Source organism: Schistocerca piceifrons, chromosome 8 (genome assembly GCF_021461385.2).
Source record: "Schistocerca piceifrons isolate TAMUIC-IGC-003096 chromosome 8, iqSchPice1.1, whole genome shotgun sequence".
Taxonomy (NCBI): Eukaryota; Metazoa; Arthropoda; class Insecta; order Orthoptera; family Acrididae; genus Schistocerca; species Schistocerca piceifrons.
Genome location: NC_060145.1, coordinates 339,561,849 through 339,633,937, shown reverse-complemented (window position 1 = coordinate 339,633,937; position 72,089 = coordinate 339,561,849). Strand labels below are relative to the sequence as shown.

Genomic DNA, 72,089 nt, shown 5'->3' with positions numbered 1-72,089 from the left:
AGTACACTTTTCCTGCAAAAGTAAACTTATTCTCGATTTTGGTGTGCTCTTTAACGCAATTGAGCATTCCTGTACCATAGCTATCAGCAGCATATAATTTGCAATAGCCTGTGCTCATTTAACATTGGCACCTGAGATAGAATGCAGAACCTACATTATAATCGCTGTGGCCCCTTGTATGATAAGAAATTAATACCAGAATAAACCCTAAACTTCCATAATTGATTACGGTACATATGAAGAGAAATTATGCCATTGTATAGACCGAGGGTAAGTGGCCACTACGATGGATGGTGGAATTGGGCTTGTAGCGTCAGGAGCTTGTATTCACCACCCTGGGCGGGGAAATAGTAGAGCAACGAGTGGTCATCTGGCTGCAAGCTGAAGTTCATTACGAAAACATCATTGATTAAACGTACATTTTGTTGGTGAACACACTACAACATTCGTAACGAAGCACGGTGCTGGCAACGACCGCCAGGGCGTTTAATGGAGACAGCAGATCTGGTACCGTTGAGTTAAGAATGGTCGTGTGGCTGCATGTACGCCAACTGGAAGTACCTTTGCAGCTCAGGGCAGGTCGCGTCGGAAGGTGCAGAATCTCTCCGTGAACTACGTAGAGGAAAACAGCTCTCAGACATTGTAGTACCAGATTTTACATATGGAGACATATACGACAATATGCCCACACAGGCGAAGGTGGCTGAGTGACTGTCTAGTCCCAAACAGTATCCCTCCAGGGTGGAAGGCTGGCAGTGACTAAGTAGCCCTGGAGGTGCCTCACTGGATGGAAGCAGCTAAATCCACGAAGTCGGACGCAGAATCAGCAGTAGGCTTGTAGTTAGAAGACGGCAAGTCTCCTGATGACAGCTTGTAGATTCATGTCAACTTTTGGACCAGCCTGAACCTCTCCTCGAAGCTTTCCGCTGCCAGATGCATGCATTCGCCAACAAACCTACAAATGACGAGTATTTCTATGGGCTTGGTGTATGTTTGCTTTGACAAGGCATCTGTTCCCATCACGTGGAACCAACAGAGTCTATGGCCCGTTCGTGAACCACAGTAGCTCTTTCTTATTGTTGAGTCTCTTTCATTGCGATGCTTGTTCTCGGCTATACCGGATGTACGGTAATCAGCCGACATTGTGGTGGAAGTTTATGTCACATTAACAGGTAGTCCCTGACGTAGCCGTGTTTTGTCGGATACGGCCTGACCTGATTCCATGGCCTCTTGCGTTAGCTTTGATAGTGTTGCTGTTGTTCAATCGTGTCAAAAGATAGCGGCCCAACGGCCTTGCCGCAGTGTTAACACCTGTCCCAGTCAGGTCACCGAAGTTAAGCGCTCTCAGGCTTGGCTATCACTTGGATGGGTGGCCATCTGATATGCTAAGCGCTGTTGGCAAGTGGGGCACACCCAGTTGTTGTGAGGCCAATGGAGGAGCTACTTGATTGGGCTGTGACGGTTCCATTCACAAAAACTGACAACGTCTGGGAGAGCAATATGCTGAGTATATGCCCCTCCATAGCAGCATCCTATGACACCTGTGGGTGAGGTTGACTCGGCGGTCGGTCGGTACCGTTGAGTCTTCAAGGCCTGTTCGGACGGAGTTAAGAGTCAAAAGATAGAGGTGGGACTACACCAACATCAAATTTTGTGATGGCTGTAAATGACGTTAATTCACACGTAGTGTTGCAGTTTGCGTACCCACATTGTAGTCAGAAACTTAAATATTAACCTGGGTACAGAGGCATATTTAAAACTACACAGACTTGTGACAGCAGGAATCTTCCTTGTTAAAGAAAGAAAAAGTGGCCAGATGCGAGTATGACTCGCTCACTGAATGTTCTGTACAAACTTAATTATGTATATAAACAGTTCATCCATTCCGGGAATCGAGAATCTTGACCACTCTGGCTTGTTATCGCCATTAACACTGGCAACATATCGGTCCCAAGCATTTCAAGATTAACTAAATGTTACAGAAAATCTTCCAGTAGGTATACGACCATTATTATAATAATCCGTAGTTCTTCAATCATGGCGACTGGGTCGCGATGGTAAGAGTAAAAAAAAATCATGCAAGTAATGTTGTTATTTCTCATATGACGCGTTTCGGAAGTTATTCTTCATCAGATATCCAGGAGGTGTTACTGCACGTAAATATGGCGTTTTAAACTGTATGTGAAACAATGTACATAAGTCGTTTCCGTTCGTATGTGAAATAAAAATTCGCAGACTATACCTATAATTCTGAGATTGGATTTTGTACTGTAAACAGTGGCATGCTACAACGGAAAAATTAGTGCCACTCTCTTTTTTGTTATTTCTTCCAAAAATATGGCACATGAACAAAGCCGACGTTCTTACCTTCTTTAGCGTGCAGAAAAAGCAGAGGCTGGTACAGCCATCCAGTATAATTCACAACCGTCTGCTGTAGAATCCAGATCGTAAGTTTTAGTTTCATATTTTGTAGAGTGTGATATTGCAGATGAAATACGAAACTGAAAAAAAATCGCAGTCACATGGTCCGAGGCTCTATGTCGTTATATCCAATCTATGGCAAATGTTGCGGAGAAAATTATCAGTACGTAGAAAAAACTGACCTTTAAAATGTTGATGGATCATATAGACGTAGCCTGTGTGAGCAGTTGGTTGGAACAGCAGCGAGGTACATAGTCGGTAGCTGAAAAATATGACACTATGTCCATTCCAGTATAGACCTAGAACTGACGGGTCTCTTGTAAAAGTATTTTATTACACCAAAATTGGTTGTGGTAGTATATGTATCAATGTAAAATGTAATCGAAGAAAGATGGGAGATTCACTCATGCTACTCGTCAGCCTTAGGACACTGCTAGAATGAAAATGTGGGTGACACAAATCCGATTCACCAGTGTTTTCATTGAAGACTATAACAGAAACAACAATAATAGCACGTTACGAATAGTCGTTGTAAAAGTTTATGAGATACAATGTGTTGAACTGTGGGTAATATGTCAGCCTAACGAGACATGATATTTGTCTTGCATTTTGGATAGAAACAGATTGCGATGAAACTTTCAGCTTGTGACAAGCAGGAGTCTGCTTGAAATCTACGTCTTCCCATCCTAACTTAAATTTCTTTCATTTTTTCCTGTCTCAGAAATTTTGTAATTGTTCTTTCATTAATGCTTTCACCGCATCCCACTACGGTTTACGTCTGTATCGCCGCATTGGCGTTACACTGGAATGTCAAAACTTTAAGTGAATCAAATCATAGATCTGTACGCACAATGTATTCTGTTTGATTTTTATACAAAAAATACAGTGGGAAAGCAGCCACAACATATTATCAATCAGAATTTCGTAGTCGCTTTGCGCCTCGCTGATCACTAAAACTACGGGATATTAGTGTGGCACCCGATGCTGTTAACATAGTCATAGTCATAGACATAGGACTTTGTGCTGAATAAACAGTTAAAAGTGTCTGAAGAACCTTTAAGACGATACAGTCTCCGCAGGAAGTATGGCTTCAGCTTGGGAGTAACCAGGACCGGAGTACTCATACTTAACAGTTATAAAAAGTACTCCACACTTCTCTCATTCACTTCTAAAGAACGAGCATTTGTTGTTGAAGGTAACACAGCAATTAATTCCTTTATTTATGAAACTGTAAAACAGGAATATCACTTTCATATCGTACAAAGATCGCGTTGCGTTACCAAAGTTGGCAACACGAATCTACATCACAGACATTAGTGAAGATTCGCTGCAGTCCGCAGCCACGTATACCAGGCCCTCCTTAAGACCACGCCTCCCTTCTCAGACAGCAGCGCACTCACGCTGAGGTCAATATAGTGCCCAGCTCGCAAGAACTCAGCCCAGATTCGTGACCTCATCTGAATGAGTCAGCGTCATAGTACGGGACCAATGTGATAGCTACAAAGTTTATTATGAATGTACCTCGTAAATGTGGAACATTGTACCTCAGGAGAATTGTATGTTAATCTGTGCATCAAGTGACACTTTAATAGTCAATGACAGTTGTAAATTATCCAGTATTACTGTGACAAAGCATTGACTTCAGTGGTGCTGTGAGGTCAGTCCACTACAATGATCTTTCGCTACGCTCTCAGGCCTAGTAGACATTTGTTTACGGTAGCTACCACAGATTTGCTCACCAGCAGCAACTTCTGACCCCAGAACGTATAGAAGAAAAAGAAACACTCAAAACAGGGTAAAAAAGAGATTTTTCACAGGAGGTAAGCTACTATCAAATCAAGCTGCATAAAAATGACACTGTTAAACAGGAATTGAAAATATTCGCTATATATGGTGAAACTAAATAGAATGGACAACGATGACATAAACACACTTTGCGAATGGAAGGTTATTGACTACGAAAGTTAGTCCTCGTGTACCAAGCAGAGAGGCGAAGAATAGAGCGATCTAGAGGAAGACTGAGTCAAAACAGGAACAAACAGATGCATCTAACCAGTGATTGCTATGAAAAACTTCCGGACTATACGAAAGGGCTTAAATGATAAGAAATAAAGATAGTAATTGGACTTATTGTGAGCAAATGTTTAAAAAAATTCCGTATCCGCTAAGTTTACTTCAATATATCCACGGCCGACCACCTACCCTGTCCTTCCAATGGGCACTATCAGTGGGCAGATGGTATCTTCAAATAAATATATTTATATACAAGGTGGTCCATTGATCGTGACCGGGCCAAATATCTCACGAAATAAGCGTCAAACAAAAAAAAAAACTGCAAAGAGCTAAACTTTTCTAGCTTGAAGGGCGAAACCAGATGGCGCTGCCATAGGTCAAACAGACATCAACAGCGTTTTTTTAAAGTAGGAACCCCCACTTACATTACATATTCGTGTAGTACGTAAAGAAATATGAATGTTTTAGTTGGACCACTTTCTTCGCTTTGTGATAAATGGCGCTGTAATAGTCACAAACATATGGCTCACAATTTTAGACGAACAGTTGGTAACAGGTAGGTTTTTTAAATTAAAATACAGAACGTAGGTACGTTTGAACATTTTATTTCGGTTGTTCCAATGTGATACACGTACCTTTGTGAACTTATCATTTCTGAGAACGCATGCTGTTACAGCGTGATTACCTGTAAATACCACATAATGCAATAAATGCTCAAAATGATGTCCGTCAACCTCAATGCATTTGGAAATACGTCTAACGACATTCCTCTCAACAGCGAGTACTTCGCCTACTGTGATGTTCGCACATGCACTGACAATGCGCTGACGCATGTTGTCAAGCGTTGTCGGTGGATCACGTTAGCAAATACCTTCAACTTTTCCCACAGAAGGAAATCCGGGGACGTCAGATCCGGTGAACATGCGGGCCATAGTATGGTGCTTCGCCGACCAATCCACCTGTCATGAAATATGCTATTCAATACCGCTTCAACTGCACGCGAGCTATGTGCCGGACATCCATCATGTTGGAAGTACATCGCCATTCTGTCATGTAGTGAAACATCTTGTAGTAACATTACGTAGGAAATCAGCATACATTGCACCATTTAGACTGCCATCGATAAAATGGGGGCCAATTATCCTTCCTCCCATAATTCCGCACCATACATTAACCCGCCAAGGTCGCTGATGTTTCACTTGTCGCAGCCATCGTGGATTTTACTTTGCCCAATAGTGCATATTATGCCGGTTTACGTTATCGCTGTTGGTGAATGACGCTTCGTCGCTAAATAGAACGCGTGCAAAAGATCTGTCATAGTCCCGTAATTTCTCTGGTGTCCAGTGGCAGAACTGTACACGACGTTCAAAGTCGTCGCAATGCAATTCCTGGTGCATAGAAATACGGTACGGGTGCAATCGATGTTGATGTAGCATTCTCAACAGCGACGTTTTTGAGGTTCCCGATTCACGGGCAATTTGTCTGCTACTGATGTGCGGATTAGCCGCGAAAGCAGCTAAAACACCTACTTGGGCATCATCATTTGTTGCAGGTCGCGGTGGACGTTTCACATGTGGCTGAACACTTCCTGTTTCCTTAAATAACGTAACTATCCGGCGAACGGTCCGGGCACTTGAATGATGTCGTCCCGGATACCGAACAGCACATATAGCACACGCCCGGTGCGCATTTTGATCACAATAGCCATACATCAACACGATACCGACCTTTTCCGCAATTGGTAAAAGGTCAATTTTGACACGGGTAATGTATCACGAAGCTAATACTGTCCGCACTGGCGGAATGTTACGTGATACCACGTACTACATTTGTGACTATTACAGCGCCATCTGTCACAAAGCAAAAAATGTGGTCCAACCTAAACATTCGTATTTCTTTACGTACTACACGAATATGTAATAAAAAATGAGGGTTCCTGTTTAAAAAAAAAACAAAAAAAGACGCAGTTGATATCCGTTTGACCTGTGGCAGCGCCATCTAGCGGGCCAACCATAGCGCTATCTGGTTTCCCCCTTCAAGCTAGACGAGTTTCGTTCTTTGTAGTTTTTTCGTTTGACACTTATTTCGTGAGGTATTTGGTCCTGTCAATGGACCACCCTGTACATGACCTACGTTTCCCTCGTTTCCCTCGTACTGGGCTGACATACCCTATATTATTTATGTTGATACTAATTCTGAATATGGGCAGTCATAATGATGAAGGCTGGAAAGCGTTTGCCTTCGTTTTTACGTGGGATGCTCACTTCATTTTTTAAATTTTCCTTGCCTCCCGACACCAATACGTCACCTCCCCAACCCTTCCCCACTCCCCCCCCCCCCCCCCCCCCCCCCCGTTTTGTCACCCTGCACAGCAACGTGCGATGTATATAGTTACGTCAGTCGAACCGTATTCTCTTACTCTATAACAATGTTTTTCTGAACTGAAACACTGTAGCTGAATTTTGACAACAATTACTTTGGTTGCATTTGTTTTTGTATTTGCCTTCAGTATGTTCTGGATGTTTCTACCAGATTGAGTGGCGTGGAATTAGTTTATGCGGTTACTATGAGTATATGAAGTGACAAGACACTACAGTGAAAACATTGCCGAAGATTCCAAAGTTGATTTGCTTGCAGTTAGCCAGTTTCTTTCAGTATCCTGCCCCTGCCCTGCACCTTTCCCACGTGCGATAGTCAGTCTTGCAACAGCTGATTTAACATGACGAACGTAAACTAAGTGAAAATACATTGTAGATTTGTCTTGATTTCTTAAAGGTCTGTTTTCGTCCAGTTAATAATTTCGAAGCCGGCTGGTGTGGCCGTGCGGTTCTAGGCGCTTCAGTGTGTAACCGCGAGACGGCTACGGTCGCAGGTTCGAATCCTGCCTCGGGCATGGATGTGTGTGATGTCCTTAGGTTAGTTAGGTTTAAGTAGTTGTAAGTTCTAGGGGACTGATGACCACAGATGTTAAGTCCCATAGTCCTCAGAGCCAGTAAGGTTGAAAATCTAAGTCTGCATTGGAAATGCTTATGTATTAATATGACTGAACGTGTTTTTCCGTTTAGTTGCTGGAGAATCTTTCGGGTTGTAAGACCATGGTATATTTCCTTTCACTTCCACACCTGAGAAAACTGATCATGTGCGCGCTGTTTATGTTTCGTTTTATGTCTTGATGCACCGACGGTCTTCCTCGCAGACCTAAATACCTCTAGATGTCGCGTTTATCCATAGGTTCAATTATGTTCCTAACCCTCTTCTCAAAATCAGTAGATGAATCTTGACCTTCCTTACATTCACCCCTCATTTGACTAGCCAAATTACGTGATTAAGCTTCTAGGGAACATTTATACTCCTTCTTGGAGATCGCTCATCTTTGTTTCTGATGTGGTAGATTATTTAATGTTATCCCATGTACATCAGATGATTTAACATCTGAATTCTAATGGTAAGCCTGTACAACTTGGAACTGAGTGCATATAAAAACTGATTGAGCGCTAAACAGGACCACAAAGGGCTCAAGCTTTCCTCTTGAAATCTACCACCCTTGATCATAATTTCCTCCATTATCATCTCTTCGTTGCTTTTTTCAGATGTAGATATGTCTTCCAGTGTTTCATCAGTGATGAGAGAGTGCTGAATACTGGACTGTTTATATCAGCCGGCCGAAGTGGCCGTGCGGTTAAAGGCGCTGCAGTCTGGAACCGCAGGACCGCTACGGTCGCAGGTTCGAATCCTGCCTCGGGCATGGATGTTTGTGTTGTCCTTAGGTTAGTTAGGTTTAACTAGTTCTAGGGGACAAATGACCTCAGCAGTTGAGTCCCATAGTGCTCAGAGCCATTTGAACCATTTTTTTTGTTTATATCATTCTCTTGTTCTATTTATTATTATTATTATTATTGTCGTTGTTGTTGTTGTTGTTGTTACAGAGATGACCTTATAATACAAATCTAAAGGAAAGAGGGACTTACACATAGGACTGTCATTTAAAAGATGTAACTGACGCCATGGCAGGTCGAGAGGCCTAATCCGAGAAAGGCAGAAGAAGATTATTACTACGTATATCAACCTATTCTTTCGTCGGATCTTGGTGGAACAACACAACAGTAAATAAAATACTATAGAACGTAATATACAAGGCTATCATTATTATTATTATTATTAACTTGATGAACAACCTGCGTTGCGCAGATACGTATTTATTTCAGTCTTCTGTTAGTCTATACCCTACTTCCCCCTCCCTCAGTCCACCTTCACCTCCCCCTTCTATCCACACGCTATCACCCTCACCTCATTAGGTGGTTGCTGGTTCTTACCCCCACAATAGTTCTTTCTAAATAGTAAGTACAAAGTTTATATGAAATCGGTCCAGGGGATTAGGATGAGCTTTCTACGCTTGGCTTTGCTCGTATACGCATATATATTTAACATATATCACTTTTGTATACATAGTTCACTTATATCTCTAGCGAATTTCGTCCTGCAGTTACGTTTTCATGCAGCTCACTGCTTATGGCATTATATCTCCCGAACTATGTGTCCTAAAATGATACATGTTTGCTAGTGTAACGGCATATGTGAATATTGTCTGTCAAATTTGCTGCAAACAGAATTAGTGGTAATGAATTAATAATTTGATGCAGCAGTTTTACTGCACGAACAGCGAATATGTAGTATACAATAATTTTTTTTCCTTTCATCATTCGCTTTCCACGCCCGGGTTCCCGGGTTCGATGCCCGGCGGGGTCAGGGATTTTCTCTGCCTCGTGATGACTGGGTGTTGTGTGATGTCCTTAGGTTAGTTAGGTTTAAGTAGTTCTAAGTTCTAGGGGACTGATGACCATAGATGTTAAGTCCCATAGTTCTCAGAGCCAGTCCTTTCATCATTTTGTGGGGTTTGCCAACGAGAAAAAGCCTCGTAATGGCTTGAAATTATATGTAAAGTTACTTGCGAGTAACTAAGTGTCCTCATTTTCTTCTAATTGGTTTGTTGCGGCCTGCCATGAATTTTTTTTCTCCAGTGGCAACGTCTTCGTCTCAGAGTAGTCAACCACGTAGTCAATTATTTGCTGGATGTATTCCATTTCCTCTACAGTTTTTACCTTCTACTGCTCCATCTGTTACCGTGGAATTTATTCCGTGATGTTTTAACAGATGTCCTACAATCCTGTCACTTCTTCTGGTCAGTGTTTTCCATATGTCCCTTTCCCCGCCGATTCTGCAGGGAACCTGTTAGTTCCTCTTCTTATCAGTTCCCCTAATACTCGGAATTCTTCTATGTAGCAAATGTTTCAGTTATCTTTTTTCCGGTTTCCCCTTAGTGCATGTTTCACTACCGTACAACGCTGAGATTCAAACGTACATACTCAAAAATTTCTTTCTCAAATTAAGGCCTATGTTTGATACTAGTAGACTTCTCTTGCCCAGAAACGCATTTTTTTTCCGGTGCTAATCTGCTTATTATGTCCACCTTGCTCCGTCCGTCATGAGTTATTCTGCTGCCTAGTTAGTAGAACTCCTTTACTTCATGTAATCCGTGATCGCTAATGCTGATGTTAAATTTCTCGATTGCTCTCATTTCCGCTACTTTTGATTAGACTCGTCTTTCTTCGATTCTCAATCGATATTCCGTATTCATTAGAATGTTGATTCTATTCAGCAGGTCCCGTAATAAATCTTCTACACTTCCACTAACGATATAATGTCATCAGGAATCTTTCATTGATGTACTTTTGCTTGAATTTTAATCTCACTCTTGAACCATCCTTTTATTTCCGTCCTCGTTACTCCGCTGCATAGATTGAACAATACCGGTGAAAGACTACATCCCTGTCTTACACCCTTTTTAATCCGAGCACTTCGTTCTCATCTACAACTCTAATTGTTCTCTCTTTGCTCTTGTACATATTGTATATCACCCGTCTTTCCGTATAACTTACCCCTATTTTTCTCAGATTTTCGAACATTTTGCACCATTAGAGATTGTCGAACGCTTCTTCCAGCTCGACAAATCCTATGAACGTGTCTTGATTTTTCTTTATTCTTGTTCCCTTATCAACCACAACGTCAGAACTTCCTCTCTGGCGCCTTTATCTTTCCTAAAGCCAAAGTGATCGTCATCTAACACATCCTCAATATTCTTCTCCATTCTTTTGTGTATTATTCTTGACAGCAGATTGGATGAATAAGCTGTTAAGCTGATTTCGCGATAATTTTGGAAATTGTGTGGATGACGTTTTTTCCGACAGTCTGATGGTATATCGCCATTCTCATACATTCTAGACACCAGCGTGAATAATCATTTTGCTGCCGCTTCCCACAATGATATAACAAATTCTGATGGAATGTTATGTATTTCTTCTGCCTTAGTCGGTCTTAAATATTTCAAAGCTTTTCTAAATTCTGTTTCTAATACTCGATCCCTTATCTCTTCTGTATCAGCTCCTGTTTCTTGTTCTATCATGGCATCACACAAGTCTTTCTCCTCATAGGGGCCTTCAGTGTACTCTTTCCACCTATCCGCTCTCTCTCCTCTTATTATTGTCACCCTTGATTTTAATTTCACTGAAGGCTGTTTTGACTTTTCTGCACACGGAGTCAGTTCTTCCCATAGTCATTTCTTATTCGCTTTTTTCACCTGTTTCTTGCAGCCATTTCGCCTTAGCTTCCCTGAATTTCCTGTTTATTTCATTCCTAAGCGACTTGTATTTCTTTATTCCTGAATTTCCCTGAACGTTCTTGTGCTTCCTTGTTCCATCGATCAACTGAAGTATTTCTTCTGTTACTCATGATTTCTTCGCAGTTACGTTCTTTATACGTATGTTTTTCTTTCCAACTTCTGTGGTTGCCTTTTTTTTTTAGATATGTCCATTTCTCTTCAATTTAAACTCCTACTGACCCATTTCTTATCCCGGTATCTATAGTCTCGAGAACTTCAAGCATATCAAAACTAGACATGATTGTCTCAATGGGAATTTCGCGATCGTTCATTAAATAAAATATGGGGTTTCAGTCTTCGACCGCTATTCTATATTTTCATACCTTAGTACTTCTGTACACCAATTCTTTGCGCATTGATTCTTCCTGATTAGTCTCTTACGCTTCAGCCCACTCTTCATCACTACTGAATTGTGGCCTGTGTCTGTATCTCCACCGCGGTACGCTTTCTAAGCCAGTAACTGATTTCAAAATTTTTGCCTGACCATAACGTATTCTATTTATTACAGAACTCAATTAGTCTTTCTCCTCTCTCATTCATAGTACCAACCCATATTCTCTTGTAATTCTTTCTTGTATTCCTTTCTCTATAACCGCATTGCAATCTCCCATCACTAATAGATTTTCATATCCCTTTATGTACTGAATTACCCATTCAATATCCTCGTAAACTTTCTCTATCTCTTCATCTTCAGTTTGCGACGTTGACATGTACACCTTAAATATCGTTATCGGTTTGCTGTCAGTTCTCGTGATAGCAACCCTATCATTCGAATGTTCACAGTTAAGTCACTGTCTGTCCTACTTTCCTATTCACAACGAGTCCTACTCCCGTTATACATTTTCTGCTGCTGTTGATGTTACTCTGTAGTCGTTCGATCAGAAGTGCTTGTCCTCTTTACATTTCACTTCACTGACCCCCACTATGTCTAGACTGAGCATTAGCATTTCCCTTATCACATTTCATAGCTTCCCTAACGCGTGCAAACTTCTGACATTACAGACCCGACACGTAGAACGTTATCCTTTATTTAGTTTTTTAATCTTTTCTCACGATCACCTGAATGGAGGGATCATCATGACACTTTTTTCAATTACAGGCCAAGAGCACATTATGTGTCTTCAATGCAGTGGTTTCCATTGCCTTCTGCATCCCCATACCGTTGATCATTGTTGATTATTCCCCCTAGAACTTAGAACTACTTAAACCTAACTAACCTAAGGACATCACACACATCCATGCCCGAGACAGGATTCGAACCTGCGACCGTAGCGGCCGCGCGGCTCCAGACTGTAGTGCCTAGAACCGTTCGGCCACTCCAGCCGGCTAGAGGCATTTCCTCACGCCAAGAGCAAGAGAGTGCCCTGAACCTCTGTCCGGTGCTCCACCGTCTTTGACAAGGCCTTTGGCTGAATGAGGGTGACTTCTTATGCCGGAAGTCTTCGGCCGTCATCGCTAAAGATTTTTACTGAGAATGTAAGCGGTGGTGGGGTTCGTAAGGATCAACGACATTTTTATTAAGAATCAAAGAAGTTACTGCTCGATCACGAGCGCACATGGTCATTTTAAAACACTGGGGGAACGTTGTCTGGCTTTTGGCACGTCGGAAGCTACTCTCTATTTTCACCCCCCCCCCCCCCCCCCTCTTTAGAGGGAGCTATTCTTGCAGTTACAGTGTTTCTTTCCACCCAGACAGAAAGTGATACAAAAAATATGTATGGATTATAACAGTAAACACAGTAAATAAGTTCACTGTGCTGGATTTCGTGTTTTGTCACAAGTCGGGTACACTCTACGCACGTAAGTCCGCGTGATGTATCAGCGCATAATTCAAGCAGGTTCAAGTAGAGTATGTTTCTGTAGTCGGCAGATGGATATTACATCAGTGCCCATGATTTTCAAGAGCCCCACTAAGATCTTTTGGCACTGCTCCGAGTGTACTTAGAAAGACTGGGACCACTTTCACTGGTTTCCGTCATCCTGCTGTTATTATTATTATTATTATTATTGTTATTACTAACTGGCCAGACGCAGATCTGTACACGGTCTCCTCTGTGGAGGTTGCGGAGGTGTTACTTTCTGAAGGAACGCACTCACTAGACGAAATTTTGATTCGCATTCGCGAGATTTTATATCTTCATTCTGTTGTAACCGCTTGGAAGCATGACATGCATAAACTGATTCACGTGGCAGGGTGCAGGCGGTTATCGCTAAAGCAGCAATCAAATATAATGTGTTTTTTTTCATCTAATTAGGCGCATTACCTTGCTTTTCGGCGATATTTAACGTGAATAGTCATTCACGACGAGCTGAAAACAACGTCTTCAGTGAGTTTGCGTTTCTATGTAGTTTCTCAGCTAGTAGAGCGTCCACTTAAGTGCAATGTCAGCAAAAAAACTGACAATGTGGCTCTCATCACCTGATAAAATTCTCATTACACTCCTGTCTTCCGACTCTAACACAAGTGGTCCATAAGATTCAAGTAGGTCCGATTACTTTCCAGAGCAGCTGTGGTGGTTAGTCGCGATAAAATCTTGAGTGTACTCGAAAATATATCGATATGCTGTTTGAACACTCTAACGTGGTAAAAACAAATCATGAAGACAAAGGGGATCTCATATGAAAAAATTTGATTCCCTGCTCCCTCAAGAAAACAAAAGGAACTGCTTGTGTAGTCAAGACTATAGAAAAATGGAGCTCTTAGTGTACTCTTATTAGTCTTTCGAGAGAAGAAGATGAACATTATTGAAACAACAAGGCCTTTGGAAATATTACATCGCAAGTAATTCCAAATTCCACCGTACTTGATTAATGAAAAAATGCCATTTGGTTGCTCGTTATCTACATCTACATCACTACTATGCAACTGAAAATTAAGTTCCTAGTAGAGGGTTCAACGAACTGCCTTCAAGCTTCTTCTCTATCGTTCCAATCTCGAACATTTCGCGAGAAAAATGAACAATTAACCTTCCGTAAGGGCTCTGACATCTCTTATTTTAGAATGATTATCATTTTTCCTTATGTAGTGGGAGCCAAAAAATTACTTTCACATTGTGAGGAGAAAGTTGGTAATTGAAATGTCAAGAAAAGGCCCTGCCTTAACGAAACACGCCTTTGTTTCAATGATTGCCACCCCAACTCATGTATCATATCTGTGACACTCTCTTCCCTATTTCACGACAGTAAAAAACGACCTGCACGTCGCTGAACTTTTTCGATATCATTCGTCGGTTCTGTTTGATGTGGTTCCCACACTACACTGCAATACTCCAGAGAAGGGGGAATGGAGGCGCGTGGGGCGGGGGGGGGGGGGGGGCAAACGTAGTGTAGGCAGACTCTTTAGCAGACATGTTGCATTTTCTAAGTGGTCTCCCAATAAATCGCCGACTTTAGTTTGCTTCCCTCACAACATTATCTATGTGATGGATCCAATTTGTTTGAAACTCTAATACCTAAGTGTTTAGTTGAATTTACAGTCTTTAGATTTAAGTAATTTTCAGTGTAACCGAAATTTAACGGACTCCTTTTAGCGCTCATGTTTATGACTTCACACTATTCATGGTTAAGAGTCACTTGCCATTTTTTGCGCTATACAGGTATTTTGACTAAATCATTTTGCAATTGATTTTGATCTACTGATGATTTTGCATGGCGGTAAATGACAGCATCATCTGCAGACAATGTAAGAGGCAGCTCATATTGTCTCCTAAAGCGTTTATGGACATCAAGAACAAGAAGAAGAATTTTACACTGATGCTGCGTAAGTACATTATCCACACAGTCGCCCAGAATTATCACACGTGGAGTGTCACGGCGAGTTATATTTTGGATGACCGTCAGACAGTGTTATTTGTTTTGGTTCTCATGGAGTATCTATTTTGTACGAGCTGTAAATAGCTGCCACTATTAAAGTTCCAACCCTCGTAGATAAAAAGCTCCTTTCTGATACCTAGATTGGCATGCACAGTATGTTTAGAAATTATTTTTACTTAAAATATTGTGGTTGTAAATTGTACAGTTCATCGTAAATTCACGCCTGTTACTAACCACATTCATCAATAGGAGTAATTTATTGTCAAATAAATGTGAGAATATCTAAATCCCTATTAAGTCCCTGAAGTGGCCTCAGAGAGATGTCCAGTTACGATCTTTACAGAAAACCCTTATTAAACGAATTTTTCTCTTTCTGAGTGGGGACAGTTGGATTTCCCCAGGCGTTTATGTCAAAGGACAAGATCGGGTGTAAGTGTCCATAGCATGCGACCAATGCCATCTGTAAATTAACAGAACAAGAAAGATTTCGCTGTACAAAGCCGGCAGATCTGAGCGTTGCGGCTAACTTATCCATGTAGTGATACTGCGTAAGTTTATTATCCACACAGTCGCCCAGAATTATCACACGTGGAGTGTCACGGCGAGTTATATTTTGGATGACCGTCAGACAGTGTTATTTGTTTTCATTTTCAGTATGTGAGATTTTATACGACTAAATATTAAGCTGTTTGCTGTGAAGGTTTTGTAAGCCATTTACACTATCCTCCTACGTGTGTCTCTTACGACTATGGTTGAAACTTTTCTCACTAAATATATGTCATCATCAAACATGTTAAAATTTAAACAACTTCCGAGTAAATCACTTATATAGGTCAAGAGCAGCAGCGAAAAAGGCACCGAAAGTTGCGAGATTCCATTTTTAATGTTCCTTACACCTGGTATACACTTATTCCTGTCGTACCACTTGTTAATGCGGCCCTCTGTCTTCTGCTGTTGAGGTTACGCTCCGTTCATGGAGAGAAAGCCTTTAATTCCACACCGCTCTAGTTTCTCTCAGAAAATTTTCTAATGTGCACAATCGAAGGCGTTGGCAAGATTACACAAAATACCAACAGGGAGAATTTCTTATTAAGTTGACCAAAAACTGAGTTCTTGACGTCATATAACGCCTCCTCAGAAGACAACCCTTCATGGAAGTGAAAATGATATGTTGTTGAAAGGTTATTCTCAGAAACTTGGGGCAGTATTACTGCGTAGACTAACTTTTCAAAATAAATCGGGAGCACTAAAGGAGAGAAAAAGAGTTATTTATTTTGTCGTATGGTTTTACAAGCACACAACGTATTTACAATCAAATGGAAATGTCCAAATGTAACAAACCGTCAAGAGCACTTTGAGTCACTTGATGTAAAGTCCTTAGATCATCAGTAAATCCTCGAAGTGGGCACTCATTAACAATATGATTTATTGTTTGCTCCTCCGCTCCGTAGTCGCAGTCAGCGGATGGACAGAAACCCCACTTCTTCGTGGTGTAACCCTATCTTACTTAGCCAGTCCTCATACGGTTCAGCCTTGACCAGATTTAGCGTGGTACTTCGAACCCCTGGACCTGCTTTGTTGGATCTTGAACCATGTGAGCGTTGTTGGGTGGAGGTTCGTTCCAGCGGTGTCGCCATTTGGAGGTCACGTCAAGAGAACTGCTACCCTCTAAATCAGCCCAGGGTGGTTTGCGTGATCTGAGACGAATTTTTGATGGATCTTGTAGGGTATCACATAATGGAGAATTCTTATGTGAAGTAATCTTTTTGAGCTAGTTTATGTTGGCTTCTTTCTTTCTTAGATCTTGCGGAGTAACATTAGCCAAGACTGGCAGCCACTGACTGGGAGAACGTCTGACAGTACCAGTGGTAACTCTCATGCCTTCATTAAGCTGCACATCAATCATTGTCAGATGGCCACTGTTTTCCCACACAGAAACGCAATATTCTCCATCAATACACTATTGCGAGTGCAACAATGCGTAGAGTATGCGTCCACATCCAAGTTGCTTCCGGCAATCTTGCGAAGTAGATTTACTCCTGAGACTAGTTTCTCAGATAGCTTGATGCACTGTTATTTGAATGTCAAGAGACTATCCAGAATGATTGACATATATACTGGATTGTAGTTATGTGGTACTCATATTCCATTGAAAGCAATATGTAGCTTGGGCTTGTTTATTACTTACAATTAGGTGGAATGCAATAACATCAGTTATAGCTCGATTAGTGAGATGAGTTTATAATTCCAGATCAGTTGTATATACACACTACTGCATACTTTCAAATAAGAAGTCTTCAGTCATACATTGATTATGAAGGTGCCTCAAGGGGATGCTACGAAGTCAGCACAAGATTTTGATACTTTGGTATCTTTATCTGAAATCCATGCCAATTGTTTCCTTTTATAATCCCTTCAACTGTAGTATTCAGTAACGACACATATCGTAACACGTGCCCAACAACTGTATTTCTTCCATTCAATATCTTCGTAAATAGGCAAATGGATCTCAACGTCATCACGGGAAATAGCGGAGACGGATACCAACAAACCTTTTTACTCCGTTACTGAGAGCTTATAGCTCTGGCGTGGAGGTTGTGCTGCTGTTAATCGTCTTCGCTTGTCTTTCTAATTGTTCCAAGTTTGTATTAGCCTCTTGTACAGACAGTTTCAGAAAACTGCTTCGCTCCCCTCTAGTGCACATTCTGACTTTCATTCCTCTCTTAGCTGCTGACTCATAGTACGGCCCAGTGCTTTGCTATCGCAAGTCATTCCACACCCTGGGTTAGCTGTCGCGAAATCACGTAGTGTGTGTCATCCTGACAACACCTCATTACCGCAAAGTGTCATTACTTCGATATGTCACGCAATCTGTGATAACAGCTTCTGTTCCACCTGCGATAAATCCCATATCTGAAATAACGGAAGATTACTTTCATGATACTGCATACTGAAATCAAGATTATTACGTAAACAAGACGTATATAAGTTCCTTCACAAAACAGACAGAGCACTATAGGCCTGCAGTAGCCTGCATACATCTTACGGTCACTGACGTCAACTGTAAGTGTTTTTGCTGCTTCTCAGTTCTATAGTTCACAGTCAATGTATATTATATCAATATGAAGGGAGTTTCTAGTTCTAATTCTCATAACTTTAAAAAAAAATGTTCCAAGTGTTTCATTTCATCGCAAGTTTGGTACTCATTGATGGTACCGATGAATAAACCTGATCCAAAAATAAATTTGGGCGTTGCTTATATGTGTTCTGGGGTAATACCTTTAAGCGCGTTAGATTATTCTAATGCAAGTTATTGCCCACGTGAGAACTAACGCGTTAACTTGGCACTGTCAACGCAGAGAAGAGGTCTTCGAGTCCACAAGATAATTTGAGCTATGTTCAGTTAATTCATGTTCGAAGCAGTACATGAACTAATTGAATTGGAATAATAGGTTCTCATGTAGAACACTGACCATGAATTAGCAATGAGTGTCAAAATGGAGCTCCATTTAGCTTCATCTTTACCACAGGACTGTCATATTGAGTGCGTAGTAGACAGCATGTGGAGCGGCTAAAGCGATAGAAATGTGTTGTAGCACCCCCTGAAAACCCATAGAAAAGTATCACGTCTTCGTATTCTGTCAGGTTTAAGCAGTAATTGCTTGCATCTCCAAAGCATAGTGTTTACACACATTAAAATGTATTCTCAACAATACAGACGTCGCATAGCTATGCGAGGAAAGGGAATGTGGAGCTAAACTTCGTTTTCGTAAAAGGACGGCTGAACATAGTTAGAACAATGTATTGTCTATTTATGTGGGAACAATGTCTTGTACAAGTAGATGGATTTCCACCACTGAAATGTCCACATATATCTCGGCCATGGGTTGCGTTTAGAGAGTAGCAAGAAGATGAACATAGTGCCAAAAAGTAATGTCCCTAATCATGTCCACCTGCACGTTCAAGGTTGAAAGTAGGCAGTCAGACGGGAGAACCTGTTTGCGACCGTGTGTAAAAGCGAAGTCTTGTCGGAGACAAGGCAACATTTGGTGCCTAAGACTATTATAGAAGCAGCCAATCGTTACTGGTTCATTGAAGCGGCCTCGTACTGTTCGAGCTGTGTGGTGACTTGATGATATTCAGAGATTTATGGATGGCTACTCTGCCAAAGTCGTCACCTTTGAGAATCTCGTGTCACGTCACACGGTAGTCGCAGAAAACCCTTTTCTGCCTTGTCTGCCTTCAAATGTCTTCGCATCATTTATTTACACGTTACACCTAAGCTTTCAGGGATGACGGAGAAGGGTAAATGTCTCAGTTTAAGGTAAGGGATCCGGTCCGGAAACGACAAGGTCGAAAGTTACAAGAGAAAATCGTTCTGATACCTGAGACAGTGGAATATATGTACTGGTACTCTAGTACCGTTGTTGTTGAGACTGTAGGGTAGGCAGTTTTCAGAGGAGGTAGGGTGGACAAAAACGAGAAAAAAAATGTCTAGTGAATATGAGCTCAAAAATGCATACTTTAAGAGCTATGTGCACGTGTTCAGTAAAACAAATGGATTCCTCAGTACCGAAGATGAACAAGTGATCACGGTTCTTAAGGTTGGTATTTCAGAGCCCATGTTCATCACACCCTTTTTTCTTGTTTTGGTTCATACTACTTCGTCCAAAAATGTGGGAAATAAAGAGCTCGCTACGAAAGAGATGTGTTTCCTCGAGCATACAGCCGCCTTTCTTCCAAGGATTCACAATTACGTTCCCTGAGCAGATCTGCTACTTTCGCATAGGCTTTGGTTCTATCACAACGCTTTTGGAGTAGTTCGGTATCTACTGCCGTCGATGATGACTCCCCGTGCTGGAGCAGTCCTCTGAAATTGGTCCATCTAGCGTCTTGTAAGGAGTAGGTTTTACAGATGCACAGCATTCTGCCAGAAATCTAAGTTTTCCCTTCGCTTTCCTTAATTCTAATTTCACATGTCCGATCCGTTACGTATCGCTTATTACTATTACCCCTAAATATTTAGCCGATGCACGACATTTTATTTTCAACTTTTTTTTATCTTTCCATAACGTAGGTTTTTGCATGTTATGTCGTATGTCTGATTCACTTTGGAAAGAAGAGTTACAACCTTAGTGATAATTATCGAAACTGATAACTGTTACAGACTTTCGTAATTTACGTGGTTTGTCGAAATAGTGCAGCCTTGTGGTGCAAAAGAAATGCTTTTAGTTTAGTAAGACTTTTTAATTTCTGTTTGCCTTTTACATCGATATTCTGAAGTTTTACTGACGTCGATATCAACCGACGTGATTTGGCAGTAGTTACACGATATGTGTATGTTATCATTCTAAAACTAATACCTCCGAACATTTTATGTGAAAATTCTTAAGGGATTTTAAATAAAACAAAACTTATTCACATTGTACATATTTATTCTTCATGTCTACATGTTTGCAGCCGCTAGAGGCATCTGAATTGTAGTGTGTAAAATGGCGGTGTGTAACGTAACTATGTCGGTGCGTGAGAAACGGCGTGCTGTAATCGAGATTCGGATTCGAAGAGTTCGTTCACACGTGGAGGACGCTCCCCTTCAGTATGACAATCCCAGACCATACAACGCTGCGACATCCGCAACAGTTCGATGCCATGGATTCATTGTCAACAGTTATCCTCCATATAGTCACAACTTGGCTCAATCCGATTTTAATGTTTCCAAAGCTTAAAGAACATCTGCTAGGACTTCAAGTTGACAGCCATGCAGCGACGTAAGCAGGAGTGAGGTTATGACTTCGCCAATAAAGCCAAACGTTCTACAGTGATGACCTTCGAAGTGGTCTCTCGTTAGGAGAAATTTGTTCGTCATGAGGTTGACTATTTTTCGGAATAAATGTGTACATATGAACAATAAAGATGTATAATGTTAATAAAGTTTGTCTCATTTAAAAAGCTATGATAGTTTTCACACAAAAAATTCGGAGGCTTTACTTCTCAATTCGGTTTCATAATTGGAACACTTTTCAGACTGTCGGCCCTGTAATCTAAGTTTAATATATTTTCTCATTTCATTTTGAAATGACAACATTCACTTTATGTGTGCTGCAGTTTTTTTCTGAAATTACAAAACATTTTCCAGTAATTTAGGTTTTTAAAATGTGAAAAACTGTTCTAAGATACAACATGGCCATGCAGCTATGGACAAACATTGTATTGAAATTTAACAGTGCTGCAATTTACAAAATCTTATCAGTACTATAATTGTCCATGCTTTAAATAACTACTCTACTAAATGCCAATAATCAATAAGTGAAATCAAATTAAGAAGATGTGTTATCAAAAACTACTTACAATTTAAAATCTTTTTTAAGTGGAAGCTGATGGCAGCTAACAGAAATTTCCATTTCAAGACAGAGAAAATTGGTAACACATTAGAGAAGAATGAATGTGTTGCCGAGAGCTAATAGTAATAATTACTTACTCAGGGGCTGCAGTGCTGCACATTGCAAATTACCTTCCTAGCTGAATGTTGTAAGTTGGTCGCACGGCTCTGAAAGACTTACAAATGAATTTCATTAGTATGACAACCAATTGTACATTTCCAGTAGAACAAGGCATTGTACTTACACCTGCTCTGTCTGACTGTTGGCAGAGACATCTGGGGAGGATGCGACTGCTGCTGGTGGTGGCGAGTGTGTGGCTGGTGGCCGCCGTGGGGCAGGCAGGGTCCAAGCCGCCCAACATCGTCTTCATCGTCGCCGACGACATGGTGAGTCGCCGTCCTGTCCTGCCTTCAACTGGACAAATAGTATTATACATCCCTGTTTCTTAGGATTTCATGAGGGAGCATCTGACAGATACGTCAGTTACAGGGCTTGAACTGCTGACGTCAATTTGTTGCAGAATTACGAGACACCAGATGGCACGTTATGACTTTTTGAAGATCTAAAGTCTCTAACATTATTGCTTCTCATTATAGTAGGAGTTCTAAGTTTGTAAGAGATAAATGTAACTCCAATGCATCTTTATATCATTTGGCACCATGACTTCATTTCATGGGAGCCATGATTTCACCATCAACATGTTCAGAATTTACAGTTCATTATAGATTCTCCAGCTGCTGGTTGGTCTAATTGGCTCTTCCAGGAATCTTCCCTGCATGAGTGACAAACCCTATGGTATTACAAAGGACAGAATCAATTAAAACTAGTGTTTCGAAGTGACTGATATCTACTACTCAGTCGTACCTTCTCTACAGTCCGAGTAACGAGGTTGGGACCGTACTGGGATCTGTGTCAGGGGTCAAGTCTTATCATAAGCGAAATGGAATCCACAAGAAAAATCTTAAATTTTTTACTTGTAATAGGTAGCAATACTTTCCAGATACTTCTCTATATCGTCACCGCTCCGACTGAGACATTTGTTGTAGCATTGTACAAACTCTTCAATACTATCGTCATAGAAGGCAGCCGCCAATTCTCTAAGCTAGTCTACAGCTCGTTGTCTGGGCCAAAATGTTATCGTCTTAGGCAGAGGTTCATACAACAGAGACAAAAATCAGCGGGAGCCAAGTCTAGGCTTATGGTGGATGATGGAAACACCTTCCATCGAAAACGCTTTAGGAGCGTCCTCATTGCCTATGCAGTATGTGGGCGAGACTTGTCACGAACAAGAAAATGCACGACAATTAGGTCGTGTGAACTGTACGAAATCAGGCGAAAACTGTTACAGGTGTTCATACTTGGCTGGAGACATTATTGTTCTAGGCGTATTTACGTGCTCACTGTGCGTTCAGACGTGACGCAATCGACGGACATACTGGAGACACTGTCCAACACAGCTATTCAAAGCTTCATTGGATTTTTCACTGTGGTTTCCATTTCGCAACCGATCAGACCTTGCTTTGCGAATAGCCCTCACGTTTTTCAGTCGACTCATCTGGTTGAGCTATAATATGCCGCAGACTTAGACATAGACTTGTACGTTACAGTTCAGAAATTAAAAATTACTTGCAAGTGCAATGATAAGAGACAACTGTAATTAGAAAGGTTATAGAGAAGAGAGGTAACACAACGATCTACCCAGTGATCTGAACACAGAACAGTCCCAATCAAGTGCAAAAGAATACCAGAAGTGATATAAAAACCTGAATGACTTCCTAAGGTCCGCTTTTTTTGAGAAGGGTTAGAAGAAAATTGATGGCTGAAATGGAACGGCAAAGTAAATCAGGCATGTAATACATATTCGAGTTATAGGGAAAAGAGTAGGAAAACAGAAAAGTAATAAGCAACACAGACGAAAGTAAAATCCTGCTAAAACAACTGTTCATGAATATAATTCAGGAAACCGTCATAACGACCGTGAGTGCGATGTGCTGACAACACGCCTCTCCTATTGCATCCTCAGCTGAGGATGACACGACGGTCGGATGGTCCCGATGGTCCCCTTGTGGCCTGATGACGGAGTGCTTTTTTTATGAATATAATTCAGCAATTAAATACACTCTTCTCATATTTTAAAACTCTAAAGCAAAACGATGCTATGTATGCCGAGGAAATTAATGTCAAAAAATTAAAAGTAAACAGTTGAACAAGTGAGCTAAGAAAAGACTTGCACCTATCGAAAAATAGTTCTTAAAAAGGCTTTTGAAGTAAATGTAACAAATGAAGTTCAGAGAGGGTAGGGAAAGATATCTACCAAAAACTTCTGAAATTGTAGGTGACAGTTTTTCAGTATGTGCGTAATTATTCATTTCATTTACTGGCAATGGAAGTAGTCAATGGAGATTAGTTCATTTAAACGTGTCACGACTATCATCGGTAATAACAGTATCGATGAGAACCTGTCTTTTTATTTCGCGGTATTTTGCTCAACACTACACTGTTTTCATTCTCTAAACGAAACTTTATTACGTTTGGGGAATAGGCCCAAGCAGCTAGTGAAGACGAGTGGTATTGAGCCGAAGAATGTGTGAGACGTAACAAAACGTGTTGCAGGGCTGGAACGACGTGAGCTTCCACGGCTCGGACCAGGTGCCCACGCCCAACATCGACGCCTTGGCGTACCACGGGGTGATCCTCAACGGCCACTACGTGCAGCCAGTCTGCACGCCGTCCCGGTCGGCCATCATGACCGGGAAGTACCCCGTCCGACTGGGTGAGTCTGACGTCAGCTTGGAAGTAGCACTTCTTCGTCAGCAGGGCTCGTGAGCACAACGTATACATAGAAATCCTTCACCAACTTTGTAGCTTGCTTTGTTCATGGTTTCCTCTGATAATACCTGCACAAGTTTTCGTTCCTCCTTTTTCATTCCAGTTTAGCTCTCAAGCTGTAAGCTACTTCACTTCACGATTGAAGTTGCTTTATGGCTGCGTTAAATCAGTAAGCATACCGGTCTTACAACCGAGTGGTCTTATTTCTACATCTGTCAACGCTTTCAAATTCAGGCTTGAAATACAAAAATTTTCTATCTACAATTTTTCAAACAACCTTCTTAGATGACGACGGACGCTGTTCACACAATGTACGGACTGAAAACCAGAAATAAAACATTATAAACTTATCCTTGTAAATTTGCACAGCTGATTGGGAAAGAATATCGCAGGACATTGCCCAAATAAATCAAACGTAAGTTAAAAATGTTGGTATTAAGAGATACGAGGATTGCAACTTTGATCGTGACAAGTATTTATTACAAATTATACAAAGTAGATACGAGTTTCCGATGTGGAAGTCGTGGAATACACTTAGCAAACGGCTCTGAGTTCATCAGTCCCCTAGAACTTAGAACTACTTAAACCTAACTAACCTAAGGACATCACACACATCAATGCCAGAGGCAGGATTCTAACCTGCGAGTGTAGCGGCCGCGTGGGTCCACACTGAAAGGCCGAATATCCTTAGTAGCACTAGTTGTATTTATAGTTCGAGTGAAGCGGTCCGTTCCCCGACGAATCTCTGCAATAGTTTTGAAGGGAATACCATGAGTTTCTTCCTTCAGTTTAGGATTCAAGCTGAAGTCACAAGAGCTGTGGGTAGTGTGATAGGTGGTACTGTACTTCCCAGGCCCGTCGACTGAACAAATCAGTCACAACTTGCACCATATGCGCCAGAGCATTGTCCTGCAAAAATGATGGGCTCTTCATGCAGGAAGTGTCGCCGCTTCTTTCTCTTGGCTGATCAGTTTTCCGACACAGACTGCAACCATCTTAGAGAAAGAAGTGACGGCACTTTGTGCTAAGCCCGCTCATCATTTTACAGCATAATGTTTTGACGCATATGGCGCAAGTTGCAATTGATCTGTTAGATCTGCGGTGTGCTGTACCACCACTGTAGTCCCAGGACTTAAGCCCTTGTGACTTCAATTTGATTTCTAAATTGAAGGATGCACTTTACGCCATTCGTTTTACAATTGTTACATAAATTCGTGGGGCAATAGACCGCTCCACTCGAACTATAAACACAACTAGCGCTGCTAAGTATATCCTACTACTTCCATGTCGCTGGCAACGGGTTATACACAATGCTACTCTGAAGGCCAATACAACTTTGAAACATAAATTGTAAACACATAGATCCACTGCTAAAGTTCCAATCCTCGAATTTTCGAGACAAAATCTCTTGTGTAAGTATTTTACACTATTGTGTCCAGCAACAGAACTCGTGTTGATCAGAAACGGCTTCCAGACCCTTAACGACCATCTGACTTGGATCACCTGTCATTTCTCACAGCATTGTTCTTTGAACTAGACCCTTGGAGATATCTGTCGCCATTCTTGACCACTGAGAACTGGTTTCCAATCTTTAATACCTCTGCTTCAGTGGGAAGCAAAATTGAAGGCTACCTCCTTCTTTCGATCTCGCCAGTAACTGACGACGATATTTGCCCATTGAAACCCGTTTTCCTACATCAGTGAAGCCCCACTAACTTTGCTGACCAAATATTTTCCCGTTCCCATGAGTTGCTCCACACATGTGCCCTCTACGTGTGTGAGCGCTGTGACTAATGGATCCCCCGTGTTGTTGCAGGCATGCAGGGCCACGTGATCCTGGGGGACGAGGTGCACGCGCTGCCCGAGGGCAAGATCCTGCCGCAGTACCTCAAGGACCTGGGCTACGTCACCAGGGCCATCGGCAAGTGGCACCTGGGCCACTACTCCAAGGTCTACACGCCCACCTACCGCGGGTTCGACTCCCACCTCGGCTACTGGAACGCCGGCGTCGGCTACTATGACTACATATTTGCAGACCAGGTAACCAGTCGGCTTCTTTTCTGCGTTTCAGTTCATCTCACAAATTCCTTCGGACCTGCAGAGGGGGTCGGTGGCCACTGTAAAAGCATTAAATTATAGTAATAAATGTCTTGGTGACTAATTATTAAACTCTATAACCAGATTCAGTTTTGGAGTCATTATATGATTCAACGATTACAACAATGACATGTAGTACTGACTATGCGTGTTTACATCGTTGCTATATTCCTTGAATTTAATGATGACTGCAATATCAAAAGAAGTCATCAGTATAAAGAGACTAACATGTGACCAAGAGATTGATCTCTATGGCTTAATCATCTCATAAAGTCTCAGGAACTTTTACTTGCAGCTTTATTAAGAATGGCTTCACTCTTGTAAATTTTTAATTAGTCCCTTGATACAGTTTCCCAAGTGGCTACATATGAGATGAACATAAACGCACAGCTGTTGCCTGTCTCACAATTTTCAGAGTGGTTGTCAACACCACATGTTCATTTGGTGTTCCCAATCTATGTCTTATGAAAACATAGTCATCTTTTAAAATAAAACAAGTATATATTGGCGTCAACCTATTGGGTGCCCAGTTAAATGTTTCAGCAAAAATATCTCTGGAACAGCTATAGATATTGAAAACCGACTTATTCTAAAACGTCAACTAATATTATTGTCAACGCAAACTTATGTTTATTTAATGTACATTCCATACTGTTTCTTATAGAATCAATAACATAAAAAATCACAAAAAGAATGGCTTTTGTTGCAGCGCAATACGTGAATTACATCCTGAGAAATTCCAAAGGGAAATTGATGTTTGAAATGAACAAAACTCACCGCTGTTGGACAGTCCGAGATGCAAGCGTGAACTCCACATTGCTCGTAATCGCGATGTGATCGACGTACTACGAGTCAACAAACGCTGTACATATTGCTATTTACACTGCTTATTAAATGGACTGGAAACAATATAGAGGTCCCATCACCCACGATGAAAAATAAAGACAGGGTTTGTTGGTTCATACTTTATTTATCGCTACTGCAATACTAGAATGTTGCATCGTAGAACGTCATGATTACGACCAACGTGGGGTTCACGCTTGCATCTCGGGATGTGCAATAGCCTCGCGTTTCGTTTATTTCAAACATAATCTTCGTTTTGCAGTTTCTCGTTATGTAATTGACGTATTACGTTGCAATCAAGACCATTCTTTTTATGATTTTTCAAATTATCGATTGCGTAAGAAACGACATGGGGCACCCCTTTTTAAAAATGACGTAAGTTTACCTTGAAGATAATAGCTGCTTACGTTTTAGAATGTCTCACACTATTTACTTTCGTGAGCCCCTTGCCTTACACTCATGATCGTGAAAGTTTGTTTTCAGTGTCTATAGCTGTTCCAGAGGTATTTGCGGTGACACGTTTAAAAGGACCAACCTGCATATCACAAACATATGGGGCATTTCATCAATCACCGTGTAGAAATATCTGTGCTTCAAACCCTGTCATGAGACAACATTTACAGCGGAGCCTGCCAGCAGTGTAGAAAACATGTCGTTCACGTCCTTATCTGATACAGCATGTATCTGTATCAAGATCATTCCCAGAAAAACCTGTACCCCACTGCAACGTTATGTACCGCGGAAACTACTGTATGGAGCATAGTGGAAACAATGTCGTACAAACATTAACAAGTTCCTGTTCTCTCCCATTAACACATGATTTGAGGGAAAAGTAACTGTTCATATATCACAGTATTATTGTAGTAACTCTGATGTTACTCTCGTGATCTTTATTCAGGTTACACGACAGTGAACTGAGCCAAATGTTGCTCAACACCTGTTCCCTAAATATACTGATTTGGTAAGCTACTGTATCTTCCTTCAGTTATTCGCATTAAATTCCTTTTGTATATCCCCTACTTAACAATCGTATTAAACTCTAATTATCAGCAGAATCTCTTCTTGAATTATTTTCAGTCGCTGCTGTCGTTATTGTTGTATAAGGCCTTTAAAAAATGGCACAATGCTCTAGAGTTAGTCGCACTGACATATTATGTATGCTTTTATTTTTATAGATGCACTGCAATTTCCCAGAAAGAAGTCGATGTTTTCATCTGACCTCTCCACTACTCATCTGACGTATTGATACCATTCCGCATAGCTTTGTAATACTACTTTAGATAGGTAGGAGATATGACAGTCTGCAGTAACTTACCACCAGCCTTGTAACAGAATATTCACTTCAGAGGAAAAAGATGTCTTCCTGATTGCCCTGACGAACCATTCTTTACTCTACAACGACCGTCAATGCATCTGATCATGCATTTCCGGTATATATGTGCCACGTTTGTCTGAAAAGGGTCGAATATCTCCACAAAGTAGCAGACTGTAAGTTCCACGCTCCACACATCGTCTTGGAATGACACACCTTACCTATCTTAAATGAATGAGCAACTACGGTGCCACTGTATGAACTGAACATACAAAATGTTCCGTGGATTTTGTGGTAACTCACCTAGGTGTTCAGAAGATTTGGTGATTATCGTTTATGGGCACGTACTGATCAAAAAAATGGAAATGATCTTCTGGCTCATTGGCCGGGAGGCCCCTTACGGGGTAGGTCCGGCCGCCTTGGTGCAAGTCTTGTTACATTCGACGCCACATTGGGCGACCTGCGCGCCGGATGCGGATGAAATGATGATGATGACAACACAACACCCAGTCCGTGAGCGGAGAAAATCCCCGACCCAGCCGGGAATCGAACCCGGATCCGTAGGGGGACAATCCGTCACACTGACTACTCAGCTATCGGGACGGACGGGCACGTTCTAATGTAGTGCTTCTTTAGATGATGAAAAATGAGCATTAGAATGTCGAATTTCGCATTACAGTAAATAAGATTGTTAATTTTCAGTGTGTGGTCTCTTGACCAGAGACTGTCCTTTTTAAGTAGTGTACGGGGTGTAATGAGAGCTAGAGCTTTTGCTATGGAAAATCATGTAACGGCTATTACGTTTTCCCCGGCAGGGTGCCCACGGGTACGACCTGCGCGAGAACCTGACGACGGCGTGGCAGTACAACGGCAAGTACGCGACGGACGTGTTCACCGAGGAGGCGGAGCGGCTGATCCGGGACCACGACACGGAGCGGCCGCTGTTCCTCTACTTGGCGCACCTCGCCTGCCACCCCGGGGACCACTCGCAGCTCATCAACGCCCCGCAGGACCTCATCAACAGCTTCTCCTACATCTCGCACCCCGACCGCCGCATACTCGCAGGTGACCCGTTTCGCAGCGCTGGTTACACTCTCTTACTGCTTTCCGTCCTATGAACACCTTCATCACCAGTGAAGTGATGCTGGGATGGAACATTTAGTGTCCAAAATGGCACTTCAGCGTGTTGTTCATAGCTTATGGTATTAATATGACTCAGATATTATTATACACCAAGGTCTGTAAATTATGGTATAATAAGTGGTAATGTTCTTATGTTGACAGCGGTGATGGCGAAGATGGACGAGTCGGTGGGGCGTGTGGTGACAGCCCTGCACGAGCGCGACATGCTCAACAACTCCATCATAGTGTTCGTCGCCGACAACGGGGCGGGCAGCGACGTCAACTGGGGGTCCAACTTCCCGTTCAGAGGCGTGAGTCGAGTTCTCCTACACTCTCGTACAGTCTGCAGTCGATAATGATTTGCTTCATTTTCAGAAGCCGTTAGCCAGTTCCACATTTCTAGTAGTAAGTAATGTTGTGAGGACAAATAAGCCGGCTGGTGTGGCCGATCGGTTCTAGGCGCTCCAGTCCGGAACCGAGCTGCTGTTACGGTCGCAGGTTCGAATCCTCGGGCATGGATGTTTGTGATGTCCTTAGGATAGTTAGGTTTAAGTAGTTCTAACTCTACGGGACTGACGACCTGAGATGGTAAGTCCCATAGTGCTCAGAGCCATTTGAACCCTTTGAGGACAAATAAACACCAGATCAAAAATGTGAAAGGATCGACAGTAACTTAAAACTAATGATACAGCTGCTGTTGTAAACGAATCGTTTTGTGGATGTCGTCGACTGATCTTTAAAACTGTCAGCAGACAATTCTGTACAGAGAGTCTGATTCAAATGGCTCTGAGCACTATGTGACTTAACATCTGAGGTCATCAGTCCCCTAGAACTTAGAACTATTTAAACCGAACTAACCTAAGGACATCACACACATCCATGCCCGAGGCAGGTTTCGAAGCTGCGACCGTAGCGGTCGCGCGGTTCCAGACTGAAGTGCCTAGAACCGCTCGGCCACACCTGTCAGCAGAGAGATTCTCTATTGGGGTATGTACTAGAGGGAGATATTTTCATTTACTTAACCTGTTAGTACGAATACAATAATGGAGGAATAATGGAGGAAGACAAGTCTTGTTGACTGCTCAAGTTTTAACGCAAGATAACGCTACGGCATTTAACTGCAGTTTGAAGCTACTATCTCACACTTTCTGTTGTAAAACATACGTAGTAGTTGTTCTTATAGTTCAGACAAGGAGCACGAAACTCTTGCAACGGGCGCATAAATTTCCTACTATTCTCTTCTTCCTGATGATGATTCTTCCAGAAATACAAAGTCTACTTTTTTTTTTTTTCAAGGTCCGATTTGTCGCGAAATAAAATCCGCAACAAAAATAAAAAATGCTTTATTTGAAACATTTAGCTACACTTTCCACTACTTCTCTACGTAGTCGCCGCTCCAACTTCGATAAGCCGCTCAGGGTAGCCGTGCGGTCTTAGGCGTCTTGTCACGGTTAGCGCGGCCCCCTCCGACGGAGGTGTGAGTCCTCCCTCGGGCATGGGTGTGTGTGTGTGTGTTGGCCTTAGCGTAAGTTAATTTAAGTTAGATTAAGTAGTGAGTAAGCCTAGGTACCGATGACCTCAGCAGTTTGGTCCCTTACTCCTTACCATAAATTTCCAAATTCCCGACTTAGATATTTGTCATGACGTTGTAGCAACTGGTCAGTACCCTCGTCCCAGAAGGCAGCCGGCCGTGCTTTCCACCAGATCTCTACAGGTAGTTGCTGCACCAAACAGTCGTCCCTACAGCCAGCGCTTCATGTGAGAAAAAAGATGAAAGCCAAGACCGGGATTTACGGTGGGTGATCAAACACCTTGCATCGAAAACGCTGCAGGAACTTCTTTGTTCCAGATCAAGTGTGCTGCCAGGCATTGTCATGAAGGGCAACTCATGATGACAACATTCCTGTTGTGCTGGTGTACCTTATATATTTCACCTCGTAACATGCGATGGCTTTCACAGTACTAATATAGATTTGTATATAGCTATAGATGTGTAGCATAGAAGTGTTACAGGAGATGCTCAGGTTCCAGTTATATCTACACAGCTCCACAATTGCCACAACAGGGTCAAAAAATTTACATATCAATTCCCTCGCCAATGTGTTGTGCCTCGAAAAATTGAAGCTAATCCGTTAAACAATGTAAATCATTCACAATATGTAACATGATATATGTTGTGTGAAGTGATGTGACGTGTTGCGCTGCTTTGTTTGCAGATAAAGAACAGCCTGTGGGAGGGTGCGGTGCACGGCGTGGCTGCTGTGTGGAGCCCCCTGCTGCAGAACACGTCCAGGGTGGACCACGAGCTGATGCATATATCGGACTGGCTGCCCACGCTGTACGCCGCAGCAGGTACGTCCAGGGGAGAGGGGTGGTGGGAAGAGGGGACAGGGTGCTCATTTGGTAGCCAGGGAAACAGTCATAGGCAGTGCCCGCATCAGTAGCACACACATTATGTCCTGAAATACATGTAACACAACTACACTGCCTGACAAAAAAGAGTGAAGTACCAAGAAGACATGACCTGTTGTGAATGTACGTTTCTACAGCCACACGGCATCAGCAGGTATCACTGATTAGAATTTCAGTTCTCTGCGACAGTTACAGCATTCAGCAGAGTGCATTAGCATTTTGTTGGCATCAGGTGTGGTAAGGTATATGAGGGACATGAACAGTGTCTTACGTTGAATGATCACTGCGAAACACATGGAGATGCCGTGTAATCCAGAGAGCTTCATCAGCACTGACAAGAGTTAGAGACAAGCCTCATTTTGCGTCTCTATTTGACCGACTGATCAAATTTTGCAGTAACCAAACAGTGGCCCAACGTTGGAATGCATTGGAATGTGAGGGCCAGAATACTCGTTGCCAAGTAGCAGTCGACTGTGTCTGACCTCCACAAGGTTGAAAGGGGGGAGGGGGGGATAGCTGTATTGTGCACCAAGCTCATCAAAACCACTTAACATCTGTAACTACCATCTGATAACAAGTTATGCACACTGTACAACACACTGTGTCTTACTGCACCATTCATTTGAGCCATACTAGGAAATTACCATGCAATGCATGCTCTGCTGTTAACAGCACAATACAGAGTGCTTACATATGGAGTGGTGCGATGACTAGGAAGCATGGATTGCTAATGAATGGCTTTGAATTATGCTCAGTAAGGAATAACGGACCTGCACTACCCTCGATGACCATCGTTGGTGAGTATAGCGGCGACCTAGGTAGGGGCCACATTCTACCAATGTTTTGGAGGGGTACAGCTGTTGTACTTCTGGAGTCATGGTGTGGGGACTTTTGGGTACGAATTCAGTAGCAGCTGGCAGTCATTGAGTGTGCAACAGTTTGTCATGGACATTCTGCCTCCTTATATGTTACCTCGTATGCGACAGTACCGTAGTGTTACTTTTCAGCAAGACAATGCACATCCAAATACAGATTTGTCTGTTTAGTGATGTTGAGGTATTCACGTGGCCGGCAAGATCCCCAGATCTGGCACCAACAGAACCTGTACTGTACCAGTGCAGACATCAACTCCGAACCAGTGCCAGTGTTCAGGATATCAGGAATCGTTATTAGAGTTGTGGGACATCTTGCCTCATAACAGGGTTCCCAACTGCATACAGACCGACCAGTGCCGGAGGCTGAGGCGGGGGGAGGGGTGGGGATTGTACATCATCACACATACAAGTGGGCTGATATACCAAGTTATTTGTGTATTTGATTCGTTTTCGTAATCGCTGAAATAACATCACATATCCTCTCAGCCCATGAAGTTTTGGTTTATTTCCTCCTCCCCATCTTGGTGTGCTTCATCTTTACTGTCACGTCATTTAGTTGGCACAGCTGTGCATTGCGATTAAATTATGGGTTATGGGTCATATTCCACATCTCTTTAGAAAATGGTCTTATTGAAATCATTACTTTCCGTCAAAGAGTGTACAGTTTCGCAGTAGGCTTAATTTTCTTCAGAAACATAGCACTGTGAAGATTGCATTTAATTTCTAATAAATATTTTACATTACAGTTACTTCTCACTCACACTGTTGCACTGCACGTAAGTATAAACTAATGCTTTCACAATATATCTATTGCAGCGTTATTCTGCAGAGCACAAGTACCTACTTCGCGTTCATTTTGAAAAGACTAACTCCGTGCACCTTTCCTGTGGCCAACACCTGCTTATCGTCCAGGGGCAATAAAATGGATATTTTGGAGCACATTCATTACTCTCCTGTACAAAGAATTTTTATTATGATTTTTGCAACTAGAAACAAAAGTCCTTCATGTCAGAACATGATGTATTATAGCAAACAGTCTATTGTGTATTAAACGTGGTAATTCGTTAGACGTAATTTTTCTTAATGTTTTCGCAGGAGGTAATGCGTCAGACCTGCCGGACGACCTGGACGGCGTGAACATGTGGCCACGGCTGGTCTCTGGAGAGCCCAGCCAGCGCACGGAGATACTCCTCAACTACGACGAGGTGGCCGAGAACGGCGCCGTCCGCGTCGGCGACTGGAAGCTCGTCAAAGGTCAGTAGCAGCCCGACCCGTACTAGCGTTGTCTGGAACCTATCAAATACATCAGACGCTGTACTACTGGGTCAGTCCACGTCACACAACAGTTGCAGTTGTGGAATGGCACAGAGAACTTGTGTCTGCGATGAGCATAGAGTTCATCTATAGAGGGTGTAACGAGTATAGCTGCAGATAGCTTTATATGTCGTACATTAAATGTGTTGGACTGTGCGGCTGATCCCGGCGGAGGTTCAATTCCTCAATCAGGCTTGGGTGTGTGCGTTTGTCCTTAGGATAATTTAGGTTAATTAGTGTGTAAGCTCAGGGACTAATGACTTTAGCAGTTAAGTCCCATAAGATTTCACACACATTTGAACATTAAATGTGTAAACACTTCAGTGTATTGGTTGTTTTTTCTCTATATCTAACAGGCTTCCCACAAACACCTCACATAATGTACTACCTGATGTTTTCTGCACAGTTGTAACTGCATCATTAAGTGGACTACAGCTGTCGTTATACGCTTACCATGTTGTGTCCACACGTTCACGCTTCAATACCTGACTTCATGTCGAGGGGAAAATTAGCATTAATGGATTACTCTTGCCACATGATCTCGCAGGTAAAATCCACCACTAAAAAATACGACTTATAATAGCTATAATTGTTAATGTGCAGATGATGTATATCCTGATATAATTCTGTTCAGTACATCATCCTCAGTCACCAGTATCTGCACTTACGCCCATTACATCCTGTATAAGTCTGATGCGTGTTATAAGTTTAATTCTGTATTAATATTCAGTAAAATCGTACCTAGTAGATCGAAAAAAGTTTTGTAAATATTTGCTGTCTTAAGGCAAATCATTGATAAATGGGAAAGTTGATGAGATATTTAGGTGGAAGGATTCCGCCAGGTAGTTATATGATGATAAAATTTTGTGACTATACTTTGGCCATGAAGGATAGAGAAGCATATAAACAAAAAAACCTGAGTATCGACATGGCACAGTAAGAATTAATAATGGATACTCGATTCTTGAAGAGCAGGGGCACATTTCTTACTTTGTTGCCACTGGCAGTGTGCTATGGAAACCAGTGTTGACTGTACCAAAGAAGGAAAGTGTACAATATAGAAAGTGGTTACTCATATGGTGTTCGCACATCATGTAGTTGTTTCCGTGAGATGTGTACAAACCAGCTGGAAATCCTAACAAGTGATCAAAGAAGGGTAGCTACACATATCTAAATTATTTAATGCACACTGCGCCTTCTCATGCGGCGAGAAAAAAAGTAGCAGGTGTGAGAGGAATGAGAGAGTATGAAGAAGTAGTAGTTTTTATGAAGTCGAGCCATTTACTGTGAATTTAATGTTGTAAGTTGTTTGAATCGAAACGGTAAGCGGTGTGCTGGTGCGGCAGGTGTGCAGAACAACGACTACTACGCCGGGGCGAGCGGCGCTGAGGACCCGCTGTTTACGCCAGCCTACGACCCGGAGGTGGTGCTGGCCAGCCCAGTGGGGCAGGCGCTCTCCAGCGTGGTCGGGGCGTCCCCAGAGGCGGAGAACGTGCTGCGGCTGCGCGCTGAGGCGACCGTGTCCTGCCCGGAGCGGCCCGCCCACGGACTGTGCAACATCACGAGCAGCAGCGGCTGGTGCGTCTTCAACATCAGGCAGGACCCATGCGAGGCGGGCGACGGCGCTCCCGCCGACATGCCGGAGGGCCTGGTGGACACTCTGCTGGAGCGGCTGGAGACGCTGTCGCAGCCGCTGATGCCGCAGCCGGGGGCCAACGTCACGCAGACCGACCTGGCCGACCCCAAGCGCTGGAACAACACCTGGGTGCCCTGGGTCGACTGCATCGCCGACAACGCAGACCCCATGTGCAATGTCATCACGTAGTGGCCGCTCTCTCTTTCAACACTTACTTTGCCTCAATAGTGTGATGTAGCTATGTAAAGAGCAATAAATGGCTGTCACATATCGGACTTCTTGAATTTTCCTCAACATTATGTGTACCTTAAGATCAAGTCCACTACAATACCTACGACAATTGCCCCTTTCGTGATATGTGTACACTGGCTCACCTAATCAGTTAGCAATGAAAGGGTGTTACTTGTCGTATTTACTGAGATGACTGTCAGCTATGGTCCTGAAGAGGAACCAGATGTAGCTCCTAGTGTAAATGGTGTAGCTAATATTCTGGCATTTACAAGCAACTGTGGAAAGTGAGGATGAACTCCTCGTTTCATAACAGCATTGAAAAGGGACGTTTGGATAAAAAAGAATAAATGGATCTAACTAGATGCAACGAAAAATCATGAAAATTACTCAGACAACCAACCTTATTACACGCTACAACGCTGTGAACTAGATAGTTTACCATCTGCTCATGAAGAGGAAAGTCAAACACAAAGGCAAAGTACCTGAAATAGATCATGAGTGTCAGGAGGAGTCCAATGCTCTCACTAGCCCCCTCCAGATGTCAGAACGAACAAGGCTATCAAGGAAAACAAATCTGCTAATGTCTCCAGACTAGATGCCTTCCCTTTGGAACAAATTAAAACACTTCACTCACTATCAGGTTATAACATGACAGTTCGGGTACATTCCATTACAAGAAAGCTGCCTCTTACTATTCCATAATTTCAACGACTCATATTTCAGTGACTTGTAGCTTAAGAAAGCGGATACTGACAGCTTCGACTCAGAGCAGTTACTGTTAGCCGAATACCAACAGTACGGTTTATTACTTAAAACTTATAATACGTGCAGTTTAGCAATATTCTGAATACCATCGCATCACATTGAACGTTTCATAGGGACACTCTAAAGTGAAGAAATGCGACGTGGATAATTATATTAAAAGTGAATTAGGATATTAATCCGAACAGTGCTGCCAGGTGCACCGTCTAAGCTCCACTCGACTCGACCATAAGCTGACTTTCTCCAATACCCTGCCATACTAAGCGCTCCCGCCCAACAACAAACATCACATAATAATTACCTTGGAATACCACCTAGGAAAAATCTGAGTTAGTAAAATATATGCTCTGCAATAAAGTAGGTCGACAAATTTACGATGGAATGCTACACATAATGACAAATATTTTGACTTGTGACGATATAGGATCCTGACATCTCCCCAGATCAAAAATAAATAAATTTCGCCTGAAAATTTATGGGGACATGAAGTTTCAGTATGTAACTGAAAACTTAAGAACGACCCCAGCAGACACGAGACACAGAACAGAACAAGTATACGTATTGTTAAATTAATAAGCATATGGATTATTTACAATCAGTACTTGTCACAACGTGAAAATGTATCTTTAAAGTTGAATTATATGTGGCGCTATCAAAAGTTCTTTATACTGTGATCAAAAAAGTTTGGCAAAGAAAGACAAAAAAGAAAACATTCAACAGTAGGCGTCCCTGACGAACAACAGTAGTAATTAAACACAAAAGAAATTACAGACATTGGCTGCATGTGGCCACTGATGTAAACCAACGGGATAAATTGAAAATCTATGCAAGATCTCCTTCTTACTTGGCAGATGCTCTGACCAGTGTAGTCAGAGCGTCTGCCTAGTGAGAAGGAGATCTGGATTTGCATCACAGTCCGGCACACATTTTCATCTTTCCCCATTCATTTACATCAATAGCCACCTGCAGCCAATGTCCGTCACTACTTTGTATTTGATTCATAGTGTCTGCTGGATCAAAACTGTCTCTGTTCTTTCGGGTACGTCCAAAAGAACAGTCACCACATATACAGTATTAATTATGGTAATGACACCATTAAATGCCTGGTGGTTATAATTAAAATTTCCCTATTTAACACGTTATAACACGGAAACTAATTACCATACGAGTACCCGAGTACCAAACTTAGTAGCGTTTATGTCCAGAATATGTGGTGCATGTTTTCCATGGTTCACAGCACCATCGTCCAGTTCCAACTACGGCAATCAGGTGCCGCGATCAGCCATCGTGATTCATAGTCTCACACACCTGATCAGCCGCAGTGCACTTGACATGTAAAAATGAGCTTGGACAAAAGGAGAGGAGCATTATTGGTGAAGTTCTATTATCAAAACAACAGTAATGCTGCAGCTGCACTTCGAGAATATCGCCGGCTGAAAGGATTACCGAAGGGTTCTCTTTCTCCACCTGCTTTTCGGATGAAATTCGAATCGACTGAAGAACTAGGCGTCGCTCCAGGAAGAGGCCGACCAACACTTGCACCGTAAGTGGTTGATGAAATCGCTGTTACTATAGCAAACACCACTGCGCGCAAAGCTGTGTCATGACAGTTGATCATCCCGTGGTCCACTGTACGGAAGGTGCTTCGAACCATTCTCAAATAGTAGCCGTATAAGATCCATATGGTACAGCAGCTTGCACTACGTGACGCTCAACGAGGTGTTGACTTCGCTCTACACTTTCTCGCAAGAATTGAAGTCGACGAGAGCTGGCAATGGACCATCCTATGGGCAGACGAAGCTCATTTTTCTCTGAAGGGTGAGGTGAACACACAGAATTGTTAAGTGTAGTGAAATTCTCATATCTTCACCTCCAGTCACTGTATGGTGAACGTGTCACCGAATGGTGTAGCTTTACGGCTATGTTCATCATTCGTCCATTCTTTCTTGTACAGGTTGGCGCTCAAGGACCAATGTATTGTGACTCGCCAGCGTTACTGCGATATGCTTCGCCAGCATGTCATACCCGCCCTATAGGAGAGAGACCCTCACTCCCTATGATTTGTGGTTGAGGGGCTACTTGAAGGACAAGGTTTAGAGGGGAACATTTACAGATGTACTGATCTGAAGCGCAGCATATCAAGAGAGGTAGCAAGCACACCTACGAACATGCTTCGTTCTGCTATGGAGAATGCAATCCTGCACTTTCAGACTCTTCTGGACGCTGATGGGCGCCATATTGGCCCCTATTGGAGCAGTAACAGTACCGGTACGGGAGACCTCTCGCAGGGCGGTTCGGCCGCCGCTCCAAAGTTCTTTAACGCCACTACGGCGACTTGCGAGTGAATGAGGATGAAATGATGATGAAACACACAATAGTCATCTCGAGGCACAGAAAATCCCTCACCCCGCCGGGAATCGAACCCGGGACCCCGTGCGCGGGAAGCGAGAACGCTACTGCAAGACCACGAGCCGCGGACGGCAGCAGGTTAAAAGTGTTTCAATTGAATTATTTCTGCATTATTTCTCTTGCCTCTGTCCTTGACATTAATGCTACCCAATTTGGTACTAGTATGGTAATTAGTTTCCGTATTATAACGTATTAAATAGGGAAAGTTTAATTATAACCACCGGGTAGTAGGTACATTTTTAGAGGACAGTGTCTGTTACAGTCCACAAATATTTTATACTTTGATTTGCCAACAATGTAGTTAAGAAACCAGCGAAAAATGTGTAGTAACTAAGGAAGTATCAACTACTCGCAATTAAATGTCTTCTACCGAATAATGAAAATCAGTCGATGTTATTCTGTTTTGACCACCATTGGAATTAACAACATTTATGTCAAGGCGAATAATTCTTCTCATTTACATCATCATATTAAGCAAATATTAAACTTTTTTGTAGTAATAAAACAAAAGTAATCACACAATCAAGAAAATTTACACACAAGGTAGGTAAATCTCCTACTTTACATACGCTAATGCTAAAAATTAATAAAATCAGAGGTGGAAAAAGAAAATGGGAAGGGGAAGAACTACGTTTGTGGCTTGAGATGTACCGATTTAATTACATAAATACGTTAAGATTCGGAATATTCAAATACATACACATTATCACTGCACTCGTAGGTGCTCTGTTTTTGTAAGTACACTGACTGACAAAATCGAAGAGCGTGTCGCCGCACCGCTCCATGTGATTACTTAATAAACAGGCCGACCCCATGTGGCCTGCTGTGGGGCGGCGATACCACAGCCAATTCGCACAGCGTGCTTGAGTGCTTTGCCTGTTTGGTGTGCAGTGGACTATAGTGCCGCTCAGCGGAAGATTCACTAACTGTCGTCGACCTTGCCTGTTATATACATAGTTGATCCCCCGTGAGCCACCTGGTTGCAACCACGGCATGACAGTGACGTAGCCTCGTGAGTACAAAGAGGGAGCAGTGAGAAGTATCACTTCAAAACAAAACACGAGCCGTTACATCATGAAACAGGTTGGTTTTAACACAGAACCAGGACACGGCTTCAAATGGACTATCGCTCAGTCTAATACACATTGTCATTCGTTACAAACTTTGTTTGTATACACAAATCATGTTTGTACACTAGCTCACAACTATTGACAATGCAGCAAACTAACCACATAGAGGAAGCTCAACCAATTCCTTAGATGACACCACTGCGAAATGTACTCAGCCAGCCTGTTACGTCCCAATAAAAGTATAACACCATTCAATTTCATTTTCTTCCATACACCGACGGTACAGTTTAGTGTTCTCCACATGGTGAAGTCCAGAATACTTTTTGCTACTAAGTCTCTCTAACTCAATAGAAATTGGATACACTATCCTGCGAATTGTAAATGAGATCTAGTAATAATGTAGAAATATTTTAATTTCGTCCTTTGCCACAGAGCACTTCAAATGTCGTGTCTTAATTTACTCAACGTTGCCATTATCTCCACCAGCTTCCTGGCTATTTGCTTTCTTTCTTTTTTTGTGGTTAATTCACAAAAGTTTGCTTCGGAAAATTGATAATCTCATCGAAAATATTGCCGGGATCTTTGCCATGTTAAGATGTACAGGGTAGCATAGCAGTCCTATCATGTGCCAAAGTATTCATCAGATCTTCAAACATTATCGTAACTTATAAATCCACATCTTACGTTTCTTTCCGCAGTATACTCGGAAGAATCTTCCAAATTCTCTCATTGTACATGCTCACAGTCCAGATCTAATCCTAAATGACCAGACTCAACTCAACACTTCCTCTCTCCTAAACTTCATATAATCATCTCTGATGTTCATTACATCCCACGCTGTCTGTTCCTACATATTCCCATTTTCCTGTATTCATTACGTTCTCTTGTTTTAATGAAGTTGTGTATGTATTCCATATAGACTGTAGTTTCAATTGTTAAGGCTTTCTTTTAACTGGTGCCTGTATTACTGCCCATGTTTAATACCTCTTGTAGTCGTCCCATCAAATATTGTTTATATTTTACTTGGTTCATTTATTTACTGGAAACTGTTACGTAGCCACAGTTTTGAATGTAATGTTACTGTTAAAATGCAGTACCACCACTCTCTAAAAACTTGCGTTTGCTGTATGTTCCCTCAAACGCCTCCATTTCCCCGAATTTATTTATTTCTGTTTATCTTATTGATATTGCCTAAGGTTGTTATGTGTTCTGTAGTTACACTGTTAAATGTTTCTTTTTTTAATTGGTTTGTATATCACTCTCCAAGTTTTATACCTTCTGATGTAGCCTTGTCAAGTACTAATTTTATTTTATTAGTTTTGTTTATTAATATAAGCTGTTATGTAGGCTTGATGCTCCTATTTTGTGTTAAAGTTTTTCCTGTGTACTCCATTTCAATTTATTTACTGTTTAATTTTCTACTTTTTCATTGAATTACCACCACACTGTCAAAAATGTTACTTACTGTATGTTTCTGCTTGAATCAAGACGTGTTACTTCTGTTCCAATGTTGTTTGCAAACATTGTAACTTCTTTGGTGAAAATACTCAGTAAATGTCTCAAGATGGCCTTGTAAGCCTAAGCCGGTTAACACAGTAAAAGTAATATTGTAGAACAAAAGCAAACTGGTACCTTCCATTTATTGAATATAAAGAGTTCAGACGCCAAGATTCAAAACGAAATTTCTTAGAGAAAGTTACGAGGGTAATCCCAAAAGTAAGGTCTCCTATTTTTTTATAAGCACAGAACTCTGTGTGGCAGTTGGTCACACTGTTACTAAGAGTGCTTCACGCGCTGTGTGTAAACATGCGCACGCCGCGCTGAGGCGCTGTCTTGGCTTGGCAGCCGTTGAGAATGGAGCTTCCGTTGGATGTAACCGCCAAGTGCGAATTGCGCGCAGTTATTCGGTTTTTGATCGCAAAGGGCACTGCGCCGATTGAAATCCATCGCCAATTGACGGAAGTGTATGGTGAGTCGTGCATGGATGTCAAAAATGTTCGTAAGCGGTGTAGAGAGTTTGCAGCTGGTCGGACCGAAATTCACGACGAACAAAGGAGCGGAAGACGGTCAGTTTCTGAGGAGACAGTGTTGATGGTTGAGCAAAGCAAGCGTGAAGATCGGCGGATCACCCTGCATGATCTCTGCACGTTGGTTCCTGAGGTTTCCCGAAGCACCGCTCACAGAATTTTAACGGAAACGTTGAACTACCGGAAGGTGTGCGCAAGATGGATGCCACGCATGTTGAGGACCACATGCGGCAACGAGTTGATGCTTCCCGCCCATTTCTTCACCGCCTTGCAGCCGAACCGGACAACTTTCTGGACTCAATTGTCACGGGTGACGAAACCTGGGCATACCACTTTACACCTGAGACGAAGCAACAATCACGCCAAAGGCGCGGAAATTCAAACAAACCGAGTCTGCCGTTAAAGTCGTGACAACCGTTTTTTTGGGATCGGAAAGGGCTATTGTTGGTCGTCTTCTGCCCACTAGGACCACAATTAACGCTGAAAGGTACTGTGAGACTCTGAAAAAACTCAAATGGGCAATTCAGAACCGGAGAAGAGGAATGTTGAGCAAGGGCGTACACATTCTCCACGACAACGCTCGCCTACACATCGCTCGGCAAACCGTTGCTCTCCTGCAACAGTTGCAGTGGAACATAATCACCCACCCACCTTATAGTCCTGACTTGGCGCCCAGGACTATTCCCTAGGTTAAAAGAACATTTGGCCGGAAAGCGGTTCAGCTCCGATGACGAGGTGAAAGAAGAGGTTCATAACTTTCTGAACAGCATGGCAGTGAGCTGGCATGACATGGGCATACAAAAACTGCCATAGCGTCTACAAAAATGCATCGACAGAAATGGTGATTATGTCGAAAAATAGCTAAATGTTCAAGCTGTAAACTGATGTAAACCATTGTAGAAATAAACAGGTCTATGTACTTATAAAAAAATAGGAGACCTCACGTTTGGGATTGTCCTCGTACACAGCAGAAGTTCAAGCTAAATAATAAATGATACAGCTCAATGAAAGCTGAAGGTGACTGCCGTGAATGGTGAAACTAAATAGGATGGACAACAACGACACTTCTGCAATGGAAGAGTCACAGGTGCCATCCGCTCTCCGCAGCGACATCTGCAAGTCAGATCGACGATCACAGTTCCCGGTAACCAGTCAGCACAACAACAAGTACAATAGGGTTTGTTATCGCCGGGAATTCAGGTCGTTACCCTTTACACGCGCTGATCTCACCGTCTGGTGGCGTTCCAGTCGACGACAAGGAGGCGAAGTCTGCGCTGGGCTATTTCCCTCCGCAAGTCACGTGCCTGGAAATAGTTCGCGCTGTATACTTCCGCCTTAGCGGTACATAGACCAGCGCACTGTCTCCGATGCATCAGTCGATCATCAGCTTTCTTCAGGACAGGAAGATAACGGTCAAGATACAAGGACAACGCTCCAGTTTCAAACACCTTTCGAAAGCCACTCCACAGGGATTGGTTCTGTCACAAACTCTGTCATCTATGTTAATGACATTCCAGTTCTGCTGCGAGTGGTGTTTGTCCAATTTGCTGATGTTGCGGCTTTGTTGGCCAGTAGCCGCCGAGTCAGTGCCATCTTCATCTCCTTGGCATAAACTGAATAATAGGCTGCGCAAAACTATATTACACTCAACGCAGAAAAGACAAAGACCGCGATGTTTACACAACGATGCCCCACTCTCCATTATCGTTTGATTCTGCACAATCGATCATTCAACTGGACGGACAGAGTAAAATATCTTGGAATTATCCTGGACAATAAGTTATTTTTATTACACAAGCACAAGGGAAACGAATCAAGCTGCTGCATCTTCTTCACCTGTACTGGCCACCACGGAACTACTCCCAGGACCAAGCTCTGCCTTTATTCTCCAACAATCCTCCCAGTGCTTCTTTATGGCTGCTTGACATGGGGCACTGTTTGCCCCTAATTCTTACTCCTCCTCTAGGCTATCCAACCAGAATCGGTACTTATGGGCAGGTCTCAGGTGATGCTCCAAAAACAATCAGTAATACTGTACATTGATGGTTTGGTGTGGAGGAACGTAATGCGTTAGGATAACATCGTCACAGTCGTACACGAGAATCACCATAACTTTAGACCGCTCCATTCGCACCATCAACAGGCTCTTCTAACAGTATACGATGCCTTCCCCACCGCTGGCAACGGGCTCTACACAACGCTGGTGAATACTTTGAGGCACAGTAACAGATGCAAACATGTAACTCTTCTGTATCGGTTGTGAATAAATAGTTGCCACCATTTAAGTTCCAACCCTCGTATTACATTATAGTGTGACGAGTTCCAGTACTAAAAATACTGTCTCAGGTTCAAAAGCTGATTTCGTCCAACTGCTCAATATGTGTTAAGCCCTTCCCCTTGTTTCCTATCATACGATGGATAATCAGCCTCTCAACAGAATATTTAGGATGATGGATGCCACAGTTCGTGCAAATTCACCGTTTAGACTGAATTTCCACCACGGTTGCCTTTGTGCAATTCAAAGGACAAAAATTGTAAATCAGTACCGGAAATGCAAATGTACTGAATATGCTGAAGCTGGTTCTCCATTTAGTTTCATTTTCAGACCTGATGAAACGATCCTGGCCAATGTAGTCATGCGTTATTTTATGGTTTCGTACATTAGTCGACGTCCTTGTAGAGCGAAAAACTTGTAGGTATCGAATTAATTCCTAGGTTCAATTGAGTTTCCATCCCTCATCCCAAACCCAGTAATCTGAATCTTGTTCATTTTATTTATTCTCCTGCATTTTTGTAGCTAAATGACATGCTTTCCAGAAAACATTCCAAAAGCTTATAACAGATGGGTCATCAGTGTTTCTGTTGTGGTAAATATACTGACAGAAGAAAAGAAACGCAATACCACGAAGGAGATGTGCGACATAAATGAAAGTTGGTAGGCATGTTTCTACATCTGAAAGATGATGTGTATAAAAATTTCGCGCCGGTCGCATGAAATGGACGCTGGTAGCGCCACTATGAGGACGCCGATCAGGTTTGCTTTAAATACACCGACGTAACTGTAGTGAGCGTTAGTTGCCTTTGAACACGGTGAGTTGAAGTTGGTCAAGAATGCCTCTAAGGCGACAAACACGCTATTATCAACACCTCACTGAATTTGAACGAGTTCGTCTAATAGGGCTACGAGAAGCTGGATGTTCCTTCTGCAATATTGCAGAAAAAATTGGCAGGATTGTAGCAACTGTAGCTGACTCCTGGAAGCTGTGGTCAAGAGAAGACCGGGTTCCAATCGGCCACGTGGCACTACTGTCGGGGAAGACCTTGTCGCGTTCAGCGTATCGCTCTGGCTTATCGTACTGCATCTGCAGCAGCAATTTGAGCAGCAGATGGCATCCAGTGACACAACGAACTGTTACACATCGGTTACTTCAAGGTCAGCTCCGAGCAAGATACTCCGTAGCTTTCATTTCACTGACTCCAAACCACCTTTTTTTTCGACTTCAGTGGTGTCAAGTGAGGGCTCACTGGAGGTCGGGGTGGAAGTCTGTTGCGTTTTCTGACGAACGCTGGTTCCCCTTCGTTGCTAGTGATGGCAGTGCGTTAATTAAAAGATAGTGTTGAGGGTTTGCAACCAACCCATCTGCGTGATAGACACACTAGGCCTTCATCTGGAGTTATGGCGTGGGGTTGGATTTCGTATGAGCAGGACACTCTCGTTGTTATCCCATGTACTCTGACTGCATATTTACACGTCAAACTGATCATTCGACCTATTGTGCTCCCATTCATGAACAGCTGTTTTCCAACAGGATAACGCTCGTCCACATATCGCTATTTTAACCCAACATGCTCTACAGCGTGTCAACATGTTCCCTTGGCCTGCTGGATCACCAGATCCGTCCCCAATCCAACACATATGGGACATCATCGGAGGAGAACTTCAGCGTCATCCACAGTCAGCATTAACCGTCGTTGTATTGGTCGACCAGGAGCGCAACAGGTATGGAACTTCATCCCATAAACTGACATTCGACGCCTGTGCAACACAATGTATGACCGATTGCATGCTTGCATTTAACATTCTGGCGGCTACGCCATTTATTAATTGCATCAGCATTTCACATTTGCAATGGCTTACATTAGCCTGTGATCCTACAATGTTAATTAATTACGTGTATTACCTTCTCAAATGTATTCCCGAAATTTTATTCCTCTACATTATTTATTTTTTGGTGTTGCTACTTTTTCTGTCAGTGTATTTTGTCATCGACGTACACAGAAGATGTGACATATAACTTAAGTCCTTCTTCTGTTTAATGGTGAACTCAAATCCGGCTGAGTTAAGTATTCATGAAAATGAGTTGAGTGTTAACTAGAATTATAAGGGGGCTGAAACTCTCCTCCCGAAACATCCTCTTCATGATACTGAGTTGCTCTGTTATCAGCGTTTCGTTGCTACTTTTTAGATGCAGACGTGTATTCCAGCGTTTCAACACTAATGGCAGTGGACTGATGGTCGTACCTTTTATCTTATTCTATCTTCTTAATCTTATTTTAGCGTCATTATTTACTCGAGTACTTACAAGGGAACCTCTCATCGCACCCCCCTCAGATTTAGTTATAAGTTGGCACAGTGGATAGGCCTTGAAAAATTGAACACAGATCAATTGAGAAAACAGGAAGAAGTTGTGTGGAACTGTGAAAAAATAAGCAAAATATACAAACTGAGTAGTTCATGGGAAAATAGGCAACATCACAGCGCCGTGGTCTCGTGGTAACGTGAGCAGCTACGGAACGAAAGGTCCTGGGTTCAAATCTTCCATCGAGTGAAAAAGTTTAATTTTTTATTTTCAGTTTCTGTGACAAACTCTTATGTTTTCATCACTTTTTTGGGAGTGATTATCACATTCACAAGAAAACCTAAATCGGGCAAGGTAGAAGAATCTTTTTACCCATTCGCCAAGTGTACAAGTTAGGTGGGTCGACAACATATTCCTGTCATGTGACGCACATGCCGTCACCAGTGTCGTATAGAATATATCAGATGTGTTTTCCTGTGGAGGAATCGGTTGACCTATGACCTTGCGATCAAATGTTTTCGGTTCCCATTGGAGAGGCACGTCCTTTCGTCTACTAATCGCACGGTTTTGGGATGCGGTCGCAAAACACAGACACTAAACTTATTGCAGTGAACAGAGATGTCAATGAACGAACGGACAGATAATAACATTACGAAAATAAAATTTTCACTCGAGGGAAGACATGAACCAAGGGTCTCTCCTTTTGTAGCTGCTCACGCTACCACGGGACCACGGCGCTCCTGAGCTGCCGGTCTCCATGATGTTGCATATGTGGCCCATGGACTACTGAGTTTGTATATTTTGCTTATTTTTTCACAGTTCCACACAATTTCTTCCTGTTTTCTCAATTGATCTATGTTCAGTTTATCAAGGCCTATCCACTGTGCCAACTTATAACTAAATCTGAGGGGGGTGCGATGGGGAGGTTCCCTTGTTAGGACTCGTACGGTATTAAAGAGCAGCTCGACTGCACACCTATACGCTGTCTCTTTTTTAAGTACCACTGTCAATAAGAGCTCGCTAATTTCTCTATAATTACTCCTGATTTTCATTCTATCGTAAGATACTGAATAGCTAGCTTGGTGCAGAAGATTTTCACTTAAGTATCAAAAATTACGTGCCGTTTCTATTCCTAGTAAAACGCATTACCTTGCATTTATCGCCATTTCACGCCGATAGGCATTCATGAGGAACTGGTGTGGGGTTGGGTTGTATGGGGAAGGAGACCAGACAGCGAGGTCATCGGTCTCACCGGATTAGGGAAGGACGGGGGAGGAAGTCGGCCGTGCCCTTTCAAAGGAACCATCCCGGCATTTGCCTGGAGGGATTTAGGGAAATCACGGAAAACCTAAATCACGATGGCCAGACGCGGGATTGAACCGTCGTCCTCCCGAATGCGAGTCCAGTGTGAACTGGTGTGAAAAACGTAGAAACGAAAGGGAATTTTGGATGCTCTGTTACTGCCAGGCAACACAGCTCGATGATACTCGGACCATAGATACGAGTAGAAAGATCTGCTACAGTATAAAGAATCTACATATACACAATGTGTGCCTACAGCACAGATAAACGTGACTCACAATAATATCAACAGATGTGAAGAACATGCATAAATGCTACAATTGCACAATCGACCATGATGTGCTTTACGCTCTTATGGTTCTCAGCGCCTCAATTGTTCAAAGCAAAGTGGAACAAAAGAATATGCACCTCTGAGTAAAGTCATTTTTTTAAAATTTAACATCATTTTTTTCAGTCAAGCAGTCCAGTCTCAAATGCCACACAAATTTCGTTTTCAAACGATGATATTGATATATCAGTATCATAACCTGCTTTTTGTCATAATATAGGCTAATACTTCGGTGCATAAAGATGACTATTAAGCACGGAGTGATGTTTGGTAATGAAATAACAATCGTGTAACTTTACTTGTGGTTTCTCACATTGCCGTCTTACAAAACAAATCATCTTTCCATTGTACACCTTATATTGCCTAATACGTACATATCAAGACGTTAGCAATGTTTTGTTATCTGAGTTGGCAATATCTTGAGCGTTTCTTGTTCGGAATCCTTTCATTCAACATAATATAATCCGTACGTCCTGAGCAGGAATCCCTTCAGCAATAGGCTCTTCGCATCGTCACGTGCTAAGAACTGTAGCTAAAAATCCTTGCATGTGCTCTTGCGTCGTTTTACCGCTTTTGCTTGTCTTTTTCATATGAATGTTTTGTGGACATGGTGCTTCAAGTCCCTTTGAAACATTTGGGCTATAAGTGTCTTGTGGCTTGATAACAGATACATAGCTTGTTAGCTAATCTCCCATTCACTGATAAATCCACATCAGTTGTGTATATGTGTGTAGAGCTATCCACAGACCACAATACATGAGCTGTAGTTTTCGCTCCTTTGTGAGATAGCGTTTACAATGAAGGCATTTCATAATTAAATTGACTTTAGTGATTGTTCCAAATATTTTCTTTGTCCACACTCCAATCTGTTATATATTTGTTCACTTACTCCACACACCTTTGTACCTTCTGACGAATACTATGATCTACAACTACATGATTACTCTACAGTTCACAATTGAGAGCGTGGCAGAGGGTTCATCGAACCACATTCGAGCTACTTCTCTACTGTTCCACTCTCGAGCAGCGCGCGGAAGAAACGAGCACTTAAATCTTTCCGTGCGAACTCTGATTTCTCTTATTTTATCATGATGATAATTTCTCCTTACGTAGGTTAGTATCAATAGAATATTTTCGCAGTCATAGGAGAAAGTTGTTGATTGAAATTTCACGAGAAGGTCTTGCCGCAAAGGAAAACGCCTTTGTTTTAATGATTTCCACTCCAATTTACGTATCATGTCTGTGACACGCTCTCCCCTGTATCGCAATAGTATAAAATGAACTGCTTTTTCGATGTCCTCCGTCAGTCCCGTCTGATGCACATCCCACAGCGGGCAACAATACTCCAGAAGAGGGCAAACAGGCGTGGAGTAAGCCGTCTCTTTAATAGACCTGTTGCACTTTGTAAGTGTTCCGCTAATAAATCGCTGTCTTTGGTTTGATTCACCCACAACATTATCTATGTGATTGTTTCAGTTTACGTTATTCGTAACTGTAATCCCTAAGAATTTAGTTGAATTTACAGCCTTTAGATTTGTATGATTTATCATGTAAGCGAAATTTTGCGGATTTCGTTTAGTACTCTTGCGGGTGACTTCACACTTTTCATTACTTAGAGTCAATTGCCACTTTTCGCACCACACATATATCTTCTCTAAATCATTCTGGGATTGATTTTGATCATCTGATGACTTTACGAGACGATAAATGACTGCATCATCTACAAACAGTCTAGTGGGTTGCACAGATTGTCCCCTGTGCCGTTTACATACATCAGGAACAGCAAAGGGCCTGTAACTCCCACTCAGAGATCGCCAGATATTACTTGTACAGGATGAACATTAATAAAACCGACAAACTGCAGGAACAGATTACTGACGTGAAGTGGAGGAAAATGGGTCCTATGAACATGTGTCCGGATATGCGTCGTTGCCACGATAGATGGCGCTGACGAATGACGTTTCCTCCGACCACGTGCCCTGCGTTCTTCGCGTGTTGTACGCAGTATGATTGACGCAGCGCACTGTAAGCAGCAGAAGATCAGGTATTTATGCCGGCAACAAGCCGAGATGGTGTTTGCATACGGAAAATCAGATGGCAACAATAGAAAGTCAGCACGCCTATATCGAAACAAGTATCCTCACAAACATTTCAATCTATCCCTCCTACAAGCTCCGACCCTCTCATCCCCCTCTTTTCCCCCAGGGCTCCCTCTCCCCCTACTCACCTTCCTTTTCCCCCCCTCCTCTCTGTCACATCTCCCACTTCCACCCCCCTCCCCAGGCTTCAAACCCCTCCCCTCTCTCCTCCCCCCACTCCCACTCTCCTTTCTTTCTCCCACTGGCTCCACCCCCCTCGTTCCAACCCTCCTAATTCTCCCTTCCACCTGGATGCAGCCCCCCCTTCCTTCATCAGTGTGTGAGTTGTGGTGTAACAGACGACAAGTGGTCTGTTGCATGCGCCATCTATCGCCCCTGGCCTAGTACAAATTCTAATTGAATGATAAAATTGAGTTGCAGGTTAGGATTTGTTAGTTATGTGCATAAATACTGCGGAAGTATTTGGTTTTTATACGTGCAGATAATTCAAACACCGAGCCAGCAACCGGCGCGGACCTTCGTTGACGTGGCAAGTAGCGGGCCGCCATGGAGCAAACACAGTGAGGCTGATGACGTCGCTCCATGGAGGACAAGAGTCGCGGCGGCGGGATACTCCGAGGCGGTTGTTGGACTTCGGAGGAAAAAAACGAAGAAGTATAATGAGGAACTTTGTGTATAACAGCGAGAGTAGGAAGAAGCGATTTAACGGTCGGTAACGCAGTAGCCGGTACCTCAAGAGCCGACTGTACATAGGTATCAGAAAAAAATCGCTGTAACTATTGTAAGAAAGGAGTTCTGAATAAGAGTTATTACGAGAAGCAGTCAGACAGCGTTAGTTACTGGTGAATGATCGCCATTGGCGACATTTTCTTCATCAGCTGCGCCGTCCCCTCTTTCACTCGACGAATTTAGTCAACATTTAGACAGAGCCGAGCTACGCAAATAACAAAGCTCACCAGTGCGGCGGGGACAGCGCACTTGGCGACCCTGCAATTGGAAGACGATATCGCTTCGTTACAAGAACCATGAAGCAACGAATTAATCTAATTAAAATTAAAACGTTTACATAAGAAATTGGAACATATGAGAGAAATGAAACTGTTTACTCTTTGAAAGTGATCGAGTATAACGACAAGCACGGAGTAACAAAACGAAAACAAACACATAATACGACGGTTTAACCAGCATATACAAATATCGAGAAATCGAGAACAACCAACGAGTGAGCGACGCTACGAGTTACAGCTACATCACCAGCGAAGTTAACTACATCAGAGCAGACGACGACAGCCATGCTACAGCCGAGACACACCAGCAGACGACGCTAGTCAACGCGCCACCACTACATTTGGTGAGCTACAACTGTTTAAATATAATTAACTACTATAATGTGATTAGTGATATTTCGAATATACAGTGATTTCAATACAGTGACGTTTATACACCAAAAAAAAGATATAATGATATACAGTGATTTCTATACAGTGATATTATGAGTATAATATTACTATTACATGCCAACATTAACACGCAATATGAGTGCAAATATGGAGCAGCTGTTGCAACAAATGCAACAATTATTCGATCAGAACTTTAATCAATTTAAACAGTAACAGATACAGGCTTTCACGGACTTTACAAACACACAGGCTCAGAATTTAAATGATTTAAAACAGGAACAGAAACAGGCTTTCACTGACTTTCAGACGACCAAAACAAGAAATTCGAGGCACAGGCTCAGACTTTAATTGATTTAAAACAAGATTTGGATAAAAGACTTAGTGACCAGATACGAAAAATCCTGAATCTTTTAAAACTGACATTCAAGACTACATTACTCAACAAAGTAATGAAAATAATAATAACTTTTATACTATATGAAACAGAAATCGATCAAAACCTGGAAGAGTGGTATAAGGAACTCAGTTCTAACCTAGATATGATTAGAACTGAGTTGCTTACAGATATCCAAAAACCAATAACAACCGTAACAAACACATGGGGTACTTTTAAGGTTGACATTGAGGATAAGGTGCATAGTGTCTTTACAGCAACTACTGAAATGCAAAGTAAAATAACATCATTAACGACCAATGTTATGTCCCAGTTACCTGATCTTACACAGCTACAAAACGAAGTAGAGAATAAAGTATTGATAAACATTAGTGATAAGATAAATGAAGTAGAACAGTTAAAAATGTCTAAATTAAACCTAGAACGTCACTTTATTGAGTATAACAATAATTTAGTGAAACATTTTCCATATTTTAGATCTGATCGTAAGACCCATCCAGCTGTGTTTTTAAAGGCTTTCTCTAGTTCATTACCTCAGACCTGGACATATGCGCGTAAGATCGATTTTGTAATAGGATATATCGAATATGAAGCTCACGATTGGAGAATAACACTCTTAGAAGAATTTACTTCATGGTTAGACTTCGAAAATAAATTGAAGGAAAGGTTTTGTTCAAAGGGAGCTCAAGATAAGTTACGAAAGTACCTTCTGAATCCATCATTTTATAAGAGGAATGAGGGAACATTGAGAGCTTATGTGCAACATCATTTAATGAAAGCAAGATACTTAGATAATCCCATACCTGAGGATGAACTGGACGATGTAATGTTAACATGTTTGCCGGTACAGATACAAAAAGAAGTGTTTTGTAAAGGTTGGGAAACAGTAACACAGTTGTTGACAGTATTAGAACACCTAAATACGTTTGATAAAGAGCAAACAGACAGAGCAAGTAGATGTTTATCTAGTACTAGACAACAAACTTCTAACATACAAAATACGATACAGAAGCTCCCGAATGGATAATGCTTCATCTAATTCAAATCATAAGTCAGGAGAGAGAAATAATAATAGCAATAGATCACAAGAATGGGTTCAACGATCCAAGGGCTTTAAGAATCAAAGAAATGATAATGATTACTATAGACAGACCACAAATTTGGAAAACGAGGCATGTTCTGGGCAGAGGATCACAGTGCACAACGTGAAGTACGTACTTCAGACCTAACTGATGTTCATTGGTGTGTAAATTTTTTAGAACACAATGATATTAAGGACGATTTATTAACGGAACAAATTACAAATACCACTACACACCAAATTGTATTATCAACAGTAGAAGGCTATGTGGAAAGTTATCCAATTTCACTTGCGCTAGACTCATTCAGTGAGGTCAGTATAGTATCACTAGAAGTTTTCACAGAATTGAGGAAACATATTAAATGTCTAGTATTAACAGTTACAGGAGTCCACTTACGAGGAATAGATGGAAAGAAAAGTAAGATAGTAACAGAAGAAACAAGCCTATGTTGTACTATTTTATCCTAGACATTTCATCACACGTTTTTAGTCGCAAGAAATCTGATGATACAAATTTTGTTAGGGGCAGACTGGTTGTATAAACATGCAGTGTGCTTAGATTTTCTTAGCAACACATTATTAACAAAGGAATTAAACCTTCAAGTTCCATTCATTCAAAAAGGTTGTGACATACTGTCACCACAAGAATTAGTAACAGGAATAACAACTTACATGACATATTCTACATCAATAACAATCGAGGAGGATACTGAAGGGGCAATTACCAATAAGTGTACAGAATCTGATGTTTTGAATGAATTACAGAGAGCCGGCCGCGGTGGTCTCGCGGTTCTAGGCGCGCAGTCCGGAACCGTGCGACTGCTACGGTCGCAGGTTCGAATCCTGCCTCGGGCATGGATGTGTGTGACGTCCTTAGGTTAGTTAGGTTTAAGTAGTTCTAAGTTCTAGGGGACTGATAACCACAGCAGTTGAGTCCCATAGTGCTCCGAGCCCTTTGAACCATTTTTTTTGAATTACAGAGGCAACAGTTGCATAACATATTACTACAATATAAATCAGTTTTTCAACTCAGCCAGGAGTAATTGCAGATTACGTGTGTGACTTTAAGATGAAAAGTGACAGAATATTTTTCTGTAAACCTTATCCGATCCCTGCAGCACTACATCAGGCAGTATCAAATGGTTGGCTCTGAGCACTATGCGACTTAACTTCTGACGTCATCAGTCACCTAGAACTTAGAACTAATTAAACTTAACGAACCTAGGTAGGATTCGAACCTGCGACCATAGCGGTCGCCTGGTTCCAGACTGTAGCGCCTAGAACCGCATGGCCACTCGGGCCGGCAGGCAGTATCAGAAGAGACCGAAAAAATGTTAGAAAATAGCATTATTGAAAGAAGCAATAGAGCATATAATAACCCGCTGCTAATTGTAAAAAAATCATGTGGAGGTGTATGATTGGTGTTAGATGCTAGAACTTTAAATAAGCATATTGAAATGGAACGTGATAGACCATTACCTATTGAAAACATACTTACAAAATTTTCAAATTCAAGATACTTTACAACAATGGATTTAACTACAGGATACTGGCAAATCCCGTTGTCGAAACATGCATGTAAATACACAGCTTTCTTATTCAATGGACGAAGTTATCACTTAAAAGTATTATCTTTCTGACTCAATAATAGTGTAGCTGTTTTCATTAGGGTATTAGATAAAGCCTTGGACTTAGAATTATTGAAACAAATAATCGTATATGTTGATGATTTATTGTTAGCATCAGCTTCCTGGGAAGAGCATTTGTGTTTATTGCATAGTACTTTAGATACATTACTACAGCGAGGAATAACGATAAAACTTTCAAAATCGTCGTTTGCGAAACAAACTGTAAAGTTTCTTGGACATATTGTAGGATCAAATGGAATTTAGCTGGATCCAGATAGATTAAAAGCGGTAAGAGAATGTCGATCAAAACAACTGAAGTCATTTTTAGGACTAGTAGGCTTTTAGAGACGTTTCATAAAGGGACAATCCATGAATAATCCACACTTGTTACACTTGTTACGATTACTAAAGGTTAGAACGACATGGATATGGGGAAACAATCAGGAACAGGCTTTTCAAGATATCAAACAATCAATATTGACAACTGAAATACTGCATCATCCTCGTTCAGATTTAGAATTTTGTTTGTCGACAGATGCATCTAAGTATGGGTTGGGTGCAGAGTTGTTTCAAGGTGATTTCGACAACAGAAATGGGACACATTACACATTGACTTTCGCAAGTCATGCATTAAATAAACATGAAATCAACTATAGTACGACTGAAAAAGAGTTACTTGCTTTGGTTTGGGCAATCCATAAATTTCATTACGTTTTGGGCGGAACACATTTTCATGTATACACAGACCATCAGGCTTTGCAATTTCTAATGGAGAGTAAACTGCTGAACAGTAGACTGATACGCTGGGCACTGTTTCTTCAGGAGTACGATATGTCAATGCACCATGTCAAAGGACAATCCAATATTATTCCACATGCTTTGTCAAGATTGCCATTATGTAAGCAAATAGAAGACCGATATCTGCTTTTACAGTTTATTTTATAAGGTCAGCAAATAACATAGAGAATAGCTTACAGGGTAGGATCAAATCAGATATACATAAAGACGATTATTTTGGTCCAATAGTAAGATCTTTGCAAAGTAATAGATTATCAACAACATCTAAGGAACATTGGTTATGGACTCAGGATGTATTATTTTGGAGAAACATACAAACAAACGATTGGAGATTATGCATCCCTCACACTGTAGTAAAAGATCTAATATGGTACATACACAAGAGGGTATGCACATTTTGGAGTTCAGAAGTGTTTAAGACATTTAAATAGGTTTTATTGTCAAGGAAGGTAACAGTGGTAATTAGTAGTTGTGAGTTATGCCAGAAAGCAAAAGACGGTAAATGGATATGCCAATATAAGTTATTTCCTATAATACCTAAGGGCTTATTGGACATAGTAGCAATAGACTTTTATGGTCCATTACCAGCTAGTAGAGGAGGTGTAAAATACATTTTAGTAGCATTGGATTGTTGGTCTAAGTATGTGAAACTTTATCCTATAAAGAGCAACGACAGAGACAGTTATCACTTTGTTGCAGAAATACTTCGTCGAGGTGGGCAAATCAAAATGGTTATCATCAGATAATGGCCCACAGTTTATTAGTAAAACATTGTGGAATTTATTAGTATGGGAGTCAATTAAACACATAAAAATTTCAAGATACCATCCAGAATCTAATCCATCAGAGGAGTTATGAAGGAACTAGGGCGATACTTTCGAATGTATTGTTACAATAAACATACTAAACGGGCACTATGATTACAGGAATTAGAAACAGTACTTAATGAATTGCCACACATATCAATGGGTGAAGTTGTACAGGGAATGTTTGTAGGAGAAGCATTACTAAAATGTTTCCCATGGCCACAACATACATTTAACAGACAATGTATTACTAATGACGAAATCATGAAGAGTTTATTAACAAGTGCTGACAATAGACTTAAAAAAGTTAATGAGTGTCGACTGGCACCTACATTTAAAGTGGGCAATAAAGTACTACTAAGATCTCACCCACATAGTTCATCTTTAACTGGTTCTAAAAAGAAATTCTTTTTACAATTGCAAGGACCATACGAGATATTAAACATACCTTTTCTAAAGGCAGTATCCCTAATAGATCATGCAACAGGTAAAGATGTAGGATTATACAATGTGGAACATATAAAGCCATTCATTAAAGAAGATGATAGCTATTCATAGTAAACATGGATACATAGTTCTTTTTATATTTTTCTAAGTTCTTTACTGACTGAGGATGTGGGTATGTCTCTTTGTGTATTTTTATTTATTGTTTGGGGATATAGGATTTATATGATCAAGCTTGTGTGCACTGTTAATAATACACATAATGATGTCTCCTTAATGGGAGGAGTATCAGGAGAGTAGATACTTAGACATCATTATGTAGTTGACTGGTAACAACCATAATTAAAAATTAAAGCAAAAGAGCTAGAGGCTAATGTTATTTAAAGACAGAGGCAGGTACAGGAGTGTTTAAGTATAGAGATGAAGGGATATACATAGATAAATTATAAATAAGGAGGAAACGTGGTTGGTGAAACATAGTCTTACAGGGTTGGCAGTTTCGGCTATTATGTATTAACAATATTGTAGAATGAAAAGGTCTTACCTCAAAAGAGAGAAAAGAGAGGTACCTACATACAGATACATTTAAAGAGATGTAACCTGACCCAAGAGGCAGGCTCTCCATTATTAAATGAGATGCTATCAGGGCCCAGAAGGGCAGGGCTCTCATATAGTTAGGGCGAGATGCTATCAGGACCTAGAAGGGCAGGGCTCTCGATTTGTTAGGGATATAATGCCAGGTGTAAAACGGTTATCCACCACCATGAATATATTAATAGATAAAATGCATTAACTGACAGGTAAATTGGCCTCCATATTAGCTGTGGAAGATGATTGACAGTAATAATGATGATATAATATATCTCGTTAGCAGAAACAGCTGTACCTATTCCTCAATGTCTACAGGAATTAATACAAAGCAACCTTTGTATAGAACAATTAAGCTATGAAAATGAATAGTAAAATGAGTAAAATTAATAATGAGTACAATGTATTGTTATTAGTCGAATGCTTACTAAAGTGTGTATACTAGTAATAAGTGTATGAAAATGAGCTGAACAAACTAGGAACAAAGAAGAATGTAAAATATAACCTCTGGCACCACCATTTAAGGTTGAAGTAATTATGACAATATTTTCATATTCAGAAGTAGGGCAAAGTTCACATATGTGTGTAATCGTTAGGATGAGAAAAGGGGTGTAAGGAAAATTTAACAGTGTGATTAGTAATTAAGGACTCTAGTTAATGATGCTATAACGACTTAGAATTTGAGACAATAATGTGATAGACATTGTGCTATAAGAATGATTAATGAAAGAATTAATCAATAAATAGACTTTATATATTAAGTAGGTATGGTAAAGGTAAGAAATACTACATGGGACATAATACACGGACATGCAGCAACTAATCGAGATAGTCTATGAAAGGCAGAGTTTAAGGTTATATAATCATTATAATTTTGTATATAGTTAATGTCAAAGGATTTGAGTAGGCCGCGGCTACACGAGGGATGTGTGGTGTAACAGGCGACAAGTGGTCTGTTGCATGCGCCGTCTATCGCCCCTGACCTAGTACAAATTCTAATTAAATGATAAAATTGAGTTGCAGGTTAGGATTTGTTACTTATGTGCATAAATACTGCGGAAGTATTTGGTTTTTGTATGCACAGATAATTCAAACACTGAGCCAGCAACTGGCGCGGACCTCCGTTGATGCGGCCACCATGGAGCAAACACAGTGAGGCTGATGACGTCACTCCATGGAGGTCCAGAGTCATGGCAGCGGGATACTCCGAGGGGGTTGTTGGACTTCGCAGGAAAAAAACGAAGAAGTATAATGAGGAACTTTGTGTATAACGGTGAAAGTAGGAAGAAGCAATTTAGCGGCCGGTAACGCAGTAGCCGGTACCTCAAGAGCCGACTGTACATAGATATCAGAAAAAAATCGCTGTAACTATTGTAAAAAAGGAGTTCTGAATAAGAGTTATTACGAGAAGCAGCGTCAGTTACTGGTGAATGATCGCCATAGGCGACATTTTCTTCATCAGCTGCGCCGTCCCCTCTTTCACTCGACGAATTTAGTCAACATTTAGACAGAGCCAAACTACAGAAACAATACGAGGTGCATTCAAGTTCTAAGGTCTCTGATTTTTTTTCTCTGGACTGGAAAGAGATAGAAACATGCACATTGTTTTAAAATGAGGCCGCGTTCATTGTCAATACGTCTGAGAGATGTCAGCACCGTACGGCAGATAGAATTTTACCGCCAGGGGTGAGAATGAGAACTGTTTTAAATACTTAAAATGGCGACGTTTACCTTACTTGAACAGTGTGCAATCATTCGTTTTCTGAATTTGCGTGGTGTGAAACCAATTGAAATTCATCGACAGTTGAAGGAGACATGTGGTGATGGAGTTATGGATGTGTCGAAAGTGCGTTCGTGGGTGCGACAGTTTAATGAAGGCAGAACATCGTGTGACAACAAACGGAAACAACCTCGGGCTCGCACAAGCCAGTCTGACGACATGATCGAGAAAGTGGAGAGAATTGTTTTGGGGGATCGCCAAATGACTGTTGAACAGATCGCCTCCAGAGTTGGCATTTCTGTTGGTTCTGTGCACACAATACTGCACGACGACCTGAAAATGCGAAAAGTGTCATCCAGGTGGGTGCCACGAATGCTGACGGACGACCACACGGCTGCCCGTGTGGCATGTTGCCAAGCAATGGTGACGCGCAACGACAGCATGAATGGGACTTTCTTTTCATCGGTTGTGACAATGGATGAGACGTGGATGCCATTTTTCAATCCAGAAACAAAGTGCCAGTCAGCTCAATGGAAGCACACAGATTCACCGCCACCAAAAAAATTCCGGGTGACCGCCAGTGCTGAAAAAATGATGGTGTCCATGTTCTGGGACAGCGAGGGCGTAATCCTTACCCATTGCGTTCCAAAGGGCACTATGGTAACAGGTGCATCCTACAAAAATGTTTTGAAGAACAAATTCCTTCCTGCACTGCAACAAAAACATCTGGGAAGGGCTGTGCGTGTGCTGTTTCACCAAGACAACGCACCCGCACATCGAGCTAACGTTATGCAACTGTTTCTTCGTGGTAACAACTTTGAAGTGATTCCTCACCTGACCTGGTTCCTAGTGACTTTTGGCTTTTTCCAACAATGAAAGACACTCTCCGTGGCCGCACATTCACCAGCCGTGCTGCTATTGCCTCAGCGATTTTCCAGTGGTCAAAACAGACTCCTAAAGAAGCCTTCGCCGCTGCCATGGAATCATGGCGTCAGCGTTGTGAAAAATGTGTACGTATGCAGGGCGATTACGTCGAGAAGTAACGCCAGTTTCGTCGATTTCGGGTGAGTAGTTAATTAGAAAAAAAATCGGAGGCCTTAGAACTTGAATACACCTCGTAAAACTCATCAGTGGGGCGGGGACAGCGCAGAGTGCTTCGCCGATGATCGTCACGAGTGTTCCCATGCGTCAGTGTTTCTCCGTTGTGTGGTACAGTGGTTTCACCGGTGTTCTCCTACATTCGCGTCTCCAACTGGATGTCTTCGTCTGTTCAACTGATGACACCCTTTATGTATAATGCCTTCCGTCGAACGACTTCTAATATGTTGTGAAATGTTCATCATGTATTTACCATGCTTTATATGTCTCTCTGTTGTGTCTCTTGGCCGAAGAGCGGCGTATGTAGGCCGCTGCCGGCCCGCCTCAGATGAGGCATGAAATAACAATAAAGGAAAATAAAAAAAAAATCAACATTTCAAGCCCTTTTTGGGCGTTTGTGTGAGCATGGATCTTTTCATACACACGAACGTGCAGGTAGGCAGCGCAGAGTACGTACACCAGATATGAAGGACCAGGTTCTACATCATGTTGAGACTAATCCAAATACAAGCTGCAGGCAAGTGGCTCACCAACACAGGGTAAGCCAAATTACAATTATGTGTATCCTGCACGACAAGCGCTGCTATCCCTATCACCAGTAACGAGTGCAAGGATTATCAGCGGCGGATTTACCTCTATGGGAAGAATTTTGTCAATGCAAGCCCAAGGAGGCCACCTCGAACACTTGTTATGACGTAGATGCTGTGCAGCTCTGTACTGTGTTCCGGGACAATTAGTTGCCTTGCACGCACGCCGCCCATTTCCGGACACATGTTCATAGTGTGGCGTCGGTAGTTACGATGCCACAACGTAGGTGCACGCTCTCGTAAGTTGGTACAACGAGAGAAGACTAACTACGTACGCTGACCACAGCGCCCCCTGGCCGACGCTGTGGGGCTCAGCGAGTGCCGTCTTGATTGCTGGCCCATTTCATCAGGAGCAGACGGCCTGGAAATATCGCTTCTACTACCGAGTGGGCTACCTTGCTATTGACACTGATTAGACATGGACTACGGCTTCACACCTACGTGCTAATTCTAGCCAATGTATGTATTTGATATTGACTTGTGTTTTGTGACTCTATTAAAAGTGTTAGCTAGCTTGCTGTTGAGACTTTGATTAGACATGGACTACGGCTTCGCACCTACGTGCTAATACTAGCCAATGTATGTATTTGATATTGACTTGTGTTTTGTGACTCTATTTAAAGTGTTAAAGTTACATGCAGTACCGAAGTGCTTCACCTCTCCTCCTACTCGCTCCCTTCATTCTCGGCCTATATTACAGAAGCAGTTCGCAGGAGCAGACCCACGCACCGCCTATCCACGCGGGATACAAAACATGGGACCTTTCTTCCTTCGTCTGCAGTCAGGAATCCGTCCATGCAGCTTGTCGATTTTATTAAATTTCACCCTGTATTTTACCCGATGGCATTCCGCTAACCGTCAATTATTACGAACTGTGACCTTCCTGACAGGAAATCACGAATACAGCCATAAAACTGTGGCGATACTCCGTAGGCACGCAAATTCATAGAAGACGCTTGTGAGAAACGGTGTTCAAAGCCTTCTGTAAATCTAAAAATATGGAATCAATTTCCTGTCGATAGTACTCATTACTTCGTGAGAACACAACAACGATCTTTTCTGAACCCATGTTGGCTATCTGTCAATAAATTGTTTTCTACAAAGTAATTCATAATGTTCGAACACAATATATGTTCCAAAATTATACTGCAAATCGACGTTAGTGACATGGATCAGTCTCCTATATCTTGTAATATACTGGGCCTCGAAGCTTTAGATGGGTATCGTTCGTTCTCACTTCAACGAGAAAGTTTACTATTGCTCTGGATATGAAAGTCTTGTTATCTTGTGTAATGGTGTGACTTCTGCTTCTTTCCATTCTTTATGTACTCACCTGTCGAAGAGCGAGCGGTTGTATTTAACTGCTAAGCAGTATTGTATTAGCAAACATTGAAAGGAACCTGACTGGCATACAATACGGACCAGAGGCCTTAACTTTATTGATTTAATCTGCTTCACTACGCCGAGGATATTTACTTCTATACTCATGTTGGCAAATGTTCTAGATTCTAAATTTGGAATGAAGGAGTTCTGGAAAACCACGTTTAGTAACTCTTCTGTAGTGGCGTTCCCATCAGGAACAATACCAAAGTTATCGCGTAGTGGAGGATATTGATCCTTTAGTACATACTTAAGTGTGAATATGTATGTAAGAAGTGCTATATTCAGCCGTAAGTGTGTTGATGAAAGTAATCTAAATTGTGAAATTATCCAGGCCCACCATATCAAACGCTTATAGTGACCACATTCGCAGATGGCAATAGTGAACAGCAGATCCTTCCGCTCTTGTCGTATCAAATTGTGACATTACATGCTCTTTCCGAATTCTGTGTCAGCCTGTTTCCTTTGAAGTGAGCCCCGTCTCACCTTTTGTTAGTCGCATGATCTAAAGTTATCTCGAAATTTGATTGACTTCGAATGCACTTCCAGCACCTCGTAAGTTAGCTAAGGTAGTTGAAGCCACAAGTGTGGTAGTCTTGATAAACGTTCTCCAATGTATTGCCACCAACATCTTGTAATATACTGGGCCTATCGTTCGTTGTCACTTCAACGCTAAAGTTTACTATTACTCTGGATATGAAAGTCTTGTATTGTTGGACGAACCAACTTCAGGTACAGGGTCTTCCTGTCCTTCAAAATCACGATACCTCTTCAGCGTATCTTCTTGGATATCTCCGTCATCCACATTGTGATTGTCAATTACTATGCTATACAGCGTATTGCTGAACTCCATATCCTCGACTCCGTTTACATTTCCATGTTCAGCACGTCGCAAATTTGCTTCTAATGTTTTGACAACATTCATGGTGATTGATTCGTTTCACGGTACCAACCCATACTCTTTACACTCTAACCCACAACCGAACATTTCAGAAGATGCCCCTCTACAGAAGCTATAATGTTCATGCAACCAGAGTAAGTACTTCTTTGTGCAGGCACAACATGCCACTGTCGGATGGCCCCAGACACAACAGCTGTGTTTTGCAAGCGAACGGCCTATGCCACTGTTTTCTGGTTGACCAGTTCAAATTCTCAGCACACATTCGTGCGGTTCTGTACATTCGAGGTCACGCACTTCCCTTCTTAGTTCTTCTCGTCATCTTCTGAATCTGGACACACAAATGCGTACTCAAGTACATTCGTTTAGTCTTCCAATTAGAGAGGACACCCATAGGAAGTATGGATACTCCTCCATCCTTTCCATCTTCCAACTATCCTCCCTAACAGCTTCCTTCATCTTCATACACTCCTGGAAATTGAAATAAGAACACCGTGAATTCATTGTCCCAGGAAGGGGAAACTTTATTGACACATTCCTGGGGTCAGATACATCACATGATCACACTGACAGAACCACAGGCACATAGACACAGGCAACAGAGCATGCACAATGTCGGCACTAGTACAGTGTATATCCACCTTTCGCAGCAATGCAGGCTGCTATTCTCCCATGGAGACGATCGTAGAGATGCTGGATGTAGTCCTGTGGAACGGCTTGCCATGCCATTTCCACCTGGCGCCTCAGTTGGACCAGCGTTCGTGCTGGACGTGCAGACCGCGTGAGACGACGCTTCATCCAGTCCCAAACATGCTCAATGGGGGACAGATCCGGAGATCTTGCTGGCCAGGGTAGTTGACTTACACCTTCTAGAGCACGTTGGGTGGCACGGGATACATGCGGACGTGCATTGTCCTGTTGGAACAGCAAGTTCCCTTGCCGGTCTAGGAATGGTAGAACGATGGGTTCGATGACGGTTTGGATGTACCGTGCACTATTCAGTGTCCCCTCGACGATCACCAGTGGTGTACGGCCAGTGTAGGAGATCGCTCCCCACACCATGATGCCGGGTGTTGGCCCTGTGTGCCTCGGTCGTATGCAGTCCTGATTGTGGCGCTCACATGCACGGCGCCAAACACGCATACGACCATCATTGGCACCAAGGCAGAAGCGACTCTCATCGCTGAAGACGACACGTCTCCATTCGTCCCTCCATTCACGCCTGTCGCGACACCACTGGAGGCGGGCTGCACGATGTTGGGGCGTGAGCGGAAGACGGCCTAACGGTGTGCGGGACCGTAGCCCAGCTTCATGGAGACGGTTGCGAATGGTCCTCGCCGATATCCCAGGAGCAACAGTGTCCCCAATTTGCTGGGAAGTGGCGGTGCGGTCCCCTACGGCACTGCGTAGGATCCTACGGTCTTGACGTTCATCCGTGCGTCGCTGCGGTCCGGTCCCAGGTCGACGGGCACGTGCACCTTCCGCCGACCACTGGCGACAACATCGATGTACTGTGGAGACCTCACCCCCCGCGTGTTGAGCAATTCGGCGGTACGTCCACCCGGCCTCCCGCATGCCCACTATACGCCCTCGCTCAAAGTCCGTCAACTGCACATACGGTTCACGTCCACGCTGTCGCGGCATGCTACCAGTGTTAAAGACTGCGATGGAGCTCCGTATGCCACGGCAAACTGGCTGACACTGACGGCGGCGGTGCACAAATGCTGCGCAGCTAGCGCCATTCGACGGCCAACACCGCGGTTCCTGGTGTGTCCGCTGTGCCGTGCGTATGATCATTGCTTGTACAGCCCTCTCGCAGTGTCCGGAGCAAGTATGGTGGGTCTGACACACCGGTGTCAATGTGTTCTTTTTTCCATTTCCAGGAGTGTATATGCTACCCAACAGTCAATATAACTTTCCACTCACAACCTTCCCCATACAGAACACCCATTGTTTTCATCTTCAACCACTTTTCTTCTTTTCAGGTCTGTTAGCTTTTTAATGAATCCGCAGTGTTCCTTTTTAAGGTACATCGCTGTCGTTTTCAACGTATTCTAATCATCTGTTTATTTCTTCTCTATCTTTCCCGGATAGTAGTTTTTATTTTACTTCCTAGGAAACGATGAAAAATGGTATCGTATTTTATGTTATTAGCGTCATTCAATCAATTATTTTACAGATTTTAAAAGGTTTTAATCTTGCAGCCTTAAATATTGTTGCCGTGTCTTTATTTCTATTCTAATTCTCTTGCCTGAAGAGAGGGATATTCTACCACACTTAGCCCATATGAGTAGAGTTGGATGAAATAATAATAAAGAAAAAAAGAACTATGCATTTGAAAACCATACCCATGTCAGACAAGGCGCACGATACCGTGACAACAAGTCTGAGGCAGCGATGTTATCTCAGCAGCGTAGAAGAAACAGTTATACTCAAGCGGAGCCTAAAATCGAACCTTTACAAGTCACTTCGATATCCTATGTAATTCTTCTCCTGGTAAAGAAAGTTAAAATGATAGAAAGACACTCGCTGGGATACGTTACACCAAGTACCTCCGAAATGCATAAAAAGAGTGATTGGTCATTAACTGTACTTTCTGGAAACCATACGCATGTTGATCACCAAGAAGTGCCACCCAGGTGCTTCCTGGTGAGTTTCGAATATCTTGGGAAAAGTACTTGATGTGGCCCATCAGCTGCCAAGTTATCTTTATTACAATGCAAACTTATACTGTCGCTAGATAACGGATGAAAACTAAAGTGATATATAGTACGCACTGTCACCAGTGTAATCAGCATAAACCACTTCAATCGACTGTATTGTGGATCTCACTTGCAGGAATATCAGTAAAACATTTGTCATTAGTAAAAAGTCATACGGCATGAGGATGGAAAATTCCAGAAGTGCTGGGTATTACCGACCCCACCTGCGAACTATTGCTTAAAAAAGAAGAATCCTTTCCACAAGGTGAACTGGTGCACAATACTTTCAGGGGCCACCAAGTCACCTTGATGTTACCAAACGCAAAATTGTGTCTTTAACAGATATGATCAGACATCTTTAAGCCACAGTCAACAATGGGTGGTGGGTGATGGGAATTTTTGCTAGTGGTCAGACACGAGTCACACACGTAGGCGCGGATTAGAAGAGGATGGAAGTTAGGAAGTATCGTGGAAGTCATGATTTCCTCTCCAAACCTATCCCCATCCCTGCAAACAACATTTTATTATTGGGTTGCGCATAAATTCTTAGCGTTTCTCCACATTTAACAAACACAACAGATACACATTATTGAGACTTTATTCATCGATAATATAGTATCTTTCAGTGTTTACAAGTCTACCAACGCAGGAGTAATTTTTCGATTTCGCGACTGTAGAAACCACGTGGTTTTGAGGAGAAGCACACGTCGAGCCATGTTCGGAGAGTATTTTTATCTGGAAAGGTAAAGGAAGTTCGTCGAAGGTTGATGCATAGAGAGCCGAAAGGTGAAAATCCGAGGGCGCAAGATCAGATGAATATGGTGAGTGTGGAATGATTTCCAAAACCCCTCTATAGCGTTTTTTGTCGGTCTAGCAGAATGCTTGCGGGCTTTATCGTGGAGCAGCATCAGTTCAAGCAGTCCTCTTGACCGTCGTTCTTAAGTTGCGTCCCAAGAGGTCTCAGTCGATGACATCAAATGTCAGAAATAACGGTTACACCTCGTGGGAACAATTCGTAGTACACCACACCGTCGCTGTCCCATGTAACATTATCTCCTGTGGATGCGTACAGGTCTTCGTAGGGGGAGCTGCAACTTCCGCTGCACTGAACAGTTCCTTTTTTTCCTTACGTTAGAGCCGGCCGCTGGTGGCCGATCGGTTCTAGGCGCTTCAGTCTGGAACCGTGCGACCGCTACGGTCGCAGGTTCGAATCCTGCCTCTGCCATGGATGTGTGTGACGTCCTTAGGTTAGTTAGGTTTAAGTAATTCTAAGTTATAGGAGACTGATGACCAGAGATGTTAAGTCCCATATTGCTCAGAGCCATTTGAACCTTACGTTAGCATAAATACATTTCTCGTCACCAGTAACGATAGATAGGAATGGTCGCAATTGTTCACGAACCAATTGATGACTTGGGTTAGAGCGTGTGGTACCCATACACCCGATTTTTTAACCCTCCCCACGGCATGTAAATGTCTCACGGTGGTGGAATGATCACAGTTCATCACGTCTGCCAGTTCTCGAGTACGCTAACGAGTACCATTGCGGATTGATGCATTTAAATGATCATCATCAAACCCTGAATGTCTTCTTGAATGTAGGGAGTCACTAATGACAAAAATATCTTTCGCTGCTGTCATCCATCTATTGAACTAAGACAGAAGAATATGTCGGAAATGTCCCGAATTCTCCACTTGGCATTCCATTTTCTACCGTTCATTGCTCCACTCACCATCTCCAAATGACAAAATGGCAAAAAAAATGGCTCTGAGCACTATGGGACTTAACTTCTAAGGTCATCAGTCCCCTAGAACTTAGAACTACTTAAACCTAACTAACGTAAGGACAACACACACATTCATGCCCGAGGCATGATTCGAACCTGCGACCGTAGCGGTCGCACAGTTCCAGACTGTAGCGCCTAGAACCGCTCGGCCAACCCGGCCGGCGACAAAATGACAATATGTACGAGTAAATTCAAATAGCAACAGCGAACTACAAATGAAAATGACAATTGATAAATAAACCTATAGCAACCGGAATACGACATGCAAAACAAAAATGCTACGAACTTATGCATCAACCTGATAAAAGCATATATATGTTTTCCAGACTTTTCACATGTTTTTCAGAGAACACATTATTGTGAGAACAAAGTGTCTTGAAATTAACAAGGAATTCTATAGCATCAAACGCTTCATTTAAATCATAATACTTTTCAGTTCCGTTCTTGAGGTTTAGCCCACGTCGATTGGTTTGCGACTTGAATGATGGCAGAAAACATGGCAGCAAGTTAAATGTCTCTGTTCGCAGGATCATCATACCTGCTGTCAACAAAAATTCTGAGTCCAGCGGTGGCAGCAACAAACTACAGGAAGCTGGAGAGAGGTAAAATGGAATGGAGAATATGCTCAACAAAGAGAAAGTAACACAAAGTATGAATTTGTTGAACGTAGGTGGGATCGAGCGACCGAAACACAACTCTCCCCTCCTCCCTTATGTGCTCGCATGACCATAGTCAGCAGACTCGTGTTCATGATCTCACGGGAAGTGAAATACTGACGACAGTGAGAGCACTCTTCGATTTTGTACCGTATAAATCACACCGAGGTGACGCAAGTCATGGGATAGCGATATGCACATATGCAGATGGCGGTAGTAACGTGTACACGAGGCATGAAAGAGCAACTCATTGGCAGAACTGCCATCGGTATTCAGGTGATTCATGTGAAAGGTTTCCGACATGATTATGGCAGTACGACGAGAATTAACAGACTTAGAACGCGGAATAGTGGTTGGAGCTACGCACAAGGGAATTCAATATTCCTAGATCCACAATGTCAAGAGTGTGCGAGAATACCAAAGTTCAGGCATTACCTCTCATCACGGTCAATATAGTGGCCGACGGCCTTCACTTAACGACCGAGAACAGCGGAGTTTGCGTAATGATTCCTAACAGATAAGAACACAGCTTGAAATAACCGCAGAAATCAGTGTAGGACTTACGACGAACGTATCCGTTAGAACTGTGGGGCAAAATCTGGCATTAATGGGCTATTGCAGCAGACGACCGGCGCGAGTGCCTTTGCTGCCAGCACGAGATCGCCTGGAGTCCTTCTCCTTCTCCTGGGCTCTTGACCACATCGGTTGTCGGTTGGATCCTTTTTTTTTTTTTTTTTTTTTTTGGTCATCAGTCTACTGTCTACTGACTGGTTTGATATGCGGCCCGCCACGAATTCCTTTCCTGTGCTAACCTCTTCATCTCAGAGTAGCACTTGCAACCTACGTCCTCAATTATTTGCTTGACGTATTCCAATCTCTGGCTTCCTCTACAGTTTTTGCCCTCTACAGCTCCCTCTAGTACCATGGAAGTCATTCCCTCATGTCTTAGCAGATGTCCTGTCATCCTGTCCCTTCTCCTTATCAGTGTTTTCCACATATTCCTTTCCTCTCCGATTCTGCGTAGAACCTCCTCATTCCTTACCTTATCAATCCACCTAATTTTCAACATTCGTCTATAGCACCACATCTCAAATGCTTCGATTCTCTTCTGTTCCGGTTTTCCCGCAGTCCATGTTTCACTACCATACAATGCTGTACTCCAGACCTACATCCTCAGAAATTTCTTCCTCAAATTAAGGCCGGTATTTGATATTAGTAAACTTCTCTTGGCCAGAAATGCCTTTTTTGCCATAGCGAGTCTGCTTTTGATGTCCTCCTTGCTCCGTCCGTCATTGGTTATTTTACTGCCTACGTAGCAGAATTCCTTAACTTCATTGACTTCGTGACCATCAATCCTGATGTTAAGTTTCTCGCTGTTCTCATTTCTACTACTTCTCATTACCTTCGTCTTTCTCAGATTTGCTCTCAAACCATACTGTATACTCATTAGACTGTTCATTCCGTTCAGCAGATCATTTAATTCTTCTTCACTTTCACTCAGGATAGCAATGTCATCAGCGAATCGTATCATTGATATCCTTTCACCTTGTATTTTAATTCCACTCCTGAACTTTTCTTTGATTTCCATAATTGCTTCCTCGATGTACAGATTGAAGAGTAGGGGCGAAAGGCTACAGCCTTGTCTTACACCCTTCTTAATACGAGCACTTCGTTCTTGATCGTCCAATCGTATTATTCCGCCTTGGTTGTTGTACATATTGTATATGACCCGTCTCTCCCTGTAGCTTACCCCTACTTTTTTCAGAATCTCAAACAACTTGCACCATTTTATATTGTCGAATGCTTTTTCCAGGTCGACAAATCCTATGAAAGTGTCTTGATTTTTCTTTAGCCTTGCTTCCATTATTAGCCGTAACGTCAGAATTGCCTCTCTCGTCCCTTCACTTTTCCTAAAGCCAAACTGATCGTCACCTAGCGCATTCTCAATTTTCTTTTCCATTCTTCTGTATATTGGATCCTAGAGGATTGGAAACCGTGGCCTGGTCAGATGAGTCCCGATTTGAATTACTAAGAGCTGATGGTTGTGGTCGAGTGTGGCGCAGACCCCACGAAGTCATAGACCCAAGTTGTCAAAAAGGCACTGTGCACGCTGGCGGTGCCCCAACAATGGGATGGTATGCGTTTATGTAGAATGGACTGGGTTTCCTGATCTAAATAAATCGAGCACTTACCTCAAATAGTTATGTTCAGCTACCTGGGGACCATTTGCAGCCATTCATGATTTCTTGTTCCTAGACAGCAATGGAATTTTTATGGATAACAATGCACTATGTCAGCGGGCCATAACTGTTCACGACTATGAAGAACATTCCGGACAATTCGAGAGAATGATATGGCCACCCAGATCACCCAACATGAATCCCATCGAACATTTATGGAGCATAACGGAGAAGTCAGTTCGTGCGTAAAAGCCTCCGCCGGCAACACCTCCGCAATTACGGACGGCTGTAGAGGCAGCATGGCTCAATATGTGTACAGGAGACTTCCAGCGACTTGTTGAGTCCATGATACGTCGCACTGAGTCCAGTCTATATCGGACAAAAGTAGCTGCGACACGATATTAGGAGGTGTCACATGACTTTTGTCACCTCAGTGTACTGATGATGGTGAGCGCACGGTTCGATTTTATACAGTATAAATTACGAAGTCGTCAAAAGTTGTGAAAATTTGTTGCCATCATAGTTATCAAAACATTTACATGATGTTGAATACCCGGCTTAAAGTATACAAAAAATGCCATCATGTAGGCCATGTAGGCAAACCACTCACCTGGCAGCTCTCACTTCCTTGGAGCAGCTTCCAGATGGCGCTCATAAATTCGGACCAGTTCGCGCTTCCTCGCCACATCTATCTGCGCGTCATACTCGTCCACCATAGTGGCGATAGCTACCAAAGAGAGTGCTATCAATCGTGGACTACATTGCTCCCGCCCTGTTCTGGCAGAGATGCAAATGTTTCCACTTACAGGCACGAATCACGACGCGCCGTCGATATTCACACAGTTCCAGTCCTGCAGTCAGTTTAGTTCAGTACCTGCTGCTAGCTCAGTATAGCTCCTGTAACAACGCTACGGTGTGCAGTTCTACTAGTCCCGTTAAAAAGATAACATACGGACTTAGCAGCCGCTATTTCCAGAGTAACAGTACAATCACGAATGTCTGCAGCATTACTTTCAATCACAGTGAAATCGTCATAGACAGCCAGGAGACAAAAAAGTTATTTAGAGATCACTGAATTCGTTTTAGGACATGTCACGAATCAAAATGTACCGAAATTAAGTACCATTTTGTAACATCCTCTCAGTAAATGTTTCTTAGTGTGTTGCCACATTTCTGTTCTGATGCAATCCTGGCAAGCAAGCATCTAAATTGATAGTTTAACCACGCAATCTCCACCCAGTTTGTTGGATAATAGCAGTAAACCACTTTTCTACTACTGTGGATATTTGGGCTGAATTAATAGTAGCATTTAGTTTCAACATTCCCAACACATGAAGTAGGTACTCCTCAAA

At 42.3% G+C, this 72,089-nt stretch overlaps 1 protein-coding gene across 1 annotated transcript; it reads left to right on the top strand.

The window, feature by feature from the left end:
* Positions 1-21,626: 21,626 nt before the first annotated feature.
* LOC124712332 (arylsulfatase B-like) lies at positions 21,627-35,971 on the top strand. Its single transcript, XM_047242626.1, has 8 exons — positions 21,627-21,728; positions 23,956-24,115; positions 25,988-26,211; positions 29,239-29,488; positions 29,708-29,856; positions 31,762-31,897; positions 33,928-34,086; positions 35,493-35,971. Exons 1-8 carry the CDS (start codon positions 21,627-21,629, stop codon positions 35,969-35,971), a joined length of 1,659 nt encoding a protein of 552 aa, XP_047098582.1.
* The last annotated feature ends 36,118 nt before the right edge of the window (positions 35,972-72,089 follow it).

Coding starts and splice junctions, on each gene's coding strand:
- LOC124712332 (XM_047242626.1), top strand. CDS start 21,627: ATGCGACTGCTGCTGGTGGTGGCGAGTGTGTGGCTGGTGGCCGCCGTG. Junction 29,489..29,707: donor CGACCGCCGCATACTCGCAG/GTGACCCGTTTC, acceptor TTATGTTGACAG/CGGTGATGGCGAAGATGGAC. Junction 31,898..33,927: donor CACGCTGTACGCCGCAGCAG/GTACGTCCAGGG, acceptor ATGTTTTCGCAG/GAGGTAATGCGTCAGACCTG.